Below are 57,861 nucleotides of genomic sequence, written 5' to 3'. Positions count from 1 at the left end.
TCATAAGCTAGCGAATTTCGACCGGAACTAAATCCGAGTGGCCATTTTGCTCAAGGAAATGATCATTATTCATGATGAAGGAAAGACAGGGCTTTCAATGAGTGTCGGAATTTCGAAAAACTACATTACCCAGCTCATGGCAGCTTCTGTCAATCAAATGACTTGTGGATGAATTATTTTAATTTATCTTATTCTTCGGGATTATCTACCACAAAACTGAACGTTATTGGCATAAATTAGAACAGTTCGTTTATTTTTTTTTTATCCACTTTTTCTCCCATTTTCTATATTTTCTCCCATCCCAATTTCGTATCATCCAATTCAACCCTCCCCTGTCACGAACGCCGTTTCTTGCCTCCCACAAGCCGGCTGCAATGTGGACTAAGTCATACATAGCACAAGTCCCCTCCGGTACTTGAGGTAACAGCAGTCGCATCTTTTCACCTGCGCAGCTCGATCTCTCAGTGGCGAGGAGTAACGCGTGGGAGGCTCACGCTTCCCCCGACACTTCCTGATTCTACTGCGCAGGCGCACCAACCGACCTGTAGGAGTCGCTGTCCACAACGCCCGATCCCCACCCTTCAGTTTCCCTCCCCGTAATACGGCCAATGTGTATTACTGTGGACGACCAGCTAAACTGAAAGCAATGTGGAGCGCTGGGATCGAACAGGCGATCCCAGCGTCTCCGCATTCTTGGCGAGCGCCTTTCCCACTACGCCACGTAGCCGCCCGAACACAGTTAGTTTATCTACCTTTTTGTGAACATTTAGCAACAATCCGCGTTGCAATCCGATTAAAAATGGCAGACCCGTCTCAAAAATAAAAAACAAACTGTATTTACAGTAGATTTCATTCACGGTTCTTGCTACACACCTGGTGATACTAAATACAAATTTAACTCTGCCATTGGAAATAGTAGATTTTACCCGATCCATAGATGTGCAACTTGGCTATAATAAGGTCATTTATATGCCTGATATTCTATATTCTATAATAATATTTAAAATTGCATGTGTCCGGATGGCAGAATTCAGTACTGTATCTACAAAACCTTCTGTTTAATCATCTTCCCTTTATTGATTTTTTTGTACACGTGATCTCAAGTAGGTGCTGAACGAGCTCAGTGGCAGTTTTCCATGTCTGGTAATTTTTAGCATGATGTTATTCACCGTCAAAGATGCAAAGAAAAATCATAATTTATATTCTCCTTTGTTTAATCACAATTTACTCAAGCCTATTAACAGACACAATATGTCTGACACTGGGAATACATTCCCTGAGATCCATAGATGTCCCTAGATACCAAGAACATGCAAATGGTCCTTGTAGAAGTGGAGCAATCTTCCATTTACTTAGGTATGTATTTTAGGTGGATTTTCAAAGAAAATAGGGCTTAACAGGTTAATAAAAACAAGATGAGTGGATTATCCTCAAAGATAAGATGGTTGTACAATTCAGATTAAAGGTACTGGTTTGGAATGGGGTCACCTTTACATAGAACCAGCATTGCAGCACAGCTTTGATCTGATGGCTTATACTATGTGTTATATTGTTTGTGTCTGTCATGGTTAATCTGTCACAGCCAGTAAGCTCTGGCCTGTGCTCCTGTTTCATATCCCTTCAACTCAACTGACTCACCAGCTCACCGGCTGAATATGTGTGTGTGAGAGTGAGAGAGTGAGAGAGTGAGAGAGAGAGAGAATAACCTTCACTCTACATGTGGTCTCCTGTAAAGGAGGAGAGTGGGTGATCGGCTGTCCCCTGCCCTCCCTCAGGTCCCTGCACGACTCCAGGGCGCTGAAGAGGGCAAGAAAGATCATGGCCGACCCCTCCCACCCCAGACACAGCCTCTTCACCCTGCTCCCCTCTGGGAGAAGGCAGCAGATCCCAAAGGCTCTGAAAGCTCATAATAGACTCAAGTTTCTTCCCCTGGTCAATGCCTCAGGACCCCCCCCCCCCCTCCGCCCCAAGTGACACTGGCAAGAATTCTGCACTGGGACTGACCTGGAACTCTGCACTGCACTTTACACCTTATATATATATATATATATTCAAATGACAATCCTGCACTGCACTGTCTTTGTCCTGTGTCTTGTTGTTATGTGAAAAGAAAATGTATGGAAAAATACATACTCTGTATCGCTGTTACAATTACCAATGTGGTTACACATAATGGCTTAATAAAGGAATCTGAATCTGGATAGATGTGCATTGCATACATCCTGTCCTGATCAGACTGGCTCTACTGCAGTATGGAAGAAGAGATGAGGGAGGTTCAGAGGATGGGGGGGGTTGAGGGATTTTTCAGGCAGGCTCAGCAGAGCTTGTCCACGTGCCGTTTCCTCAGTGATGCGCTGTGATCAGAGCCAGAGCACCCCACCCCCAGGCCCTCTGAGCTGCCTGCAAACCACACACCAGGGCCCTGCCCCATTCTCTCTGCAATGTCGGGTCAGAGGATGTAATGAAGGTTTCCACATATCTGGCCCCGACAACACACACACATACTTTAAACACACGGGCAGCAATACTCATCCACTCACATGCCCTTTCTTTCACTTTTTCTCTTCAATCCAGACATGCTGCTTTTCAGCAGCTGGTGTTGCCATGGTAATGGAGGGGGGGGGGTCATCAGATGTGGGTGGTGGAAGAGGCAGCCATTTCACACAGTCACACTCCTCCTCCCCTCCCCCCACTCTTCTCTCCCTCATCATTCTTACACCCAGAGGGAGGAGGATAAAGGAACAGGGAGATAGGAGGGAGAGAGGCAAAATAAACGTGAATATGAGGGGGATTGAGAAAGGCAGGGGGGGGGGGGGGGGGGGGGTTGACATTGACACTTTTTCCCCACAAACCACTGCGCCTGTTTCAGGGATCTGGGTCAGATTATCTGACTCATCTTTTCAGCTGAATCATTCATTCTGATGGAAAGAGAGAGAGAGCAAGAGAGAGGTGGAGATTGAGAGAGGGAGGGATGGAGAGAGAAAGGTGTTAAACTGACAAGAAAGAAGAAGAGGGAGAAAGAAGCGATGAAGGCATAAAAAATATGAGAGGGTGGACTGGACAGATAGGGTGAGAGAGAGAATAGGTATGGGGTGGTGATGGGACAGAGAGGGAGGAGAAGATAGGTTTGAGGAAAGGATGGGGCGTGTTTGTTTTCAAATGCAGGGTGTTCCTCTGGGAGCCTCCAGTCTAACTGGGGGGAAATAGATTATAGACCTACTCTAGAGGATCCATCATTACATTACCACTCTGAACGGTGTGTGTGTGTGTGTTCGGAGGGGGGTTGCCCTTTCCCTGCACCAGGAAAAAGGTTTCAGGACAAAGACTCTATTCAGGAGACAGGAAAATGTGTTTCTGTGTGTGTGTGTGTGTGTGTATATAAGTAGGACAGCACACAGAACGGCTGCGGTCAGGAGTTTGGATGTTAACCAACTATGTAGCTGTATGATTATATGAAAACAACGGTGCGTAGAAGGCTATGGTTTTCAAAAGCTATGAAGATTCAACCATGACTAGCATAATGTTTTGACAGTACACATTCGTTAGGCGAGAGAAAACAGGCGAGAGAATGTGGAGAAAAAGAAAGAAAGAACCAATCTCAAGGACAAAGAGAGGGAAGAACAAGGGATGAAACTAAACATAACAAAAAAGCTTCATTCGAAATTTGGAGGTCTCAATAAACATAAAAAAAAAAAAACAGAAATAAAACAGAAAAACATCACATTCCTGAGAAAGAAGGAACACAAACTAAACAGACACACAGCTAGTGTTCCAAATCCCAGTTTTATTGGTTGTTGGATTTCAGGTGAACCAATGGCACGAGAGGAAGATTAAACCACAATATCAAAATATTTTACAAAATAATAATAATACAAAATGAAGTTCCAGTTATACAAAGCAAAGATGTGGCCCTTGTTTTCCTCCTACTGCCCATAAACTCAGAGTAAGGCACAGTCATTACCAACATGTTTACCTTTTATCCACATCCATTTGTCTAAACCTTGGTCTGTTACCTAGGAGACACTGCTCTGTTTAAACCTTGGTCTCTGTTACCTAGGAGACACTGCTCTGTTTAAACCTTGGTCTATGTTACCTAGGAGACACTGCTCTCGGTTTAAACCTTGGTCTGTTACCTAGGAGACGCTGCTCTCGGTTTAAACCTGGGTCTGTTACCTAGGAGACGCTGCTCTGTTTAAACCTTGGTCTGTTACCTAGGAGACACTGCTCTGTTTAAACCTTGGTCTCTGTTACCTAGGAGACGCTGCTCTGTTTAAACCTTGGTCTGTTACCTAGGAGACGCTGCTCTGTTTAAACCTTGGTCTCCGTTACCTAGGAGACGCTGCTCTGTTTAAACCTGGGTCTGTTACCTAGGAGACGCTGCTCTGTTTAAACCTGGGTCTGTTACCTAGGAGACGCTGCTCTGTTTAAACCTGGGTCTGTTACCTAGGAGACGCTGCTCTGTTTAAACCTGGGTCTGTTACCTAGGAGACGCTGCTCTGTTTAAACCTGGGTCTGTTACCTAGGAGACGCTGCTCTGTTTAAACCTGGGTCTGTTACCTAGGAGACGCTGCTCTGTTTAAACCTGGGTCTGTTACCTAGGAGACGCTGCTCTCTGTTTAAACCTGGGTCTGTTACCTAGGAGACACTGCTCTCTGTTTAAACCTGGGTCTGTTACCTAGGAGACGCTGCTCTGTTTAAACCTTGGTCTGTTACCTAGGAGACACTGCTCTGTTTAAACCTGGGTCTCTGTTACATAGGAGACGCTGCTCTCGGTTTAAACCTTGGTTTCTGTTACCTAGGAGCTGCTCTCCCACAGCGAGAACAACTCCACCCTGGTTTCTCGGCTGAAACGTTCAGACCTTCGCGAGACAATGGATCTGTTTTTTTTCTTTTAACGGATGACATGTTGAATTATGATTTTATAGTCTCTGGAGACTTCAGGTTCCATAAGGGAAACGATGGACAGGGTCAGGGCTCGGTTTCCCTCAAAATCATCTTATCTCCAAGATAATATTTGTTCTGTTGTAAGCCAATGGAAGATAAACTAAATCTCCAGATGATCTCAATTTAAAAAGGCACAATCTGCAATCCAAATATAAACAAAGGGGTAACCCTACCACCAACAAATTAAAAACATAGGATTGGAACCTGCAATCACTCCCAAATTGATTGATAGATCTCCTAATGCAAAGACTAAAACTAGATAACTAAATGCGTTACTAATATTTCCTGATGCTGTAAAATGTTTGTTTACATTGATAGTTTGTAAACATGGGAGTAAAACAACTATTTTCACAAAATGCTTATTTTCCATCCATAACTCACTCGTACATGAATATAATTACATTTATATTGTCAAGAATGTTTACAGATTGGACCTTTTTTAAAGAGAATCTAAATGTGATCAAAAGATACCTCCTGGGAAAGCCCACCATCTGAGAGAGCGTTCCCATCAATATCTAGCAGAGGTCAGGAACCAGGGGCTCGGATATAATGTGTCACGTGACCAGGACTGGCAGCACGGGCAGAACACTCCAGACAAAACTGTCGCCTCCCAGACGGGACACATTTAGCCGAACTGTAAACATTCTGATTCTGAATCACTCTTCCTGGCCTCGCCTCTCCCTCAGACAAACCAGGCAGGTCAACGAATTCCAACAATAGGAGAGAAATGGGGTTCAGTCAGAAATCTCACTGGAGCAGGCCGACCTACATGAACCCTGACCCGCGCCCCCATGAAGGTCAGCTGTGGCAGTACAGATTAAAGATGCACCAACAAGAGACATTAAATCGTTTTTTAAACCAGGACCATGTAAACGTGGCCATGTACGATTAGAATTATAAGCGTGTCAATTTGTAGTTGGGTCTACAAGGTCCTCATTCCGTCGGACCGGCGACAAGAACCGTATAGACTCCCGTCACTAAATTATCCGCTTATTGCAATGAAAATAATTTGGTTTGCGCTAGTTAGTTAGTTAGTGTATCTTTAAAAGGCAACTAGAGGACACAGTTTTGAGAGCGTTGGGACACTCCATACACGTCTCTTGGGTTAAACAGCCGTGCACAGTATATGGACAGTTCAGATGCCGTCACACAGATTAATACCACGTGTAACGACACATCTTCATGACACCTCGGCCGTCTGCATGAGATAATTAGAGCACCAGATTCCAGTAAGAGTTGTATATGTACAGTATGTGATTGAGATGACAAAGAGGGGACATTGCATTATTCCAGTTCTAGGGAGAGATGGGTTTACTGTTAAGTTTGGTAGAAGGATTTAAAATAGAGAACATTTAAATAAAAAAAAAAGCAGCTTTCAAAGTCTATAAATCATTTCACTCCAGTTGGTCCCCCATCTGCACAAGTTGCTATGGTTACCTACACCTACCAATGATAATGTCTGTGCCTTGAAAACAGGAATGAATATGTGCGTGTGTGTGTGTGTGTGTGCGTGTGTCGTGTGACTCGTGTTTATTCCAGTGATAGGGGAGTGCCGTAAACATAACTGACCATGCCATTTTTACACTGTGCTCTGGACAATAGTTTAAACATTGTGGAGGGGAAAGACGACAAGTTTCCTTCCTGGTTTTACTTCCTACTTCCTGTCCAGGAAGCAAATATTCCCGCCAACCAATGAGAACAGAGCTAAGAGAACGACACAGGGCACTGGTTTACATTTGAATATTTTACATTTGAGATGAGGGGGGGGGGGTTAAACCCTTTCAATTAACAATATTTTTATCTTCATCAGATCTACTCCAGTTATACCACATAATCATCATCATCATACACGGAGAGGCCAAGAGGGCCTGCTCCAGAAACAGACATACTAGATCTGGCAATGATAGAAACAGACATACTAGACCTGGCATGATAGAAATCGTTCTCACAGACTACACTCCAGAACCAGATCATACAGATAGAATCCCACTAGATTTAAGTACAATAGAAACCATTTTAGATTACAGCCATTTTCTAGACGGAACCATCTAGATCCAGTCGGCTAGACGTGGTAATACTAGATTCTGTCCAATAGAAGAATGCTTCTATGAAATCTGATCTACCGCCAGGTCCACATCATAAATACTGCCACCATGTGCTGCTCACACAGACAAGAGAGAGAAAGGGAAAGATGGAAAGAAGAGAGGGATGTTTGGGAAAGAGGGGTTCTTATAAAGGTGGCTCTGCTCTGGAAAGGGAAGGGGTGGGCTTAAGGGGTGTGTGTGGGGGGGGGGGGGGGGGGGGTTGCAGCTGAGTGAGAGGGGGCCAATCATAAGGCTTAGGAAGTGAGTGACACGTCGAGCAGCGAACCAGATCGGAACAGGAAAAGTGCACAGCCCCACGGTAACTATGGCAACAAATAAAGGTCAGCGCTGCAGAGCAGGAGAGGGAGGATAAGAAAGGAAGGGAGGAGGAGACATGGGATGAAGGGAAGGAGGCAGAGGAGGTAGTGGAGAACAGGAGAACAGAGAGAGGTCAACAGGGCTTCCGTCATTAAGTGGCACACCCATTATTCCTCCACTCCTCCGTCTCTCCCTCTTTCTTCTCGCTCTTCCTCCCTCCCATCGCCTCTCAGTGTGCAGTTCATCAACAGTCATGAGGGGTACAGAGGGGGGGTACAGGGGTACGGAGGGGGGGGGGGGGGGTGGGGGGCTGGACAGGTAGATGCACCGACGGGTGCTGCTGCTGTGCCGTGTCGCCGCACTCTTATTAAGCAACTGAAATCCGTCGCCGCGGTAATGCCCGCATCCCGTCGCCATGGCTTCACCTTCCTCCCCTCAGTACTCCCAGAGCGTGGCGGTCTCCAGGTCGTCTGCGTTGGCCTTCAGCACGCCAGCGTGGTCGCCACGGAGATACTTGTTGTCGCCGGCATGGCGCACGGCCAGCTTGTTGTAGTCGCAGAACTCAAACAGGAAGTCAACGGGTGTGTCGCTGCTGCTCACCACAGACTGCTCATTACCCACCATCCAGTATTTACCTGTAGAGTCTGAGAGAGGAGAGGAGAAGAAGAGAAGAAGAGAGCAGAGCAGAGGTATGATAAGAGAACTTTGTCCCAGAGGGGAAATTGCATTGTCATCAGCACTACATACACTGGTTGGAAGAGTAAGTTAACATAGTAATTATACAATAACATAAAGAATAGTAGAGCCATGCATGTGTGAGGAGAGCACAGAGAGGAGGAGGTAGTGAGGACAGGAGAGAAATGGGGGGGGGGGGGGGGGGGGGGGTTCTAGGTAGGGTGAGGTTAGGGAGAGGAGAGGTGCAGGGATGAGGAGAATGGAGGGAGGGAGAGGGGGAGATGAGTGAAGACAGGAGAGGGAAGGAAGGGAGAGGCGGGGGGATAAGTGAAGAGAGAGTAGGAGAGGGAAGGACAGGCAGAGATAGAGGGAGATGATATTAAGACTGAAGGTATGAGTGGATTAAAGGAAGAGGAAAGCAGAGGAAACGAGGTGGATGGAGGGAGGGAGCGAGGGATGAGAATGGGGAGATAAAAGGGTGTGTGATAAAGAGAAGGTGCAGAGGGATAAAAGAAAAAAGTAGAGGCAGAAATCTGCAGAGACGACGGGGAAGTACGGGAAGGGATGGAAGAAAAGAGATAATGATGGAGGAGAGTGGAAAGCTTTAAATTCCTTTCTTCGACTTGCATGACATAATTCAAAGGCGGTGAAATTAGGCTAATTAAATCCCCTTTGTTGGCAGCAAAGCCTTTGTGAATGAATACAGCAGTCTATAATGAGGACCAGTAAATTAATTCATGAATGAATACAGCAGTCTATAATGAGGACCAGTGAATGAATGAATACAGTAGTCAGTGAATTAATTAATACAGCAGTCTATAATGAGGATTGATCAGTCAATGAATGAATACAATAGTCTATATTGATGATCAGTGAATTCATTAATGAATACAGTAGTCTATATTGAGGATCAGTGAATTAATGAATTAACCCCTTATGTGCCTGTAGGAGGTCCCACCACAAACTGTATGGGCTTGAATGGATACCCATCTGCCAGCCCAGTATATATATTAAGGCTGTCAAAGTTAACGCGGTATTAACGCGGTATCGCCTGATTCTATTAACGCCACTATTTTCTTTAACTCACGATTAACTTTTAAGATTTTTTTTTACTAGACTTCACTTCGGTGTATTATTGATGCTCTCATTGATACTATAATTGTTTCTGAAGTGTGTGTGTGTGTGTGTGTGAGAGATATAGTGAGAGAGAGAGGGGGGGGGGGGGGGTGAGAGAGATGAGGAAGGGGCAAGAGAGAAAGAGAGCTGGGAGAGTGTGTGTGAGAGAGAGAGAGGGGGTGTGTGTGATTACTCAGCCCTTGTGTGGGTGAATGTAACAAGTTCCTAACGTTTTCTTTCCCCTATTATTTCATGCACACTTTATTCATTGTTTTAAATTATTATTTTCTTTTAAGTTATTTTGTGTATAACTTTTTTGATGCAAATTTGCAATGCATGAGGGGCATCCTTTTGTGTTAAATGGCTGCATAAAGCAAGCATTTGTTGACTCATGTTGATAAGAGTATTAACTTGGAACTTGAAAAAAATCCATTTAAGTATATTTTTATTTTAAATGCGATTAATTTGCTATTAATCGCGAGTTTACTATGGACAATCATCATCATATATATATATTAGAGCTGGGCCGTTAACGCAGTTACCGGGCTAAGTTAACGCCGGACTGTTATCGCGCGATAAATAAATTTACGCCGTTAATCTATTCTCCAAGTTGGGTCTCCTCTCCTCTCTCTGTCTGCACGAGAAGCGAGCCGCAGCGACTCAGCGAGCCACACACTCGCACACAAAATACACATACGGGTACTTCAGGGAGGGGCCTGTCTGTGGCTCCGTGTTGAAGCGCGCAGTACATAGACCGAGCTCTGCGCTCATCATGGCGGAGAACAAAACGAGTCTGGGTACACTTTACGAAAGTCGATGCCGACAACGCACGTTGCCACAAGTGCAATAAAACATTTGCAAGTAAGGGTGGCAATACAAGCAATTTGTCAAAACATAACATTAGTCTGCAGAAATGCGCCGTTTTCGACTGCTTTGCTCGCAGTGTTCCATCTCCATCCACGTCCACTGCAGGTAAGCCAAGATACAGAGTTAGCTAGGCTAATAACGAATGATTACGAATAGGCTAATAAATAAAATATAATTGCTTAGCTAATTGTTTAGCTACAAATATATTTGAAAGATGACAACTTTTTATAGATCATCATTCGTCAGGCTGAGGCTGCAGCCACCATGTCCCAGCCCACCCCTCCTCCCTCTACCACCACCGGTCCCAGCCAAGTCCCTTCACCCTAGCAGCTAGGAAGGATGACAGAGGATAGTGTGAACAGGGCTGTGACCCTAGTTTGTTGTCAAAGGCCTGCACCCCTTCTCTACAGTGGAGTCCAAGGGCTTTAGGTAACAACTAATCATTCAGTGTATATCGTTTTTTTTTATCTTACATTTGTTGTTTATTATAAAAAGTCTATAATTCAGACACACAAAACATTGTTGCTGCTGTTGCTGAAGAAATAATATTTATTTATTATATTTATTTATTTATAATTTATTTATAGTTATATAAAAGAACATTGCTGCTGCTGTTGAAGAAATAATGAAGTTATAAATAATAAAGCAATGTCGATAAAGTACCAAACCGTTAAGCAGTAGTAGTCGATAAGAGTAGTAGTATCGATAAAATCCTAACGATACCCATCCCTAGTTAGAACACACATATTTTGAATGCCTTCGGCAGACTTCAAATGAGCCATTTTAATCTAGATTAACTCCAGGATTGCAGATAGATTAATCTAGTTTTTTTTTTTTTTTAATCTATGTGTAACGGATGGTACCGCGAAGCCCAGTCACGAAGCACTCCGGTCGTTAGTTGAGAACGGCTGAGGCGCGGTAGCGGTACCAGGAAGTAAAACTCACTCCCCTGAGGCATCCAGACTGAGCGCTTAAGAGAGGAATTCCTTTCTTGGCACAGTGGTCTGTGATGTCGCCCGCGGTGCGGACGCCCGGGGTTCGACTCCCACTCAAGGCATGGTCGAAGTAGTGGCAGGTTCAGTGTTGAACCGGCTACATATGCCCACCTCTAATATATATACTGTATATATAATATATGTTCAAGTTTCAAGTTCAAGTTTATTTATTAATTGTCACAACAAAATACAGAATACTTTGATGAAATGTTTGTTTCTGTATGAGCCCCTGAGAGTGTGCAACATACAGTAATTAAGTAGTAACAGTGAGGTACACAACTTAAGGTAGGATGCAGTATGAATGAGGTATGAATGTAGTGCAAATCTCCTTAATAATAGATACATTTAAAGTGTCTAAAGTGAACAAAGTGAGTGGTAAGGTGAGTGTTTGTTTAAAGCGAGCGCATACATGTGGTTGTGTGTGCAGTGAGTGTAGATGATGGGTTGTTACATAGTGTCATTGTTACATAGTGTCACCTGTGTGTGTGTGTGTGTGTGTGTGTGTGACCATATTCCTGCACATGTGCTTCTGTTCATGCAGAGTGTGTGTGATGACGTGTGTGTCTGGACACCCACCTTGCAGGCTGTAGGCCCCGTCTCTGAACTCCAGGGTGAAGTAGTCGTAGGTGGAGCGGTTGGAGTCCAGCGTGCCAGTCACCTTCCTGCACCCGATGAAGCCGTGTTCCCCACGGAGCACGATGATTGGCCGGTTGATCAGCTTCATGATGAACTCCTCCGACTCACCTGCAAATCAGGAGACGTTAGGATTTGAGAATTTTATCACCACATACAATATATGACGAAAAAGGTCCCATTTAAAATACATTAGGAGATGTTGGGACTTCCTTGATAGATATTGTATGTTATGATATATTCTAATTTAAAATACATTAGGAGACATTAGGGTTTTCTTGATAGATATTGTATGCGATGATATATTCTGATGATATATAATGCGGGATTATATCAATGTGGTCTGTGTCGTTAATTATCATATTGAATCATCAGTCTAGTCTCGAGTTCACGAGATCTTCCCTCACTCAACTAAGCTGTTCTGATTTGACTCGCAATGCGACGTAGCAAGGTACTGATTATTGAGCTGATTGTGATCTGATTGGCTCTGTGTCTGTGGTTGTAGTCACCGCCCACAATTCGCTCAACAACAGAGCAGTGGATTACTTCCTCAAACGGGTTGTGCGGGTGCAGGGAGAGAGGGATACGGAGCAACTGGAGCATTTACACACAAGCCCAACTGTGTGTGTGTGTGTTTTCGGGACGCATCTCTCCTCTCTCTCTCTCTGTCTGTCTGTCTGTCTGTCTCTCTCTCTCTCTCGCTCGTTCTCTCTCTTGCTCTCTCTCGTATGTATCACGCTGTGTGGGTGACAGTCACTCAAAGCGCTTATGGGCGGAGCCCAGCCAAATCAGCCTGAAATCTTGGTCGAAAAATTATGCTTTAAATATAAAACAATGAATATATTTTTTTTAACTTTACAGATGTGTTGCATAGAATCACAGGAATTGTGTAAAGTTGCCCAAATAGTGAAAGGAATAGCAATGCATGTCCCCTTTAAAATACATTAGGAGATGTTAGTCTTCTTGATAGATATTGTATGTGATGATATATTCTCATTTAAAATACATTAGGAGACGTTATGGTTTTCTTGATAGATATTGTATGTGATGATATATTCCCATTTAAAATACATTAGGAGACGTTATGGTTTTCTTGATAGATATTGTATGTGATGATATATTCTAATTCCCTGCAGAGTACATTGTGCTTCTATTACCCTATAATTCTGTATATTCTACTGTATGGATTGAGCAGATAGGAAAAGGTACTGTATACTCTGAATACATGTTATACCCTCTCCACTGCTTCCATATTCCATACTCAACACTCACCCACTCAACATGCTCACAAGTTTAGGGCTGACCCCTCTTAGTAGACCCTTTTTGTCGATTAGTCATTTGTTTTAGGTTATTCTTCACGCTGAATGATTCTACATGATCGCATGTGGGAAACACAATTTTACAGATTTGTCAATTAAAATCAACTAAATCGATTAGTCAACAAAGGAATGAAACTATTATTCCACTAAGAATTTATTTAGTTGAGGATGATGACCCTACATGCGTTTTAAATATTAAGAAATAAACAGATCAAAACTGATCAAAAAGGGTTTGATAAAATGTACCAAAAATAATCATAAATCACGAGCTACGGCATTGGGTGCCATGGCAACCACTAGGAACCGGCATACAAATCAAGAAGAGACACAGGGAAAATGCTTATTAGGTCCCAGTCACTGTGACGATCACAGTGGAATGTTTGATGTGTTGTTGCTATGCAACAACTGGGGCGATGACAGTGGAATATTTGATGTGCTGTTACTAAGGAACAGCTGGGGCTAGACCTGATTTCCTGTTGCACTGTTTGCAAATATCAACAAGTGACTGGGAAATCAATCAGTCCGTTCTAGAACGCTGCTTTTGTTTATTTTTGTCGTCAGCTTGAAACCGTCCCATTTGCTTGGTGTAAATGTCCTATTACAACTGCTGATGGGTGATGGGTCAGGGTGGGGTGATGCGCGCGCACACACCTGCAGAGTCCATTGTAGCTGCTAGCTGGCCATTCTTCTTGGCGGCAACATATTTCCCATTGGCAGCCCGGAGAGTCAGTCTCTTCCCACGCCACTCAATGTCAAAGTAGCAATTAGCTGACCTAGAGAGAGAGGGGAGAGATAGAAAGAGAGTAGTGAGAGTGAGAGAGAGAGTGAGAGAGGTTAGAGTGGTGATTTAATTTACATGGCAGTTACAATAAGATATACTTTATTGTCCCTGTAGGGAAATCTGTCTTGGATTCAAATGCTGCACATATCTGCCTCCATAGTAATACAAAACAAACCTATAAACAAAGCAAGACATACTGCATCACATCACATATATTACACAACCAGTGATGAGAACCCCAAACATCATATCATGAGTCACATAATACACAAGACCCACTTCTTGGGACCAAGTAAGGTTTCGTCGATAATCCAATGTACAGTCCCCCCACCCCGCCTACCCATCTCCCCCCCACCCCACCTACCCACCAATGTACAGTTTCTTCAATGTATTGTTGTAATGTAATGTTCAAATGTATATATACTCTTTTTTAGACTATTTTTGTATCACAAACAGTACTGTATTTGGAAATATGGTATGTCATAAATGTATAGATGTAGCAGTACTGTCTATCTGTATGTCATATATGTTATGATGAATTGAAAATGGGGGACCCTGATGTAAACAAGACTAAAGTCTTTCTCTGGTCTGCATCCCCTTAACAATTGTGTGTATTGAGCTGTACTGTATTGTACCAATTCTGCAATCTGTTAATAACATTTTCAATCAATCAGTCTACCGACAATCCCAAACATCATATCATGAGTCTACCGACAATCCCAATCATCATATCATGAGTCTACTGACAACTGATCCACCCCATACACCCAGAGTCTGCATAAAAAGTGTAATCTTCAGTCACATGCTTGAATGAGTGCCACATGTAAACACACACACACGGTTCTAGTTTTTAATGTAGTGTAGTTTGAGTGTGTCTGTAAATTTTGTATATTGTATTTGTATATTTTATTAATAATGTTGTATTTTACTTTTTAATTCTATTTTTAGCAATATACTGTAGGCTGATGGTAATATGTGTAATACATGTAAATACCATGTGCTGCTGAGACCAAGGTCCACAATGGAAATAACTATGTGACTTTTTTGTGCTATCCTTGATAATTTTAGGATGCATGACTTGTTGTAACATGTAATGTATTTTAATAATTGACACACACACACACACCCCAAGACCAGGGTGGAGGATGTACGGTAATTGGATAGGTAGGCTTAAGGCAGGTGGCATTAGCTTCACTTACAATGTTTGATTAAAGGTGAAATAAGGAGCTTGTCAAAATGCTTTCAGTTTCAGGAGAATTTGTTCAGAACACAGTTTTGTTTCTCCATATTAAATCTCAAGACACCTCGTTCCCTTTTCCAAAGAACTTGTGGAAAAAGAACATTTCTACCTTTATTTAGCAGGTTAGGTTGGCGGAGCACGGAGAAGCCCTAGTGGTACTGTAGCTACTGAGAAGCCCTAGTGGTACTGTAGCTACTGAGAAGCCCTAGTGGTACTGTAGCTACTGAGAAGCCCTAGTGGTACTGTAGCTACTGAGAAGCCCTAGTGGTACTGTAGCTACTGAGAAGCCCTAGTGGTACAGTAGCTACTGAGAAGCCCTAGTGGTACTGTAGCTACTGAGAAGCCCTAGTGGTACTGTAGCTACTGAGAAGCCCTAGTGGTACTGTAGCTACTGAGAAGCCCTAGTGGTACTGTAGCTACTGAGAAGCCCTAGTGGTACTGTAGCTACTGAGAAGCCCTAGTGGTACTGTAGCTACTGAGAAGCCCTAGTGGTACTGTAGCTACTGAGAAGCCCTAGTGGTACTGTAGCTACTGAGAAGCCCTAGTGGTACAGTAGCTACTGAGAAGCCCTAGTGGTACAGTAGCTACTGAGAAGCCCTACTGTAGCTACTGAGAAGCCCTAGTGGTACTGTAGCTACTGCAGTGCCTTGCTCTTTTCTTTTAACTCGTTGTATTTAGTAGCAAGATAGTACATTGATCACATCTCAAACACTCCGACAACAAAGCTCATTAATACATATATAATATTAGATATTATAATATTTAAAATGTAAAAGACAAGGATGCCTTGCACAATGGCTCAAGGGTTATTCATTCAGTCCTCGAGTGGCCAAACATTCTCTTGCGTTTCCGGCTCAGTCACAGGTCACCTGAATCTAGTGTGGCCCGAGGCATCCGATCCAACACCAAAACACTGCTGTGTTTAGAGAGAACTCTCTCAGCTCAGTGTGTGTGTGTGTGTGTGTGTGTGCGTGCGTGCTGAGTGGGAGGAGGCGGGGCTTGTTGTGTATGATCAAAACCAGTCACAGAGGCTCTGCTCTTGCCATATTTAACAAGCTGACTGACAAAACCTGCAAACTATTTTCAAGATGAGAACTGAGTAGCAGTCAGTACTGTGATGGGAGGAGACAGGGCTGTTTGGTGTGTGTGTATGTGTGTCACTATCGGAAGTACACAGTTCCTTTGCCGTCTGGCAATGCACAGTCCATTATTGATTATTTGGTTAAAGCTGCTAACAGTAATTATCCTCTCAGGTGGAGAAATGGCCACAGATCCTTCAACAGCCTACAATAGTCTAATCCCTCTGTGATCATAGTTAATTCAATCTCATCAGACATATCTGCCAAATGGAAAGGTCCAACCATTAGAAATATTGATCCCTGACCTTAAGTAAATCAGCGATAATGGATCCTATAACATCCAACGACTCCACTGGTAAACACGAGAGTGGAATTGGCAACACGGTCCAGCCTATAGGAGGTTTTGGCCACACGGTCCAGCCTATAGTAGGTGTTGACCACACGGTCCAGCCTATAGGAGGTGTTGACCACACGGTCCAGCCTATAGGAGGTTTTGACCACACAGTCCAGCCTATAGGAGATTTTGACCACACGGTCCAGCCTATAGGAGGTTTTGACATAGTCTTGTTCCTCATCTGTCCGGGAATTGACGTGGCATGCAGATGGCGTAGAAGTTCAAAGGAATGGTTCATTTCTCTTTTATTTATTTTTTTAAACCCAGATCCTATTTAAAATCTGGCATGATGTTGACTAGTACTGAACTCGGTCCCTATTCAAACAATACAACTGGGCAAACGTTTTAGCCTTCAAGAACCATGATGCATGTCCTTTTCCAAAGACGGAAGCAAACACTATAATCAGACTGAGGTGTCCTTGTATGTTCCACTTAAGAAATGGTCACAAACCGTACATCGTATCACATGTTCTAATGGGTTTCTTAGGTCTTGTGCCAACTAGGTTATCGAGTGTGTGACTGGCCTTTAAGACTCGCTGGCTCTCTGCTGGCTCTCTGCTGGCTCTCTGCTGGCTCTCTGCTGGCTCTCTGCTGGCTCTCTGCTGGAGGAGGCAGGGCTTGTTGTGCAGTGGTGTACGAGGTCTGATCAAAACCAGTCACAGAGGCTCTGCTCTTGCCATATTTAACAAGCTGACAGTGACAAAACCTGCAAACTATTTTCAAGATGAGAACTGAGTAGCAGTCAGTACTGTGATGGGAGGAGACAGGGCTGTTTGGTGTGTGCGTGTGTGTGTGTGTGTCACTGTCGTAAGTACACAGTTCCTTTGCCGTTTTTTTTATCCACTGCTACAGTATGGAATAGGTCTGGCAATGCGCAGTCCATTATTGATTATTTGGTTTTAAAGCTACCAACAGTATAATTATCCTCTCAGGTGGAGAAATGGCCACATATCCTCATAGTCTGGGTCTCAAACTCAATGTACCTGGGGGCCGCTGGAGGTAGAGTCTGGGTGAGGCTGGGCCGCATCATATATTCCACAAAAAAAGGGTTTCAAGTATTCCAAAAAAAAGTAGTAGCAATAACATTTCAGAACATGGACAGTTCTTCAGAACATGAACGGTTCTTCAGAACATAGGCTTCTCAGGGGTGTCAGTGGACTCATCCACATGCAGCTATGGAAATGCACTGTGCATTTTTTTTATTCTATCACAAAGCTGTTTAATCAAATCACCAGCCAGTATTTCAGTTATTCTGGTTGCTGTGCGATCTGAGGGGGATTTGCTTTTGTTTGCCTTCAAACATGGTCTCCATCACTTCAGTCATACATTATTTTATTATGTATGCATCAGAGAGAGAGAATGGCTTCTTGTGTTTAGCCAACACCCATGCCACTGAGTGAGGACTTGGTTGCTTATTCTCGTTGTGACATAGATTTAACAATAATTCTGCTTTCAGCTTGATATGATGATTTCATTCCATTTATTTTTGTGGTTCTTAGCACTGAATTTTGAGGAAAGGTTGCATCAAATTAACTGTTTTGTTTCGTAGTGGCATTTCAAATTGCCACTCTTCACAAGAGCTACCGTTTCTTGGCATATTAGTCACATTGGTTTGGTGCTGGGACTCAGGATGAACGCATATTTTTCAGTCCATTCACCTTTGAATTGCAGTCGACTTTTCTTCTACTGGCCATCTTTGAACATGCCATATTTTTCTGCTGGCTGCCTGCTGGCGAAACTAGGCTACTAGCTACATTTATCTCACAGAGATAAAACTGGGAACGAGGCTACTGTAGATGCGCTGTCAACTCTCTGCTCTGACTCGGACTGAAAGAGACGACACGCATTCCGTGAAGACCCGCCCTACTCTGCGTGATTCGCAGACTGTGGGTGGTGGGAAAAATGCTGACGGGACGCTGAATGTGATTGGACCAGAGCAGAGTACACAGACAGTGGCAGTGCAGCCGGACATGCAGAGCACTGCTTGCAGAGGAGATAGCGAGGATGCATTTGCCTTCCACTTTACTTGGTATCACTCCGGAGTCACTAACGTAACGTTGCTGTCATGAGCCTGCGCTATGGTAGCCTACAAGTTTCAAGTTTCAAGTTTCTTTAATAGTTGTCATACAGAAGTACAGAATACTTTTATACAAAATGCTTCTTACTGTTGCGCTCCAGAGACTGTGCAAGACAAGATAAGTATGAAATAAAATAACATAGTAAAATTAGAAGTAAAAAATGAGGTCACAGTGTTCAGTTTAGACATATGTACAATGTTCGATGCAGAATAGACGTATTTACCATACAATATACAATGCTGTGCAGTGTACTAATATACAATACTATATAGTGCAAGGCAGAAATGGAGAAATGGGACGAGGTGCAATTTAGGTACAATTCACAGTAGGTGTACGAGTTGTAGTGCAAATCCTTTATCAATAAATATAAAGTGTAAGTGTGTTTGTGTGATCTAAAGTGTGGAGAGTGGGTGCTGCAGTGTGTTGTTTGTTTGAGTGAGTGTGTGCGTGTGGGTGTGTGTGCTGTGTGCATTTGATGGTTGTTGCATAGTGATTATTGTTCGTTTAGCAGCCTGATGGCCTGGGGATAGAAGCTTCTTCTGAGTCTTTCTGTGCTCGCCTTAAGACTCCGGTATCGCTTGCCTTATTATGATAAAATAAATAAAACTTCCAACTCGCGCAACGACTCTGCAAAAAGTTGCGCACGGGCCGCACTAACACTAAACTTTGACGTCAAGTAGGGGGCCGCAAAATATCATCCAGCGGGCCGCAATTGGCCCGCGGGCCGTGAGTTTGAAACCCCTAATCCCTCTTTGATCATAGTCAATTCAATCTCCATAGAGCACCATGCCTACACGCCTTTCTGCAGCCTCCATAGAGCACCATGCCTACACGCCTTTCTGCAGCCTCCATAGAGCACCATGCCTACCGTCCTTTCTGCAGCCTCCATAGAGCACCATGCTTACATGCCTTTCTGCAGCCACCATAGAGCACCATGCCTACACGCCTTTCTGCAGCCACCATAGAGCACCATGCCTACACGCCTTTCTGCAGCCTCCATAGAGCACCATATCTACAGTCCTTTCTGCAGCCTCCATAGAGCACCATGCTTACATGCCTTTCTGCAGCCTCCATAGAGCACCATGCCTACACGCCTTTCTGCAGCCTCCATAGAGCATCATGCCTAGTCCTTTCTGCAGCCTCCATAGAGCACCATGCCTACATGCCTTTCTGAATCTTGGGATTTGGAAGACATTCAATCCAAACATCCCTGACAAATTTTATTCCTGAAAGATCGTTGAGGGCAGGCCCTCATTTAAAAAATGGTGTTGAGATGCATATAAAGTAATACAAACTTACAAAGCAAAAATAAACAGACAAAAAGCGAAAGAAATTATAATCAAATCAGACTGGGGTGAAATGGTTAGTGATTCGATATGTAAACTGCCCAACAGATACTGTATAGTGTCCTGTAAGAGACCCCATGTGTCAGGGAAGCAGAAGCTAAAAGCAGATTTCCTCCAGGAGAGCTCCAGTAGCTCACCGCGTACCTCGAACGCTATTTCGGCGTCGGGGACAACCGTGCGCGTCACGGATCTGGGGTAGCGAGTTCGACTCCCGGACAAGCCGTACTTTCTCAGAGTGTCTTTCCCCCCACCTATACCCCCATTCAACCTGTTTCTGTCGGTCATACTTGACCAGAAAAAGCGATAAACGCGAAAAGAACCAGCTGACTGGTCAAAGTTTTAAAAAAAAAAAGCAGATTTCCTAAAGTTCAGTGCAAACTCTGGACGTGAAGCATAAGCATGAGGTGATACAAGGAGGGAAGCCTCCAACATGTAAATATGTGAAATATATGACATAAATATGTGAAATATATAACATGTTGTAAAAACTGTTCACCATTTGGTTAGTTTTTTCCTCTAACAAAAAGGTACTTAGGGGAATATAATAACAGGAGGGCAGATTGAGGCTGCGGTTACACTAGGGCCATTTCATTTTCGTTTCATTTAGCTTTTCAGAACACTGCGTATAGGCAGGCAAGTAAGAGTTAAGTTAGACGTCGTTTTGTCTCGTCTACTATATACATGTAGTACAATGCCAAAGCAGTAGGTGGCGATGTAGTTCATACATGAAGGCCATTTTCAACCAATCAGAAAGGTTGAACGTGCCAATACACTTCCTGCTAAAAATCTCAAAGCCACCATCTTTATACCTCGCATGAGCCATTTAGCTACATAGCATTTATTTGTCAGCAAGAAATAAAGTGCAATAAACAAAAACGGATACATTCACTGTGTGTTCTGCCTCATTTGTTGATGATTTGTTGATTAAACAAAACTAACATCAACACAATTGACCGCCAAGAGTGGAGTTTAGTCTCACAAAAATATCGCAGATTTTGTTAGCTTACGTGCTAGGGATATGCCATTATAACAGTATAGCATTATGGCTAGCAGCTACATAGTGCTAGCATAGTGCTAGCAGAATGAATGGATGTAAACGTTATTTAACAGATTACAGAATGGGCACAATACAATACGGCTCAATACAAACTATTGTTAAGGGAATGCAGACTGTTGTAGCTTTCCTGCCAAACTGATTTTTTTTTCTTTTTTTCTTTTTTTTTATCTACTTTTTCTCCCATTTTCTATTTTTCTCCCATCCCCAATTTCGTATTGTCCAATTCTCCCCTCCCCTGTCTCGAACGCTGTTGGCCATGCCTCCCACAAGCCGGATGCAATGTGGACGAAGCCTTGCATCACGTGTCCCCTCCGGTACTCGAGGAGGCAGCCGTCACATCTTTTCACCTGTACAGCGCGAGGGTCTGCGTGGGAGGGACACGCCGCCCCTGTCGCTTCCTGATTCTACTGCGCAGGCGCACCAACCGACCTGTAGGAGTCGCTGTCCACAACGTCCGATCCCCACCCATCAGCTTTCCCACCCCTAACACTGCCAATTGTGTTAGTATGAACGACCAGCCAAGCTGATAGCAATGTGGAGAGCTGGGCTCGAACCCAGCATCTCCTGCATTGGTGGCGAGCACCTTTCCCACTACACCACCTAGCCGCACTAACTGCGTTTCTTTTTAACTTGGACATGCAAACGTAATCATTCAGCAACAAAACGTTGCCATTTTAGCCCAGTGTAACCATAGCCTTAAGCTCTGTGACTTTCCGGCTTCCACTCCTATCCAGGGTCTCCCAGGGATGCTTCCAGGGGCAGGAGTCAAAGGTTAATGACCTTAACTCGGGCTGAACACGACCAGTTTCACTGGAAGTAAAAACACACGTGACCTCCTTTCAGACTACACAGACGCTCAACCCCCGCTGACAAACCAATTAGCGTGCGCATGCATACATATACACACACAGGTCTCATTTATCGAGCAAGATATGAATTCATTTTGGGCATCGTGCAGAAACCTGTTTAGACAAAGGTTGTGGCATTCATCCCAGTTTTGGTCACAGGATTTGTGTACCCTGCTACACAAACACACACTCCATCCCTGACAGTATACCCCCCCCCCACACACACACTCCCTCAGCATGCACATACATGCCACAGACAGAAACCCCAACCCCCGCACCATAAGCACAAACTCTTAAGTCATGCTTCAGATCAGGTTACCAAGGAGGACTGAAGCCTTAAGAGCTCCGACAGCTGGTGTCAGGTTCTCTAAGACACACACACACACACCTAATGACATACTGAATCAGTGTCTGGAGAGGACAATCAGTCTTTGAGAGGACAGTGAGTGGACAGAGTGGAACAGGTGTGGCTGCAGTGTTTCTTGAGGGGCAGGAGATGTTTATCTAACGAGGTGACCATGATGATGAAGAGGTTCAGAACTGTATTCTAATGGGAGATTTTAACATAGACATCTCCAAGGATGATTCTATAAAAAATTATTTCATTAATACACTGCACTCTTCCTCCTTCTTCACAACTAAACATCTTCACTAGAATAACACACTCATCCAAGTCTACCATTGACAACATCATCACCAACATCCAAAACACCAAGCTGGAGTCGGGTGTGATCCTAACTGACATAACTGATCACGTCCCTGTTATGTTGTCTCTAAATCTTGCCAGTGAACTTGCACCCCCTCCTTGTAAGACAACAATTAAAGTAATAAATGACAGAACCCTGCAGCAACTATATGGAAGCCTGGAGACCAAAGGGTGGAAAATGTATATGATGCCTGTGATCCTGATAGTCTGATATTGGAAATAACTGACTCCATCCATAACACCATTCCTGAGAAGACGGTCATGAGCAGTAAAATGACCAGAACCCCTGGCTTACAAAGGGCATCTTAACATCCATTAAACACAAAAATAAACTCTACAAACATTATCTTAAGAAGCCTAGTATAAATAATAGAAACAAATACAATCTATATAGAAATAAACTCACTCATCTAATAAGGAAAAGCAAATGTGATCATTATACTGATCAGGTAATATAGCATCTCAGGGTGATTCAAAAAGGACATGGTCAGTTCTAAATAAAGTACTAAACAGGGACAAAAAAGCATCAGTGCTCCCAGCAGGATCTCTGATAAATTCAATACCTACTTTGCATCCATTGGTGAAGACCTGGCGAATAAAATTAGCCATCCCGGGGGTGTGTCTTTTAAATAGTATTTATCAGGTAACTATATTAACTCTTTTTTCATGAAACCAACTGACCATGATGAACTATTCAACATTATCATGAAGATGAAGGACACTCGCACAACCGGTGCTGATGGAATATGCAGCAAAATCCTAATAGCCATAGCCAATATTATAGTCAGACCACTCGCTCACCGTATTAATTTGTCCTTACTACATGGTGTGGTGCCAAAAAACATCAAAATTGGGAGAATAATACCCATATATAAATCAGGTGACAAAAATAGTATTAATAATTACCGTCCAATATCCGTGTTACCAGCTCTATCCAAAGTGTATGAGAGAGTTGTGTACAATAGATTAAGCGAATACACTACCAAGCTAAATATACTCACCAATTCACAATACGGCTTTAGGAAAAGGAGAACAACATACATGGCAATATTAGACCTCATTGAAAAAATACATGATGCCATTGATCAGGGTGATTGTGGGGTGGGTGTTTTCTTGGATTTATCAAAGGCCTTTGACTAGGGCTGGGCGATATAACGATAACGATAAATATCACGATATATTTTAATAATCGATATCGAATATCTTTTTTTTTTTTTTTTTTTTTTGTGACCTGCAACAGGGCAGTTTTAAGAGACAGTGGACAGACTTGTCTTTCTTGCCTGCAACTTAAAGTAATGGCTTTGCTTGTCCAAATGACAATACTGACCAAATTGAGATTTATTTTTCTCTTGTCCATTTATTTTGTTTGCTTTCTAATTTAAAATACAGTTTGAAACCGTCTGTACACAGTAGGCTATGTGTGCTAGCAGAGCTAGTCTCCAGTCACGGTGCACATGTGCGGTGGTTTGTCCACCAAAAAAGCGCCAAAAGATGGAAAATAAACTAGCAGAGCCAGAACTGTTCAACTCCCCTGGAGCCACAGCCAGCAGAGAAGCCGGTTTACTTTAGCTTTTAAACCAGATGCAGCCTGAGAACTGAGTGTGAGGGGATGTAACACTAAAGATGGCAGCAACGACAAAGAATTGCTGCAAAATAAACATACATCTGTTGTTTAAAAAAAAAAAAAAAAAAAACGTACTTATAACAATTTCGATAATTATCGATATCGAGAAATATGATAACATTATCATATCGTTAGCGCGATATGATTTTTTGCCATATCGCCCAGCCCTACCTTTGACACCATTGACTTCACTATTCTACTTGGGAAACTACACCATTATGGCATAAGGGGTCTGGCTCTCAACTGGTTCAGTAGCCATTTACATGGTAGGCAACAGTACGTCGATATAAACAATCACAAATCAATAAAAATGGGGTCAATTCTAGGGCCTTTACTATTTATTCTCTATATAAATGACTTTGTCAACTCATCTGAACTTCTGCACAAAGTAATATTCGCTGATGACACTAATTTGTTTCTGTCGCATAAAAATCCACTCGAGCTACAAGATCTACTCAACACAGAACTACAAAAAGTGGACACCTGGTTTAAATGCAACAAATTATCACTTAATCTCAGCAAAACAAACTTTATTGTCTTCCACTCAAATTGGATGCGCACACATCACATGTGCATAAAAATAAATGGAAAGGAGCTGTCAAGAGTGGTGTCCACAAAATTCCTGGGGGTCGTCATCGATGAGTCACTCAACTTCAAATGCCACATAAAATATCTACAAACAAAACTGTCCAAATATGTTGGCTTATTCTGCAAAATACATAATTTTCTTCCCTTGCCTGCCCTTCTCACTTTATACAAAACCTTGTATGAACCCCTCATTAATTACTGTAATGTCAAAAAAAAGCTTTAAATAGCTTCTTGGGAGACCTGGCACATGCACACAATTTGCGACATGTTATCACATGAGGATACTCGCATGTAAAATGTATCGTGTGTGAATAAAAATTCATTCATTAAAAAAAAAAAATAAAAAAAAAATATGGTGCAACACATACCCCAGCCATCTCAAGAAACTAGAAAGCTTACAAAAGAGGGTACTACGAGTGCTGTCATGGTCCGGGTAAAGAGCGCCCTCAAAGCCTCTGTTCCATCGCGTTGGTCTCCTGAGGCTTTTTTTTTTTTTCGTTGTAACAACTGTAACAATGACAATAAAGATCTATTCTATTCTAACATTCATCAAAACGCATCAATTATGTATCAAGTTGTCAACAACATGAATCACAGACTGTCTGAGCTTGTCTCAGTCTGCCAACCACTGCACATCCACAACACAAGAAATAAGCATCTTATATTTGGCAAGAGGAGAAGGCTCAATTGTGCTAGCCTAAGCATAGCATGCAGGGGTCCACAGATCTGGAACAAGCTTGATGAAAATCTGAAAATGACAAAAACCTTTAAAAAATCACTGAAAGAGGAACTGCTTAAATCATATCTCTAATTAAAATTATAACTTAGGAATACAATTGTCTGTATTATGTATCTCTGTTATATGTCAGTTAGTAGGTAGGTGTGTAAACCTACCCACGTTGTATGTTTTGTTTTGCTTTGTTTATTGTTTATTGTTTTGTTGTTTATATTCTGTTTATATCTGTGTTCAGGCTCCCTCCAAAAGCTTTAAATAGCTTCTTGGGAGACCTGGCACATGCACACAATTGCGACATTGTTATATCACATGAGGATACTTACATGTAATGTATCCAATGTACCCAATGTACAGCCCCACCCCACCTACCCAACCTCCCCCAATGCACAGTTTCTATGTCAAATGTATATACACTCTTTTTCTGGATTTTTTTAGTATCACAAACAGTACTGTATTTGAAAATCTGGTATGTCATAAATGTATAGATGTAGCAGTACTGTCTATCTGTATGTCGTGTGTGTCATATTATGAATTGAAAATGGGGGACCCTGATGGAAACAAGACGAAAGTCTCTCAGGTCTGCATCCTCTTAACAATTGTATGTATTGAGCTGTACTGTACTGTACCCATTCTGCAATCTGTTAATAAACTTTTCAATCAATCAATCAATGTGTGTCTGAATTCATTCATGATGAAGAAGAGGTGTCTATTAATGTGATCGTTTTTATACATTGTAACATTTGTGTTTGAGTATGACAGCATCATGTCCATGTGCACATGTGTCTGTATGTGCACGTACGTGTGTCCGCTTGCCCCGATTTAATTTCAGTCTCCAGCTATCTGTCCACAACAGAACAATGTACTGTTTGTCTACCTGTGCTGGTGCACAGTGTCTGTCTTTCTTCCTGGCCCTCTCGTCTGTCTTTCTTTCTGTCCTTCTGTCCCTCTTGTCCGTCTGTCCCTCTCGTCTGTCTGTCCCTCTCGTCCGTCTGTCCCTCTGTCTGTCTGTCCCTCTCGTCTGTCTGTCTGTCTGTCCCTCTCGTCTGTCTGTCCCTCTCGTCTGTCTGTCCCTCTCGTCTGTCTGTCCCTCTCGTCTGTCTGTCCGTCTGTCCGTCCCTCTCGTCTGTCCGTCCCTCTCGTCTGTCCGTCCCTCTCGTCTGTCCGTCCCTCTCGTCTGTCCGTCCCTCTCGTCTGTCCGTCCCTCTCGTCTGTCCGTCCCTCTCGTCTGTCCGTCCCTCTCGTCTGTCCGTCCCTCTCGTCTGTCCATCCCTCTCGTCTGTCCATCCCTCTCGTCTGTCCATCCCTCTCGTCTGTCCATCCCTCTCGTCTGTCCGTCCCTCTCGTCTGTCCATCCCTCTCGTCTGTCCGTCCCTCTCGTCTGTCCGTCCCTCTGTCTGTCTGTCCCTCTGTCTGTCTGTCCCTCTGTCTGTCTGTCCCTCTGTCTGTCCCTCTGTCTGTCTGTCCCTCTGTCTGTCTGTCCCTCTGTCTGTCTGTCCCTTTCGTCCGTCTGTCCGTCCCTCTCGTCTGTCTGTCTGTCCGTCCCTCTGTCTGTCTGTCTGTCCCTCTCGTCTGTCTGTCCCTCTCGTCTGTCTGTCCCTCTCGTCTGTCTGTCCCTCTCGTCTGTCCGTCCCTCTCGTCTGTCCGTCCCTCTCGTCTGTCCGTCCCTCTGTCTGTCCGTCCCTCTGTCTGTCTGTCCCTCTGTCTGTCTGTCCCTCTGTCTGTCTGTCCCTCTGTCTGTCTGTCCCTCTGTCTGTCTGTCCCTCTGTCTGTCTGTCCCTCTGTCTATCTGTCCCTCTGTCTGTCTGTCCCTCTCGTCTGTCTGTCCCTCTCGTCTGTCTGTCCGTCCCTCTCGTCTGTCTGTCCCTCTCGTCTGTCTGTCCCTCTGTCTGTCCCTCTCGTCTGTCTGTCCGTCCCTCTCGTCTGTCTGTCCGTCCCTCTCGTCTGTCGGTCCCTCTCGTCTGTCGGTCCCTCTCGTCTGTCTGTCCCTCTCGTCTGTCTGTCCGTCCCTCTCGTCTGTCCGTCCCTCTCGTCTGTCCGTCCCTCTGTCTGTCCGTCCCTCTGTCTGTCTGTCCCTCTGTCTGTCTGTCCCTCTGTCTGTCTGTCCCTCTGTCTGTCTGTCCCTCTGTCTGTCTGTCCCTCTGTCTGTCTGTCCCTCTGTCTGTCTGTCCCTTTCGTCCGTCTGTCCGTCCCTCTCGTCTGTCTGTCTGTCCGTCCCTCTGTCTGTCTGTCCGTCCCTCTGTCTGTCCCTCTGTCTGTCTGTCCCTCTGTCTGTCTGTCCCTCTGTCTGTCTGTCCCTCTGTCTATCTGTCCCTCTGTCTGTCTGTCCCTCTCGTCTGTCTGTCCCTCTCGTCTGTCTGTCCGTCCCTCTCGTCTGTCTGTCCCTCTCGTCTGTCTGTCCCTCTGTCTGTCCCTCTCGTCTGTCTGTCCGTCCCTCTCGTCTGTCTGTCCCTCTCGTCTGTCTGTCCGTCCCTCTCGTCTGTCTGTCCCTCTCGTCTGTCTGTCCCTCTGTCTGTCCCTCTCGTCTGTCTGTCCGTCCCTCTCGTCTGTCGGTCCCTCTCGTCTGTCGGTCCCTCTCGTCTGTCTGTCCCTCTCGTCTGTCTGTCCGTCCCTCTCGTCTGTCGGTCCCTCTCGTCTGTCGGTCCCTCTGTCTGTCGGTCCCTCTGTCTGTCTGCGTGCTCTCTCTCTTACTTGCTGGAGGCAGTGCACTGCAGTCCTCCGTTAGCGGTCAGGGTCCAGTACTTCCCAGCAGCCGTCCGGAACGCACACTTCCTGTTCTCACGACACATCTCCACCTGGAACACTTCCTGGTCCCCTTCCTCGTCCTGATTGGCTGACAGGTCCATACCTGTGAAAAGTCAAGAGGATGGAAAAGTGATTAGTGTGGAGATGCAGATGTGAACCACACACACACAAACAACAGTCTACATGCAGACACACAAACCAAGCAAGTCCAGATGCAGTCATAGATACAACATAATGTCAGGGTTTCCCATTAATGACCGGTCCTAGACTGTGGCGGCCCGCCACAGTTGTATAATGAACCAAAAAAAAAAAATTTACAATTTTTTTTAAATATAAAGTTTGCCAATAGGGATGTATCAGTAGTATTGGAAGTGGTAGTAATTGTAATCCACTATATATTTTTTATTTTCTAAAAAATAAACCAGTTCAACACAGGTAACCACTTTTGCTTCATTTCTTTGATAGCTCAAATGTATGCTCTAGTCCAGTGGTTCCCAAACCTCTCCTCGAAGCACCCCAGCCGTTCCATGTATTTGTTAAATTCCACCACCAGCACACCTGATTCAACTAATAAAGGGCTAGTTAAGTTGAATCAGGTGTGCTGGTGGTGGAAAATACATTGAACGGCTGGGGTGCTTCGAGGAGAGGATTGGGAAGCACTAGTCTAGTCGATTTTGTGTTTTGAGCACAAAGTTCATCATATATCTAGCCTCTTTATTTTGCTCTCAAAGTGCACCAGATTGATGCATTTAACTTTAAAATGTACAACATTTTTTAAAGAAAATCGGGGGGGCATGCACCCGGACAAGGGCGTAACTCTGTTGTCAGTGGTGGAGGGGACACAGGAGGGGACACATTTGGGGGCGTGGTCATTGGCGGAGGGGTGCTACGTATAGTTGTATGATCACCGTAGATTTCGTAGATTTTTTTTTTAAATCAGTTGTGCAAGTCAACTTTGCATGACAATCAGAGATGGCCAAGCAGCCGTTTTCCATGTGGTCCTATCACGTCGCGTCACCGTTTATTATCGTGCAGGGGACACTAACTGCATTCTGAAAACATGCCATGTCCCCGGTGTCCCCCCCCCATAGTTACGCCCCTGCACCCGGACCCCCCTAGAGTGTCGGGGTTCACCCCCCATAGTCTCTGAAAATCCTGTGGGAAACACATACACACACACACTGCTGGGAAAGATCAGACGTACTAAATGAGCAACATCAGACGGGAAGGATTAGAAAAGGACAGCTGCACACACACAGCATACTCATTGACTGCTGCATCATACATCCATATTCATTTGCACAACTACTCATTTGCACTACACCTGTATTTGTTTTTATTATATTACTTGAATTATTTTACCACCTACATTTTTTACTTTACCTTTTACATGACTTTTGTTATGAGTTCATTAAGAGTTTTATTGTTTAATGGAAGTGGAGTTTTCTTTTTTTCCTGATTCGCAGACGAAACCTCTCGCATACAATGTGTATATAATGTGTATAGGTAATGTGTATATGTGTATAGTATATATACGTAATGTGTATATAATGTGTATATAATGTATATACGTAATGTGTATACATAATGTGTATACGTAATGTGTATATAATAGGGATGTCCGATATTATCAGCCGGCCGATATTGGCAGTAAAATGTAATCGGAAATGATCGGTATTTACCCAGGCAAGCAAGTAAGAACAAATTCTTATTACGTTTTTTTGGGGGGGAAACCCTGCATATATCTGTATCGGTTGATATCGGTATCGGAAATTAAGAGTTGGACAATATCGGTATATCGGATATCGGTAAAAAAGCCAATATCGAACATCCCTAGTAACAAATAAACTGCCATGTGTCAATCTATCTACAGTGTCTTAAGAGCACGGGGGGGGGGGGGTTGTTAAAAATACATTAAACACATGAGGAAGCACTTAGGGCAACAAGGAGGTATACAGACAAACATGAGTCATGGGATGACACACACACACACACACACACACCCTACTCCTGCCCCCGTCCAACACACACACACACACACACCCTACTCCTGCCCAACACACACACACTTCATACAGTACAATGCATGGTATTGTACATGATGATGTCATGGTGTGTAGCCTGAGGGTTAGAAGGCCTGTACTACTGAACAGACAGAGATGGACTGCAGGATGGAGTGCTGTGTAAATGTGTGTAGGGGGGGGTTCCAGACAGAGGGGGAGGGAGGAAGGGAGAGAAAGACATCGCACTCTCCCTCCCCTTCCATGCATCATCCCACATCCTCTCTCCATCCTTTCCTATCCACACGTTTTCCATCCTACTTTCCGCCTCACTGTCTCTCTCTATCTATACCCCTCTCTCATCTCTCCACATCTATTTTCCTCCCTCCCTCGCTCCCCATAAAGCAGACACATTAGCGACACATTAGCAAGGAGGTGCCATTCGTTTTCACCTCCTACATTACAGTGAATATGATGTGTCTGGAGGCTAGGAGCTGTTAGTACAGAGGAGAGGAGGTATTACCTAAGCGGTTAGGACAGAGGAGAGGAGGAATTACCTAAGCGGTTAGGACAGAGGAGAGGAGGAGAGGAGGTATTACCTAAACCTTCTGTCCCGAGAGAATCCCTGCTCTCATTTCTCTGCTGTCCGCTGCCTACTGAACACAAACCTGGAGCTCTGGCCTCGGAGGACAGATTGAGTTTCCACACAGTCAAGTATGTAGCGATACACACACACACACACACACACAGGCCTACACAGAGATGATGGAGCAGGAAAAATAACTGACCAAGATGAGAACCACATGGCAACAATCGACTGCTTGGCGCAGAAGAGGAGGTGAAGAGAGAGAGAGAGAGGAGAGGGATAGAGAGAGGAGAAGAGAGAAATAAAAAGAGAGAAAGGAGGGCAGGAGAGAGGAAGAGTAAGGAGGAGAGGAGAGAGAGACAGAGAGGAGATACGAGATATAGACCGAGAGAGAGAAAGGAAGGAGAGAGGAAGGATGAGAGGGGAAAGACATCGAGACAGAATGGAAAAATGGTTGAGATGAAAAGAACAAGACAAAATGGAGTAGGAGACAGAGAGAGAGAGAGAAGGCAGGAGAGAGAGACAGAAAGGCTACAGTGGAACGACAGGAAGATGGAGTAGGGGGGGCTGACCCAGCTCGCCTCGTGTTTCTGTTGGAACGCTCCGTGTGTTTGATCCCTGCCATAAGTCTTGTGTAATAACTAAAACAAGGCTACACTCCAACGTAATCCTCCGTGCTTCCTGCCTGGACCGCGGCAGGTACCTGGAACAGTAGCCAGGGAGCCACTCGCTCACTACTGACAGTGTGTGTGTGTGTGTGTGGGGGGGGGGGGGTAATTGTGATCAAACCTGCAATATTCATGTATATATGTAAGTATCAGTCTTACTCTTAAGTTGAGAATCTTAAATGTATTATTTTGTGTGTTTCTAGTTAAAAACCAGTTTAGAACCAGGCTATATGGTGAGAGTTAATTTAGCACATCAGGTACAGTATGTGTAACTCTATGGTATTATGAAGTCAACCACTGCATTTCCCAGAGGTGATGATCATGTTTTCTAGAGGCCTGGTGCTGATGTCTGCCAGACTCTTCTCTCACTTCCTCCCAGCGATATGGATACTGTGATAAATGTGACTTAGATAATATCGCTCAGTCATAAAGGTAACAACAAGGACTGACACCATATGGAGAACTCTTGTGAACAGGATTCATAAACATTAAACAATGATTCTTTGCAAGAACTCCTGCGTGGGGGGGGGGCATAATTTTCTCCATCCTGACAGGGGAGGCGGAGAGAAAAACACTAGCATGGAAATATTTCACCATGTGAAAATAAACAAGGAAACATACACTCCCTAGTCTCAAAGGAACTAACACACCCAGCCTGAAAGAATATTATTTATGTTGGTTTCGACGGAGAGTTGTAGCATTACGCAGTCTAAATGTCAGGTTTTTCTTTTCTCAGGTCAAACATGCTTCACAGCCCAGGCTGGCTGTAAAGAGCTGCACTGGCTGTGTGGTCTGTTATGTCTGGCAGAGCGGAGGTAGGAGGCCATTTTGTATTTTAAGAACAATGAAGGGGAAGATTGTTGGAGCTCTATGGGAGAAGCTAAATAAAGACACACCGACTTACTGAATGAACGTTGGAGCTCTATGGCGAGGCTAAGGAAAGACACCGACTGACTGATGGAGCTCTATGGTGAGGCTACAGAAAGACACCGACTGACTGATGGAGCTCTATGGCGAGGCTACAGAAAGACACCGACTGACTGATGGAGCTCTATGGCGAGGCTACAGAAAGACACCGACTGACTGATGGAGCTCTATGGCGAGGCTACAGAAAGACACCGACTGACTGATGGAGCTCTATGGTGAGGCTACAGAAAGACACTGACTGATGGAGCTCTATGGCGAGGCTACAGAAAGACACGACTGACTGATGGAGCTCTATGGCGAGGCTACAGAAAGACACCGACTGACTGATGGAGCTCTATGGCGAGGCTACAGAAAGACACTGACTGACTGATGGAGCTCTATGGCGAGGCTACAGAAAGACACCGACTGACTGATGGAGCTCTATGGCGAGGCTACAGAAAGACACGACTGACTGATGGAGCTCTATGCTGAGGCTACAGAAAGACACCGACTGACTGATGGAGCTCTATGGCGAGGCTACAGAAAGACACGACTGACTGATGGAGCTCTATGCTGAGGCTACAGAAAGACGCAGACTGACTGCATGTGCATCCCCTCTGCTCCTTTCACTATAGCCTGAGGCCTACTGTCTCATCTCACTTTGAAGACCCATGCGATTATGACACTACTCAAGACACACATACAGACAAGCACATACACACGTAAAGCATGACATAGATGAACACATCAGGGCTAGAAACATATTGCTTGCACACATGTACAAACAAAAAGCAATGCAGCGATAAGCACAGGGTTAGAACACACACACCTCCACTAGCTGGGCTGACCGAGACAAACAGTGCCCCCGAGGCCCCGGGACTCAGCCCCAGCCATAACCCTGAGAGGCCAAGCCTGGCTAGCTGGCTGTCATGGTTTTTGTGTGTGTGTTTCAGGGTAGTATCTGGGACACCAGTCTCTGGGGCTCGTAGGGCATAGGGGGAGGAAAGGGGGTCCACCCACACACACCCCAAAGATATGGCCACACATGCAGAACGACCCTTCACAGATTCACCCTTCACACATGGCACAACACACACACACACCAAACACAGCTCTTGAACACCAGCCCTCCATCTTGACGTCCACCCCACCCGCCCACCACATCCAGCCTGACAAGACACACACACTGCTGGCAGCTGTAAGTGTGAGCCAGCAGGACCCTGCACTGGTGTGACTGAGTGCAAGCAACTGTATCAAGTGTGATTGTGTGACAAGTGTGCGTGTGTGCGTGTGCGTCTCTTATTGTTCTGCAGGCCTGGCTGAGTGAGGAGGCGACCAGCTGGGGCCCAAACAGGGAGCCAGATCATCAGTCTTTGTTCTGACAGTCTTTGTCCAAACACACAAACAAACACCCCCTTCTCTCTCTCTCTCCCGCCATCTCTCTATAGGAGCGAAGCCGTCCTACACACTAAACTGTTGCTTACAGTATGGACAGTTCACCACACATCAAACTACCTAGAGAGACCAGAACACATAATCAACTCCTACTCTCTTTCTCTCCCTCACACTCCACCAGTCAGACCACCAGCAACCAAACCACACAGTGAGTCCAGCCAGACCTCCCACTAACCAGTTAGAACCAGACACACTGGGAGAACACCACCAGAACCAGTTAGAACCAGACACACTGGGAGAACACCACCAGAACCAGTTAGAACCAGACACACACTGGGAGAACACCACCAGAACCAGTTAGAACCAGACACACTGGGAGAACACCACCAGAACCAGGTAGAACCAGACACACACTGGGGTGAACACCACCAGAACCAGTTAGAACCAGACACACACTGGGAGAACACCACCAGAACCAGTTAGAACCAGACACACACTGGGGAGAACACCACCAGAACCAGTTAGAACCAGACACACACTGGGGAGAACACCACCAGAACCAGTTAGAACCAGACACACTGGAGAGAACACCACCAGAACCAGTTAGAACCAGACACACACTGGGAGAACACCACCAGAACCAGTTAGAACCAGACACAGACTGGGAGAACACCAGAACCAGGTAGAACCAGACACACACTGGGAGAACACCACCAGAACCAGTTAGAACCAGACACACACTGGGAGAACACCACCAGAACCAGTTAGAACCAGACACACACTGGGGAGAACACCACCAGAACCAGTTAGAACCAGACACACACTGGGGAGAACACCACCAGAACCAGTTAGAACCAGACACACACTGGGAGAACACCACCAGAACCAGTTAGAACCAGACACACACTGGGAGAACACCACCAGAACCAGTTAGAACCAGACACACACTGGGAGAACACCACCAGAACCAGTTAGAACCAGACACACACTGGGGAGAACACCACCAGAACCAGTTAGAACCAGACACACACTGGGAGAACACCACCAGAACCAGACACACACTGGGGAGAACACCAGAACCAGTTAGAACCAGACACACACTGGGGAGAACACCAGAACCAGTTAGAACCAGACACACACTGGGAGAACAACACCAGAACCAGTTAGAACCAGACACACACTGGGAGAACACCACCAGAACCAGTTAGAACCAGAACCAGTTAGAACCAGACACACTGGGAGAACACCACCAGAACCAGTTAGATTGACACACACTGGGAGAACACCACCAGAACCAGTTAGAACCAGACACACACTGGGAGAACACCACCAGAACCAGTTAGAACCAGACACACACTGGGGAGAACACCACCAGAACCAGTTAGAACCAGACACACACTGGGGAGAACACCACCAGAACCAGTTAGAACCAGACACACACTGGGAGAACACCACCAGAACCAGTTAGAACCAGACACACACTGGGAGAACACCACCAGAACCAGTTAGAACCAGACACACACTGGGAGAACACCACCAGAACCAGTTAGAACCAGACACACACTGGGGAGAACACCACCAGAACCAGTTAGAACCAGACACACACTGGGAGAACACCACCAGAACCAGACACACACTGGGGAGAACACCAGAACCAGTTAGAACCAGACACACACTGGGAAGAACACCAGAACCAGTTAGAACCAGACACACACTGGGAGAACAACACCAGAACCAGTTAGAACCAGACACACACTGGGAGAACACCACCAGAACCAGTTAGAACCAGAACCAGTTAGAACCAGACACACTGGGAGAACACCACCAGAACCAGTTAGATTGACACACACTGGGAGAACACCACCAGAACCAGTTAGAACCAGACACACACTGGGAGAACACCATCAGAACCAGGTAGATTGACACACACTGGGAGAACACCACCAGAACCAGGTAGAACCAGACACACTGGGAGAACACCACCAGAACCAGTTAGAACCAGACACACACTGGGAGAACACCACCAGAACCAGGTAGAACCAGACACACACTGGGAGAACACCACCAGAACCAGGTAGAACCAGACACACACTGGGAGAACACCACCAGAACCAGTTAGAACCAGACACACACTGGGATAACACCACCAGAACCAGGTAGAACCAGACACACTGGGGAGAACACCACCAGAACCAGGTAGAACCACACACACTGGGGAGAACACCACCAGAACCAGTTAGAACCAGACACACTGGGAGAACACCACCAGAACCAGGTAGAACCAGACACACACTGGGAGAACACCACCAGAACCAGGTAGAACCAGACACACACTGGGAGAACACCACCAGAACCAGGTAGAACCAGACACACACTGGGAGAACACCACCAGAACCAGTTAGAACCAGACACACACTGGGAGAACACCACCAGAACCAGTTAGAACCAGACACACACTGGGAGAACACCACCAGAACCAGGTAGAACCAGACACACACTGGGAGAATACCACCAGAACCAGTTAGAACCAGACACACACTGGGGAGAACACCACCAGAACCAGGTAGAACCAGACACACACTGGGAGAACACCACCAGAACCAGTTAGAACCAGACACACACTGGGAGAACACCACCAGAACCAGTTAGAACCAGACACACACTGGGAGAACACCACCAGAACCAGGTAGAACCAGACACACACTGGGAGAATACCACCAGAACCAGGTAGAACCAGACACACACTGGGAGAACACCACCAGAACCAGGTAGAACCAGACACACACTGGGAGAACACCACCAGAACCAGGTAGAACCAGACACACACTGGGAGAACACCACCAGAACCAGGTAGAACCAGACACACACTGGGGAGAACACCACCAGAACCAGTTAGAACCAGACACACACTGGGAGAACACCACCAGAACCAGGTAGAACCAGACACACTGGGGAGAAGACCACCAGAACCAGGTAGAACCACACACACTGGGGAGAACACCACCAGAACCAGTTAGAACCAGACACACACTGGGGAGAACACCACCAGAACCAGTTAGAACCAGACACACACTGGGAGAACACCACCAGAACCAGGTAGAACCAGACACACACTGGGAGAACACCACCAGAACCAGGTAGAACCAGACACACACTGGGAGAACACCACCAGAACCAGTTAGAACCAGACACACACTGGGAGAACACCACCAGAACCAGGTAGATTGACACACACTGGGAGAACACCACCAGAACCAGGTAGAACCAGACACACTGGGAGAACACCACCAGAACCAGTTAGAACCAGACACACACTGGGAGAACACCACCAGAACCAGGTAGAACCAGACACACACTGGGAGAACACCACCAGAACCAGGTAGAACCAGACACACACTGGGAGAACACCACCAGAACCAGTTAGAACCAGACACACACTGGGATAACACCACCAGAACCAGGTAGAACCAGACACACTGGGGAGAACACCACCAGAACCAGGTAGAACCACACACACTGGGGAGAACACCACCAGAACCAGTTAGAACCAGACACACACTGGGAGAACACCACCAGAACCAGGTAGAACCAGACACACACTGGGAGAACACCACCAGAACCAGGTAGAACCAGACACACACTGGGAGAACACCACCAGAACCAGGTAGAACCAGACACACACTGGGAGAACACCACCAGAACCAGTTAGAACCAGACACACACTGGGAGAACACCACCAGAACCAGTTAGAACCAGACACACACTGGGAGAACACCACCAGAACCAGGTAGAACCAGACACACACTGGGAGAATACCACCAGAACCAGTTAGAACCAGACACACACTGGGGAGAACACCACCAGAACCAGGTAGAACCAGACACACACTGGGAGAACACCACCAGAACCAGTTAGAACCAGACACACACTGGGAGAACACCACCAGAACCAGTTAGAACCAGACACACACTGGGAGAACACCACCAGAACCAGGTAGAACCAGACACACACTGGGAGAATACCACCAGAACCAGGTAGAACCAGACACACACTGGGAGAACACCACCAGAACCAGGTAGAACCAGACACACACTGGGAGAACACCACCAGAACCAGGTAGAACCAGACACACTGGGAGAACACCACCAGAACCAGGTAGAACCAGACACACACTGGGGAGAACACCACCAGAACCAGTTAGAACCAGACACACACTGGGAGAACACCACCAGAACCAGGTAGAACCAGACACACTGGGGAGAAGACCACCAGAACCAGGTAGAACCACACACACTGGGGAGAACACCACCAGAACCAGTTAGAACCAGACACACACTGGGGAGAACACCACCAGAACCAGTTAGAACCAGACACACACTGGGAGAACACCACCAGAACCAGGTAGAACCAGACACACACTGGGAGAACACCACCAGAACCAGGTAGAACCAGACACACACTGGGAGAACACCACCAGAACCAGGTAGAACCAGACACACACTGGGAGAACACCACCAGAACCAGGTAGAACCAGACACACTGGGAGAACACCACCAGAACCAGTTAGAACCAGACACACACTGGGAGAACACCACCAGAACCAGTTAGAACCAGACACACACTGGGAGAACACCAGAACCAGGTAGAACCAGACACACACTGGGAGAACACCACCAGAACCAGTTAGAACCAGACACACACTGGGAGAACACCACCAGAACCAGTTAGAACCAGACACACACTGGGAGAACACCACCAGAACCAGGTAGAACCAGACACACACTGGGAGAATACCACCAGAACCAGTTAGAACCAGACACACACTGGGGAGAACACCACCAGAACCAGGTAGAACCAGACACACACTGGGAGAACACCACCAGAACCAGTTAGAACCAGACACACACTGGGAGAACACCACCAGAACCAGTTAGAACCAGACACACACTGGGAGAACACCACCAGAACCAGGTAGAACCAGACACACACTGGGAGAATACCACCAGAACCAGGTAGAACCAGACACACACTGGGAGAACACCACCAGAACCAGGTAGAACCAGACACACACTGGGAGAACACCACCAGAACCAGGTAGAACCAGACACACACTGGGAGAACACCACCAGAACCAGGTAGAACCAGACACACACTGGGGAGAACACCACCAGAACCAGTTAGAACCAGACACACACTGGGAGAACACCACCAGAACCAGGTAGAACCAGACACACTGGGGAGAACACCACCAGAACCAGGTAGAACCACACACTGGGGAGAACACCACCAGAACCAGTTAGAACCAGACACACACTGGGGAGAACACCACCAGAACCAGTTAGAACCAGACACACACTGGGAGAACACCACCAGAACCAGGTAGAACCAGACACACACTGGGAGAACACCACCAGAACCAGGTAGAACCAGACACACACTGGGAGAACACCACCAGAACCAGGTAGAACCAGACACACACTGGGAGAACACCACCAGAACCAGGTAGAACCAGACACACTGGGAGAACACCACCAGAACCAGTTAGAACCAGACACACACTGGGAGAACACCACCAGAACCAGTTAGAACCAGACACACACTGGGAGAACACCAGAACCAGGTAGAACCAGACACACACTGGGAGAACACCAGAACCAGTTAGAACCAGACACACTGGGAGAACACCACCAGAACCAGGTAGAACCAGACACACTGGGAGAACACCACCAGAACCAGGTAGAACCAGACACACACTGGGAGAACACCACCAGAACCAGTTAGAACCAGACACACACTGGGGAGAACACCACCAGAACCAGTTAGAACCAGACACACTGGGAGAACACCAGAACCAGTTAGAACCAGACACACACTGGGAGAACACCACCAGAACCAGTTAGAACCAGACACACACTGGGGAGAACACCACCAGAACCAGGTAGAACCAGACACACACTGGGGAGAACACCAGAACCAGTTAGAACCAGACACACACTGGGAGAACACCACCAGAACCAGGTAGAACCAGACACTGGGGAGAACACCACCAGAACCAGTTAGAACCAGACACACACTGGGAGAACACCACCAGAACCAGGTAGAACCAGACACTGGGGAGAACACCAGAACCAGTTAGAACCAGACACACACTGGGAGAACACCACCAGAACCAGTTAGAACCAGACACACACTGGGGAGAACACCACCAGAACCAGTTAGAACCAGACACACACTGGGAGAACACCACCAGAACCAGTTAGAACCAGACACACACTGGGGAGAACACCACCAGAACCAGGTAGAACCAGACACACACTGGGGAGAACACAACCAGAACCAGGTAGAACCAGACACACACTGGGAGAACACCACCAGAACCAGGTAGAACCAGACACACACTGGGGAGAACACCACCAGCACCAGGTAGAACCAGACACACACTGGGGAGAACACCACCAGAACCAGGTAGAACCAGACACACACTGGGAGAACACCAGAACCAGGTAGAACCAGACACACACTGGGAGAACAACACCAGAACCAGGTAGAACCAGACACACTGGGGAGAACACCACCAGAACCAGGTAGAACCAGACACACACTGGGGAGAACACCACCAGCACCAGGTAGAACCAGACACACACTGGGGAGAACACCACCAGAACCAGGTAGAACCAGACACACACTGGGAGAACACCAGAACCAGGTAGAACCAGACACACACTGGGAGAACACCAGAACCAGGTAGAACCAGACACACACTGGGAGAACACCACCAGAACCAGTTAGAACCAGACACACTGGGAGAACACCACCAGAACCAGGTAGAACCAGACACACTGGGAGAACACCACCAGAACCAGTTAGAACCAGACACACACTGGGAGAACACCACCAGAACCAGGTAGAACCAGACACACACTGGGAGAACACCACCAGAACCAGACACACTGGGGAGAACACCACCAGAACCAGTTAGAACCAGACACACACTGGGAGAACACCAGAACCAGTTAGAACGAGACACACACTGGGAGAACACCACCAGAACCAGTTAGAACCAGACTAGGGCTGGGCGATATGGCCTAAATATGATATCACGATATTTTCTGACCTTTCGGCTAGGGGTGCACCGATATATCGGTCGGGTATCGGTATCGGCCGATAAGTGCCTTGTTGACTGCTATCGGCCTATCGGCCGATAAGCTCAAATGTGCCGATAGCAGTCGCCGATAACTAACCATCCATTTGTGTAGCGTCAAAAGGCAAAAAAAAAAATGCACTCGCGACCTACCTGCACAACGCCCGCCGTCCCCCCCACACACACACAAGCTACTGCATCAAAGTTACTATTTATGATTAACAAGGCATTCGTTTTGTGGCATTAACGTTATATAGTTAGTGTTACACGGACAATAACATCAGCATATTATTATTACCCATAGCAGCAAGGCATTACTCCGAGTCCGTTCATAGCCGGGAGGCAGAAGACTAACGTTACTGGTGAAAATGTGATTTACGTTGGAATACTCCTTTGCCAACTTGCTGTACTTTGCTTGCAGGTCTGCAGCCATTATTACTGGATTAAGAATAGCCCCAACTTTAGCCAACGTAACGTTATGGCTAAACCTTTAACATTAGTTAACCCTAGCTTTCGGTTAGCTGTTCAATGTTAATAACACAACCAAGCGAATCCATCAGAGCTCCCCATCAACACCGCTCTGTCGGGAGGATGGCATTTAAGAAAGTATCTGCTGTTAAAATGACACAAACATTCGTTTTGTGGCATTAACGTTATTATAGTTAGTTACACGTTCAATTACATCAGCATAGTATTTACCCGAAGATAGCAAGCAAGCCGTGCATAGCTCGGTTACATTCCGTTGCTCATTCCGTACCCAACTACACATTCTGCAATCTGTTAATAAAGTTTTCAACCAGACAAATGTATAGAAAGGCTTTGTTTTATTATAAAATTTGTTGCAGTAAAATCATTGTGTCTCGTTTGGCCATCCTGTGGAGCGCGCTGGTCGGCGGGCACTGCCGGGCAGCTAACGTATTAGCTTGTTGTGGTTCTAAGTTTGACTCGCATTCTCGCAAGCAGATCAATGGCGGCATGCCCCGAAGTAGAAAAATGAATAAACGCTTGGTGGTAAGCAGGAGGTGGGTGCTAGCGGTGTGGCGTAATTGGCCGAATCGACTGTCAATCAAAATGGTTCCATTGCATTGGTTGAAAGCTCTGGTTGAGAGAATAGTATCCCGCTGCAGGCCGCCAGAATGGTTCCATTGCATTGGTTGAAAGCTCTGGTTGAGAAAATAGTATCCCTCTGCAGGCCGCCAGACGATACTGGGAGAGGGATCAGTGATACCATAAACATATTTCTTGATGTTTCCTTTTTTAAGTAAGTAAAGAGGCCTACAAATACAAACACACATACAAATATACAGTAGTTTCATTAAAAAAATAAAAAAATTAAAATTAAAAAAAAATTTAAAAAAATTAAAAATACTTATTTTTTGCCACAATTATCGGTATCGGTATCGGTATCGGCCGATTGTGTTAGTTGAACAATCGGTATCGGTATCGGTGGCCAATTTTCATATCGGTGCACCCCTACTTTCGGCGATACACGATACACATCACGATGTTTTTCTTTTTTACCCCAAACAATTCATTATGAGGCTTACCAAGACAGTATTTGATTTTGCAAGCTAACATTAAAGACAAAATAAAATACCCATGCATTTAGCATTTTTATATTATATATTAGATTTAGATTATTAGATTATATATTGCATATATTTAGCAATGAGATATTATATGATTTAGATATGAAATATGATGAATTGAAAATGGGGGACCCTGATGTAAACAAGACTAAAGTCTTTCTCTGGTCTGCATCCCCTTAACAATTGTATGTATTGAGCTGTACTGTACCCATTCTGCAATATGTTAATAAAGTTTTAAATCAATCAATCAATCAATAGCATTTTAATGAAACTACTGTATATATGTATGTCTCTAAATGTTTTGATGAATTGAAAATAGAGGACCCTTATGTAAAAAAGTCGAAAGTCTTTTTCTGGTCTTCATCCTCCTGTACTGTATTGTACCCATTCTGCAACCCTTTAACAAAGTCTTCACTCATTCATTCTGACGGAAACATATAATTTTGATTGACAGTCGAGTCTGCCAATTACGTCACAGCGCTTGCACCCGCCCTGCTGTTCTTAGCACCAATCGGCAAGCTCCTAGCTTTTTACTTCCTGAATGTCCTGTGGCTGAACAACGTCAACAAGGCTACTAACGTTAGCTCCCCGCGGCCGTCGAGTAGGAGACCAGTGCTAAACAGGATGACTAAATGAGGCATAATGATTTTACTACAACGAATGTTATAATAAAAGCCTTTCCATACATCTGTCTGATTGAAAACTTTATTAACAGACCGCGGAATGGGCATATCTCAGCACGGGCTGAGATATGAACGAGTAACGTGTGGACAGATTGACGCGACACAATCCTCTTGGGCAAAACATCACGATATCCACGATACGTTGAAAAAGTGTATCGTTAATGAACTGTACCCGATATTTATATAATATCGTCATATCGCCCAGCCCTAAACCAGACACACTGGGAGAACACCAACAGAACCAGTTAGAACCAGACACACACTGGGAGAACACCACCAGAACCAGTTAGAACCAGACACACACTGGGAGAACACCAGAACCAGGTAGAACCAGACACACACTGGGAGAACACCACCAGAACCAGTTAGAACCAGACACACACTGGGGAGAACACCAGAACCAGTTAGAACCAGACACACACTGGGGAGAACACCACTAGAACCAGACACACTGGGGAGACCACCAGAACCAGTTAGAACCAGACACACACTGGGAGAACACCACCAGAACCAGGTAGAACCAGACACACACTGGGAGAACACCAGAACCAGTTAGAACTAGACACACACTGGGGAGAACACCACCAGAACCAGGTAGAACCAGACACACACTGGGAGAACACCACCAGAACCAGTTAGAACCAGACACACTGGGGAGAACACCACCAGAACCAGGTAGAACCAGACACACACTGGGAGAACACCAGAACCAGTTAGAACCAGACACACACTGGGAGAACACCAGAACCAGTTAGAACCAGACACACACTGGGAGAACACCACCAGAACCAGGTAGAACCAGACACACTGGGAGAACACCAGAACCAGGTAGAACCAGACACACACTGGGGAGAACACCACCAGAACCAGGTAGAACCAGACACACACTGGGAGAACACCTCCAGAACCAGTTAGAACCAGACACACACTGGGGAGAACACCACCAGAACCAGTTAGAACCAGACACACACTGGGAGAACACCACCAGAACCAGTTAGAACCAGACACACTGGGGAGAACACCACCAGAACCAGGTAGAACCAGACACACACTGGGGAGAACACCACCAGAACCAGGTAGAACCAGACACACTGGGAGAACACCACCAGAACCAGAACTGGGACACATACCACATTATTCTGCGAAGCAGCCCAGCGCACACATGTACACACACCACATTATTCCCCGGAACAGCCCGGCCCCAGCGCGCACACATTATTCTCATATATTGCCAACTTTGATGAGACATTGGTCGATTGAAGCTCATTGCCATCATTCTCTCGCTAAACAACTTGTACACTTCATTCTTTTTGAGAGTGGCCACAAGCAGCTGTTTAATTAGCTCGTCTGACCATATTTCTCAAGATGCAGTTTATCGGGTCACTTCCTATATTTGGTCTTGCGTTTGGTCCGATGAGCATTCACACCACAAAGGTACGCACCAGGGTAGGGCTGGGCGATAAAACGATAACGATAACTATCGCGATAAATTATTTCCTCGAAATAAACATGAAACGTGGTCGCAAAGTTTCGATATATCGATTTTCCAAGCTTGGATATGAGCACACGCACTAACAACCAATCAGTGAAGGAGATGGCCGAGAGCGAAGGAGACCCGGAAGGAGACCCAGAGGTAGGACTCACTCAACAACAAGGCTTGCTAGGCTAATTAGCTTGCACGGCGCTGTTTTATATATTTACGTGCCGAGTATGTGTGTGGCGTGAATTCTGAGGCCACGTTTATAGTAGTGTGGGGTATACAGTGGACGTCGTTTCAATATATTGTGGCGGAAGAGAGTATTTTAGTGTCATATTTAGCACATTGTCATGGAATACACCGCTTAGAAACGACAGGCTGGCTAGGATAACTAGCTTGCACAGCGCTGTTTTATATATTTACGTGCCGAGTATGTGTGTGGCGTGAATTCTGAGGCCACGTTTATAGTAGTGTGGGGTATACAGTGGACGTCGTTTCAATATAATGTGGCGGAAGAGAGTATTTTAGTGTCATATTTATTACATTGTCATGAGATACTCCGCTTGTCGGCTAACTGCTAACGTGCGCGGACTGATGACGACATCAACTCACCTCGAGACATTCGCAGCAGCATAAGAAGTTAATTAAACTTGACAGACATTATATCGACGATAATTATCGATATCGAATTATATGAAAATAATTTTATAATTTTATCGCGATAACGTTTTTGGTCATATCGCCCAGCCCTACACCAGGGTTCACTTGGAAGCGAACCGAGACCTACGCTTTCAGGCGGACCAGTTCTCTTTTTTGTTCCGCACCAGAGTTTGAATGAGCTTTCACACTACCCCAAACCAAGCGGACTATAAGAGGAAACGAACTCTGGTGCGTTTAAAGCGGACCAAACAGCTCTGGTGTGAATGCGACCACCACCAAACATGCCTCAACATAAACACCTATTCAAGGCCAGTGATGCTACCAAGGATGCGTAAATGGGATAATTCGTCCTTGCCTAACACTTTTGCACAGTTATGTGTGTGTGTGTGACGTGTAATATGCATGTGGTTGAGGTGTTGCAAATAATCACCCTTGAGCCTGCAGGGATTAACTCGCACCAGCCAAGGTCAGGGTTGTTTAGTCAGTGACAGCGAGCGGGCGTGTGTGCACGCGCATGGGTCATTTCCTGCCAGCGAGTAGTGTGGCAGGCAGTGAGGGAGTCAGTTAAATCACAGCCAGACACAAAATGGAGTCACAGTTGCCTCCTCTCTCTCTCACAGCTCGTCAACAGATCTATTAGCAGACTATAGAAATGCATGAATCTGCTTTAAGTGATGCCCGTAAATCCATCTGCATGTTCATTTCGGTTAAGAAACTGGAGATTAAGTGCAGGATGTGGTCAGTCAAGACTCAACATTCCAGAACAGGCAATACTTTGTTGTTGCCATATAAGCAATGATCTAGGAATTTACTTCAGTTGTATCCTAGAATTATAAGACGAGGATGAGTCATGTTGTCATAGAAATGTTTGAAAATGGCTTCCCCTGTTACCCCTGTTCCCCTGTTTGCCTGGACCCGAGAGCTTCTCCAGTCATCTAGATTCTCCAGGAACCAGCCGGGCCCCTAGAGGTTCTCTATTCATCTAGATTCTCCATCTACCCCAATCAGAGTAATTCCCAGAGGCCCCTCACCTCCATCAATATGAAAGCCCTGTGCTCAGTCTGAATACAATGGTGAGTTAGTGAGGACAGCAGTGGTCACCCCAGTAATGAGCAGATGGTGGTCTTTCATCCACTTAACTGACCAGCCTGCATTTACATTGGTCAGTCACGCTTAAGACTGCAGGACAGGCCGGCGCAGGGCGGGTCCCTCATCCTCCTTACTAGGCCACTTAAAAGTCCATCGAGCTCTGGACTAACTGACTAATAATGGTGTGTTGGCCCATACGAGGGCTTGCTAAATTGCCTCCCAGGGAATTGTGGCCATCAACATTCCTAGGATGAGAGAGAGAGAGAGAGAGAGAGCAAGAGAGGGTGACAGAGAGAGTCACAATCAGGAGGTCCAGAGCAACAGCACAGGGATGAGTTCCAGCAGCAGAATGGAATGTATGAATGTTGCAAACTGATATTACAGGAAGACAGTGGAAATTGTGTATCATCTGGGACAAGGCTGTTGGCATTTACATCTAATGGCATTCATCCACATTTCTTAAACTGGCTTTTACTGGGTTTAAGGGCCTGTTGTGTTCCTTGTGGATCCCCACATGAGTCATGACAAGAGTGCTACCATGTGTAATGAGCCTGGGTCTTCATCTCATGGACTGAAAGAAGCTTTAAGGATACCAGGCCTGTCACACCATCTGAACATGTTGCTTTCAGAATGTACATGCTATAGCAATGCTCAACAGATGAACATCTACAGCCACCCATGCAGGTCCAGGCTCTCCGGAGACCCGAGCCGCTTGACCCAAATACTTCAGAAGGACGTCTAGACTTGATTTATAACCCGGTCATCACCTGATGGCCACCAATGGGACTTGGTTCACAACAACCCATGCTTTTGATTGGACAGTACTTGTTAAAAAAAAAAAAAAAAAACTGCCCTGCTTACGTCAAACATCAAACCCCCCACCCCCCCCCCCCAGTTTCACCCTCCATCTTGAAGCAGTACTGCCAAGGAAAGAGCTGAACCAGAGAGACGTTAGCAGGCCATGCAGCCAGCAGCTGTTGGTTTAAACATCTGGAGCCAGTTTGTTTCCCCGTCAACATTTAATCCACATCACAATGATCCTGTTGTTGCCGTTGAAGCACACGCTTTTTCCTACAGATTAGGACTTCCCACTAATGTACAGAGACAAATCCTAATTAAATATGTCCATTAGTTTTGATTGTATCATATGTCAATTCAACAGATTAGGGCTATTTATGTACTTGAATTACAAGAGGAGGGATCGCAGCCCCGACGTTCTCGCGGATGTTAGCCATCACTGGGAGACAACGCTTCTTGTTCGCTACTCATTTACGAAGCAATTTGTCTCCCAGTGATAATGGGTAAGTCATTTCCAAACGTTCCTATGACGACATTGACCAGTCCTCTTCTTATAGTCCTACTAGATTATGTATGAATAGTGAAACACATCCAAATGAAATGTATTGTATATTATTAATCTCTATATTATCATTAACGCTCTAGTCAAGATGAAGGTACTACGGTAGATACCTCGCAGTCTTACTTCCTTCCCAGTCAGCATCAGGCCGACTTGATGTTGTGTCACAACTTGACGTGAATTGAATATTCATTCAACCCAAATGTAAATTCTGACACAGGAATGTCTTTACCAGACACGTTCAAGATGCCGTTTATTCTTAGCCTGCATTTGAAATCCTCGTTTTATCTCAATACTGCAGTTCAGGCAGCATCGAAACAATAGTCTGAAGGCCAACAGCAACGTAAAATAAACTTTAATTTGGAACTTTTTTAGTTATATTGAAGCCCAGGCCCAACAGCTAGTAGCCGCCTAACGGACTTCACTGCCGGGTTGATCACTTCAGTTGCAGCGTTGAGAGGAATGCTGCGATGGCATTTGATTGAACTGTGGACATCATGATCTAATGGAGCAACCAGAAATTACATTTTCTCTTCAGGATTAAGTGGCTTAATGGCTAGCCATTAACACTGAAGAAGGAACACCTGTTCCGAAACATGTCTGTTGTATCCGGCTGCGATTAAAAATTGTCGAAACCTGAGAGTGCTGGTCCGGCTTCCTGCTTTTTTCTACTTAAATCTTCGGGATAGCAGCACCCAGTGTCAATTATTGAGAGGCCGGTCTAACTTGACTCTCTTCAGGATTAATAAATTGCATCTGATAATTCTCTCATCTCAAGGGATCAGCTGCATCTTACTGTCCGAGAAACGGTCACTGTTCCCCAGTGCTCTATGATATGAAAAAAAGAGAAACCTTTGGTCCATCAATCCCCACCTTCAGTATGAGGCTCCATTTTGTACAAGTAGATGATGGGAGAGAGGGAGGAAGGGGTAGAGTGATGCAACAATGCTGATGGCTGGATGCTTACCAAGAGACTAAGTCAGTGACAGAGTGAGTGAGGGAGAGCGAGACTAACACAGAGACAGGGCAGTGGGTGTGGCATGGAGGGGAGACCCGGACAAGGAAAAAATTACGTATTGCTCTCAGAGCAAAAGAGAAAAGAAACCGCTAAAACCTTGCCTTGTTCTTTTCTCCAGTGAGTTCCTCTGACCAAAACTTAAATATAGAGTCAGAGAGAGTATCAATTATACTCACATTGTTCATTATACCAGACACCAGCACAGTAATCTATCTCACTCACTCTCCCACTCTCCACTGATTTCCAAATTCCTGTCCACACATTACACAGCTCTCCTGTCAGCGGGGACTCCTAAGGTCGAGGTACCAGGCCCTCTATCCAGCACTAGTGGAGGGTATGTAGGATATAAGTGCATAGTAGGGAGCATACTACTTTTATCACTGCCTACACCAGTTGAGAGTATTATACTCTTATCAGCCAAAACAGACCAATCCCATCCTTCACTTTCATGGAACCACTATAGAAATAGTATACCTATTAAATCGTTGACTTGTGTTGCTGGGGTCACACACACAGCATACCAGCTCCTTAAAAACCTCTTAACCTGCGCCCCCAAAAGTGGCCCTTTTAGTTTATTTTTGAGGACTGCATACTTTTTTTGCAAACCAAAACAACATACTTTATACTTATAGCACATGCATGAGCCTGGTCTCTTTTGAAAAATGACATTCTGAAGTGTCCGATTCCAGAAAGAAAATTCAATTTTATGCTAACGTAATAGAGTAACATAGGTCTGAACTTGAGTTGTAGAAAGACTTGTTACTCAAGTTTTTCTGTAGTAGTAGTATCCAGAGGTAATATTTCCCCAGAAGGTGGTATGGCTTACAAATCCATACGGACTCATAGCCTGAAGCCTTATGTAGTACATGTCCAAATTTCATAAAGATCCATTCCATTCAGAAATGAGTGATTAGGAGTGATTTTGGTAAACTGTGTACAAAAGAAAAACTGAGTTTTCTCATAGACTTCAATTCATTTGGCTGTTTTTCTCTTCCTGTTTTCGCTTGTTAGTGGTTCACTTTCATGGAACCACTATAGAAATAGTATACCTATTAATCGTTGACTTGTGTTGCTGGGGTCACACACAGCATACCAGATCCTTAACTACAGTGCTCATACTGGTGGCGATTCTCTCTGTGTCCATCACCCTCTCTCTCTCTATCTGAAGGGGGCTTTAGGGACAACAATTCAAGACGCTCATCTGAATTATCTCAATCTGCCCCCAAGCAGTCATGTTTTAAGGGGTCTCAAGGCCTAGATAAGCAGGCATGTGAAGGGGTTTGAAGGCCTAGATAAGCAGGCATGTTAAGGGGTATCAAGGCCTAGATAAGGGGCATCATTGGGAGTGTGTTTCTGCACCCTCCCTCCTCCCACCAGCAGCAAAGCCAAGGGGGTCTCTAGACCCAGACAGATAGGTCCCCCTCTCTCACCCCCAAATCCTCCTCCTTTCTCTCCAACTGCAGCAGCCATGCCAGGGGCCAGGGGGTCTCCAGTCTAACCCTGGATGAGTAGGGGCATCATCTGTGTGTGTGCGTGCGTATGTATATACATATATGTGGGTAACTGGGTATGCGTGTATGTATGCATGCGCACTCGTGCGTGTCCCACTGCCTTACCAGGGGGTCATCTAATCAGACTCCTATTACCATGACAACTGTCACATGACTGATGGCACTAATCATGATAATAACCACATATAATACACACACACCGGCCTGGACTTGGAGGGAAGGGAAGGGGGGCTCAAGGATGGATGGAAGTGGGGCTCAAGGATGGATGGAAGTGGGGATGGATGGAGGGATGGCTGGAGAAAGGAATAGAGGAGGGTAAGAAAGGAGGACGGCGAAGGAGAGATTATGGATGGATGGATGGATTGGAGGGAGAGGTATGGAAGTAACGCTAGAAAGATACGAAAGGGGAATGAAGGGAGGGCTGGAGAAAAGAATAGAGGATTATTATATTATAAAAGAGGATGAATGGAAGCGAGGGAGGGAAAATGAAGGAAGGAAAGGTGGATGGAAGAAGCCAGGAGATGTGAGAGGACATGAGGAAAAGGGAGGGAGGAGAGGGATGAAGAAGGGAGGATAGAAGGAAGGGAAGGAGCAAGGAGGAGACAAATGTATACCTCTGCCCACTCGTGCAGCTGCACAACAGATACACATGGAGACAATTTAACATCCACATAACACACAAATACTGTGTGATTTGATTTGCAAATCAATTCCTTTCCTCCTAGGGTGAAGTCGTGTCCATATGCTGCCCCAGTGCAGCCACCTCTCTCCCTCTGGGAATACAGACCGTTCATCCATCAGACGAACAACCACTGACACATCATACAACCGCCATGAGTGGAGGAATTAACGGTTCGCCCTGCACCCCCAGTACACCATTCTACATTATTAAAGCTCCATACCATTATAGACTATTCAAATCCCCATGCCATTACAGTAATGATCTCTGCTGTTCTGCTCCCAGGAAGTTGCTTTTACTGCCTTTTAAAAAAGGGTAACTACACCCAATTTCAGAATGCAGACATGGGTGCTCTTTCCATGCAGCACTTGCATAGTGCTGGGGATAATTATACTACTACTAATAGTAATATACAACTTTAGCATGTACTGTATGTCCATGTTTTGTTTATTTGCAAGTGTGTTTAGGCCATCTATGTATTGATGTATTCCCATCCCATGCAAACCATTGTTTAGACTGTGGATTTGAATTTGAATGAAGACTCTGGCAGGAGCACTCATTCAGGGGTACTACGACTATGCTTGCACCTCATGGTACCAAAGCACCTCAAAGGCGCTAAAAACAAAATTACAAACATCTCAAAACAAACTGGTCAGACTACTGCTTGACCTTACTCCTAGAACCCACCTCACCCCTGATCACTTTGACAACCTAGGATGGCTTAGAGTAGACGATAGAGTACAGCAACTTGCAATGGGCCTGGTCTACAAGATACACTACACGACCAAGGTACCCATGTACATGTCAAAATACTTCCCAAAGGTCAGTGAATACCACGATCACAACACCAGAAGGAGCTCCACAAATCATGTTAAACCCAGATTCGGCTCAAATAAGGGACTAAACACGTTTCGCAATTATGCCACATCAATGTGGAACGCCCTACCCAAAGCTGTAAAGGAATGTGGATCACTACCCACTTTCAAAACCTCTCTCAAGGGACACCTACGGGAGACTGCAATTCAACACTGGCCCCTGTAAATATCCTAACCCAACCCCCTCCAATGTACAGTCATTTACCTAGTATGGTTGTCAATAGTCCAATGTACAATTTTGTTTGTTTGTACAGTGTCTCCTCCCCCCCCCCTCAATGCACAGTTTTACTTGTTTATACAGTGTGTGCCCCCCCCCCCCCCAACCACCTCCAATGTAAATTACCCAGTATGGTTGTCAATATCCCAATGTACCCAACCCCCCCCACCCAACCTCCTCCAATGTACAGTTTCTACGTCAAATGTATATACTCTCTTTTCTTGACTCCTTCTGTATCACAAACAGTACTGTATTTGCAAATCTGGTATGTCATAAATGTATAGATGTAGCAGTACTGACTATCTGTATGTCATGTATGTCATATGTCCTGATGAATTGAAAATGGGGGACCCTGATGTAAACAAGACGAAAGTCTTTCTCTGGTCTGCATCCCCTTAACAATTGTGTGTATTGAGCTGTACTGTATTGTACCCATTCTGCAATCTGTTAATAAAGTTTTCAATCAATCAATCAATCAATCAATGTGTAAAACAACAATTAGCTGCATTGTTTAGTGTGAGGGCAGCATGTTTGTAGGTCTGTGGTATGTGTGCGTTTAGAGTATGTAGGCCATATATGTGCCCTCTGAGTGTCTGACATGCAGTCCATTGTTAGTGTATGAATGCATGTAGGCATCTACTGTGTGTACTGTAAACCATTACAGTATGGTTGTGTGTCTCATTCAGACATGCAATCCTTTGTTTTATGTTTGAAGGCTGTGTGTGAAGGCAATCAGTGTGTGTGTGTGTGTGTGTGTGTGTGTGTGTGTGTGTGTGTGTGTGTGTGTGGTATATGCATGTCATCCCTGTTCTCCTCAGTGTGGGGGCTGCAGGGGGGCTGCGGTCTGACATTCCATCACGTTAACCCTTACTCTGCCAGGGGCTGTGGCTGCCTGCCCCCACACACACACAAAACACAGTGCTGCCGCCAAGTCACCAGACCCCCATCATGTCCAATTACGCACCACTGGCACCAAACAAGAGCGGCGGCGCACCACAGAATTACCTTGCCGGGTGGAGACGTTCCTCTCGTTGCCCGCGGTGAGCACGACCTGCGGGTGGCTCTGCTCCAGCACGAACAGCTCGTCCTTCCCGACGCGCGCACTCTTGCCGGACTTCATGGTACCCGAGGGCCCCGAGGGCGCGAGGTACTTGCCGCCACAGTCCCTGAACGCCACCTTCCCGGAGCGGAACTCCAGCGTGTAGCCCGTGCTCTTATCAGTCTTGGCGACGAGGGCTCCATCGTTCTGCAGGAACCGGTTGTCGGAGGTCTGCAGGTGGTACCGCTGCTCGCGGAACACCAGGGTGATCATGGAGTCCACCCCCCAAGGGACGTCCCGATCGATGGCGATCTCGTCCACCTTGGAGCTCAGGTGCGCGTACCGTTTGCGAGTCAGGCTGAAGAGGTTGACCTGCGGGTGCATGGCGATGTGCACGCTCCACTTCTCCGCCACCGAGGCGGTCTGGGCGAAGCAGATGATCCGGTCCTCGGTGCCGCCCAGGTAGCGGCCGTGCTGCTCCGACTGCAGCGACCAGCGGCCGTCATCGTGGGCGGTGATGATGAAGCGACACTCCGGCTCGGGGCTCTCGCTGTCCCCGGTCACATTACCGTCCTTGTCGGCGCCGATGTACCGGCCCAGATGTGATTTGAGGCAGAACACATTCCCGTTGGATTCGTCCCCGCTCTGCTCCAGGGTCCAGATCTGCTTCTTCTTCATGCTCGTGGCGGAGGCATTGATTTTGAAGCCGAACGTCTCTGCCGTTAGATATTTGTTCCCGCAGTTGATCAGACCGAACTGGATCTGCAGCATGTCGCTGGTTCCGTTAGTAGCGCCGTTAGTCGACATGGTGGTGGTTTGTATTTGAGAGGGTTCTGCACAGTGAGCTTGCTCTTGCAGGGTGGGATGCTCTGCCTCGCGTGCTTCTCTTTGTTTGGGGAGTGTGTGTGTGTGTGTGTGTGTGTGAGCGCGCGCCGCCGGTCATCAGTGCTCTCTCTCTCTCTCACAGCGCGGCCACGCCGCCACAGCTGCACACTATATACCGATCAGTGACGTGCCCTCCAGGCCACGCCTCTTCTATGGACAGTCAGATTTATGCAAAGATTCCTAATGTGACTCGCTTCTTTTCTCCCGCCTCAGCTTTCTGACTCTGCTATCCTCTAATTTGACGTTTTTCATCTCCCTTTCTTCAGTAGGCCTATTCCTTCTTGTCAGATGCCCATCTTCAGATGCCCATCTTCTGCCAACCTTGCTGTCATAATCCCTCCCTTTGCTCAATGCTCCACTCTTTCCATTCCCTCTCATTTCTCCCCTCTTCCCCCTCTCCACCCCTCTATGAGGGCCGACGTTCCACTCTACTGGTTAATTAAAGTTGCTTACTCGTCGTGAGTAGTAAATTCATTGATAAAGAAAAATAATGTCCACAGCCGCTCCAGTGTAAAACAAAGATATCCAAATGGTTTATTTCTCTTCCACAGCTAAGTCTTTCTTTACAGAAGTGATCCTAAAGCTATTTTCCTAAATATTCACGTCACTACTACAAGCTAAGAAAACTGTATTTTCCCAGTCTCCAAAATCACCGCCGACTCGACACATGACAAAATTCCTCCACACCTGAAAGCAGTAAATTGCATGTTCTTGGTATCTGATTCTAGGGACATCTAGATCTCAGGGAATGTATTCCCAGTGTCAGGCTTGAGTCAATTGTAATGAACCAAATGAGAATATCAATAAATATTATTTTTTATCTTTGACTGTGAATAACACTATGCTCAAATTGACCAGACCTGAAAAATCTAAGTAAATTAATAGATGGAAGATGATTAAACAGAAGGTTTTGTAGATACAGTACTTAATTCTGCCATCCGGACACATGCAATTTGAAATATGATTATAGAATATAGAATATCAGGCACAAAATGGTTATGCGATTAAAATGCGATTAATTAGATTAATTAATTACAAATCCTGTAATTAATTAGATAAAAAAATGTAATCGCCTGACAGCACTAAGACATCATACTGTGACATCACAAATGTTCTAGTGCTGTCAGGCGATTAAAAAAAAATCTAATTAATTACAGGATTTGTAATTAATTAATTTAATTAATCACATTTTAATCACATAACCATTTTATGCCTGATATTCTATATTCTATAATCATATTTCAAATTGCATGTGTCCGGATGGCAGAATTCAGTACTGTACAAAACCTTCTGTTTAATCATCTTCCATCTATTAATTTGCTTAGATTTTTCAGGTCTGGTCAATTTGAGCATAGTGTTATTTATTCACAGTCAAAGATAAAAAAAAAATGTCATTGATATTCTCATTTGGGTCATTACAATTTACTCAAGCCTAGTAACATACACAGTATTTCTGACACTGCATGGGAATACATTTCCTGAGATCCATAGATGTCCCTAGAATCAGATACCAAGAACATGCAAATGGGTCATATAAAAAAAAGTCTGTAAATGGGTATTCTACATTATTATGGAATGAATGAGATAAAAAAAAATTATTACATTTTTTTTTGTAATACATTTTGAGTTCATTTTCATAACGCGATAATTTGCTGTGTAATTAATTAATCAATCTAATTAACGTGATAAACTGACAGCCCTAATTATGACATCATACTGTGACATCACAAACGTTCTAGAATGTACTATTATGACAAATAAGACGGTTCAATGAATATCTAAATCCAATCAATATTCCTAATGCCGTTTCAATGTAAGGTTATAAAAATAATTCATATAATACAATAACCTAAATATATAGCTTTGGCTCCTCTACACCCTCCTCTCTCCCTTAATTTTCAGATTGCCAGATAGGTGTTTTTGAAAAAATAAAAATATTTTATCTTTCATCTATCTGATGAGAGGAGATACAAAGTAAAGATAAGTTAGAAAGAGTAGAGTTGACAGGAAGAGAGGAGAGAAAACTACACAAGACCACAAGATTAAGACAAAAGATAAGATCATAGAGGTGGAGAGAACATGAAAGGGGAGGAGAGAGGAGGGGAGTGGAGAGGAAAAGAGAGGATAGGAGGATATAGGGGAGAGGGAGAAGAGAGGAGAGGTGAGTACAAGAGATGAGAGGATGGAAGAGGAGGGGAGAAGAGAGGAGAGGGTGAGAGAGGAGAGTACAAGCGAGGAGAGGATGGAAGAGGAGGAGAGGAGAGGGTGAGAGAGGAGAGGAGGAGGAGAGTACAAGAGAGGAGAAGAGAGGAGAGTACAAGAGAGGAGAGGGTGAGAGAGGAGAGGAGAGTACAAGAGAGGAGAGGAGAGTACAAGAGAGGAGAAGAGAGGAGAGGGTGATGAGAGAGGAGAGGAGGAGGAGAGTACAAGAGAGGAGAGGAGAGTACAAGAGAGGAGAGGGTGAGAGAGGAGAGGAGAGTACAAGAGAGGAGAGGAGAGTACAAGAGAGGAGAAGAGATGAGGGGGTGAGAGAGGAGAGGAGAGTACAAGAGAGGAGAGGAGAGTACAAGAGAGGAGAAGAGAGGATAGGGTGAGAGAGGAGAGGCGAGTACAAGAGAGGAGAGGAGAGTACAAGAGAGGAGAAGAGAGGAGAGGGTGAGAGAGGAGAGGAGAGTACAAGAGAGGAGAGGAGAGTACAAGAGAGGAGAAGAGAGGAGAGGGTGAGAGAGGAGAGGAGAGGAGGCCATTGTGCAACGTGATGACCATCCTATCCATCTCTGTTCACATGCTGCTTTCATTGCAGGTCTGTTTCTCTCCAGTTTAGAACATCAGTCAGATGGCCTCTCTCCCCTCTGTCTAGACCACACTGATCTGATAGACTTACTATTCAAATCATGAAAATCATGCATGAATGAATGAATGAATGAATGAATGAATGAATGAATGAATGAATGAATGAATGAATGAATGAATGAATGAATGAATGAATGAATGAATGAATGAAAACTTTATTTAACAGATTGCAGAATGGGTACAATACAGTACGGCTCAATACATACAATTGTTAAGGGGATGCAGACCTGAGAAAGACGTTTGTCTTGTTTCCATCAGGGTCCCCCATTTTCAATTCATATAGACATTTATGACATACACAACATACATGACATTTATGGCATAGGGACATATAGGTATTTAGTACTGATACATTTGTGACATAACGGTATTCAAATATACAGTACTGTTACCCCTAGATCCTGACAGAGTATATACATATGATGGGGAGGGAACTGTACATTAGGAGGGGGTGGGTGGGTGGGAGGGAAATATACATACGGCGGGGAGGGAATATATACATGCGGTGGTGAGGAGACTGTCTATTAGGAGGTGGTGGGGGTTTTGGGCATTTACGGTGGCCAGTTTCGAATTGCAGCCTCCCGTAGGTGCTCTTTAAGAGCGGTTTTGAATGTGGGCAGGGATTCACATTCCTTTACAGCTTTGGGTAGGGCGTTCCACATTGTTGTGGCATAATTGCGAAACGTGTTTAGTCCCTTGTTTGAGCCGAATCTGGGTTTAACATGATTTGTTGAGCTTCCTCTGGTGTAGTGGTTGTGGTATTCACTGACCTTTGGGAAGTATTTTGACATGTACATGGGCACCCCGGTCGTATAGTGTATCTTGTAGACCAGGCCCAGTGTATCTTGTAGACCAGCATGCATTTGTGTGCGTGTGTGTGTGTGTGTGTGTGTGTGTGTGTGTGTGTGTGTGTGTGTGTGTGTGTGTGTGTGTGTGTGTGTGTGTGTGTGCGTGTGTGTGTGTGTGTGTGTGTGTGTGTGTGTGCATGCATGCGTGCGTGCGTGTGTGTGTGTGTGTGTGTGTGTGTGTGTGTGTGTGTGTGTCTGTCCATATACAAAGCTCT

At 45.4% G+C, this 57,861-nt stretch overlaps 1 protein-coding gene across 1 annotated transcript; it reads right to left on the bottom strand.

Annotated features, from left to right (window-relative positions):
* Positions 1-3,764: 3,764 nt before the first annotated feature.
* fscn1a (fascin actin-bundling protein 1a) lies at positions 3,765-54,009 on the bottom strand. Its single transcript, XM_084329931.1, has 5 exons — positions 53,027-54,009; positions 28,117-28,273; positions 13,603-13,724; positions 11,576-11,743; positions 3,765-7,990 (listed from the first exon to the last, which is right to left on the bottom strand). Exons 1-5 carry the CDS (start codon positions 53,865-53,867, stop codon positions 7,782-7,784), a joined length of 1,497 nt encoding a protein of 498 aa, XP_084186057.1. The 5' UTR covers positions 53,868-54,009; the 3' UTR covers positions 3,765-7,781.
* Positions 54,010-57,861: the final 3,852 nt, after the last annotated feature.

The sequence above is a fragment of the Notolepis coatsorum genome, assembly GCF_963971535.1.
Source record: "Notolepis coatsorum genome assembly, chromosome: 14".
Lineage (NCBI taxonomy): Eukaryota > Metazoa > Chordata > Actinopteri > Aulopiformes > Paralepididae > Notolepis > Notolepis coatsorum.
The sequence above is the reverse complement of the archived record's forward strand: the minus strand, read 5'-3'. Positions and strand labels throughout refer to the sequence as shown.

What these genes read in the sequence shown, in the direction of transcription:
- fscn1a (XM_084329931.1), bottom strand. Translation starts at nt 53,867, where the DNA reads ATGTCGACTAACGGCGCTACTAACGGAACCAGCGACATGCTGCAGATC. An exon ending in CAGTGCACTGCCTCCAGCAA is followed by an intron (nt 13,725 to 28,116) that starts GTAAGAGAGAGA and finishes CTCTCTCTCTAG; the next exon opens with GTCAGCTAATTGCTACTTTG. An exon ending in CGGGGCCTACAGCCTGCAAG is followed by an intron (nt 7,991 to 11,575) that starts GTGGGTGTCCAG and finishes CTCCTCTCTCAG; the next exon opens with ACTCTACAGGTAAATACTGG.